Source organism: Polypterus senegalus, chromosome 12, assembly GCF_016835505.1.
Source record: "Polypterus senegalus isolate Bchr_013 chromosome 12, ASM1683550v1, whole genome shotgun sequence".
In the NCBI taxonomy this organism is placed as follows: Eukaryota; Metazoa; Chordata; class Cladistia; order Polypteriformes; family Polypteridae; genus Polypterus; species Polypterus senegalus.
Genome location: NC_053165.1, coordinates 46,478,359 through 46,550,447, shown reverse-complemented (window position 1 = coordinate 46,550,447; position 72,089 = coordinate 46,478,359). Strand labels below are relative to the sequence as shown.

At 38.0% G+C, this 72,089-nt stretch overlaps 1 protein-coding gene across 3 annotated transcripts; it reads left to right on the top strand.

Annotated features, from left to right (window-relative positions):
* Positions 1-24,648: 24,648 nt before the first annotated feature.
* On the top strand, positions 24,649-61,008 carry ccdc71 (coiled-coil domain containing 71). Of its 3 annotated transcripts, none has more exons than XM_039771069.1 (3): positions 24,649-24,927; positions 39,573-39,809; positions 58,299-61,008. In XM_039771069.1, exon 3 carries the CDS (start codon positions 58,357-58,359, stop codon positions 59,485-59,487), a length of 1,131 nt encoding a protein of 376 aa, XP_039627003.1. In that variant the 5' UTR covers positions 24,649-24,927; positions 39,573-39,809; positions 58,299-58,356; the 3' UTR covers positions 59,488-61,008. The 3 variants fall into 3 exon arrangements, with proteins under 3 accessions (XP_039627003.1, XP_039627005.1, XP_039627004.1); XM_039771070.1 differs by lacking the exon at positions 24,649-24,927 and adding an exon at positions 25,509-25,554; XM_039771071.1 differs by lacking the exon at positions 39,573-39,809.
* The last annotated feature ends 11,081 nt before the right edge of the window (positions 61,009-72,089 follow it).

Genomic DNA, 72,089 nt, shown 5'->3' with positions numbered 1-72,089 from the left:
AAAGCAAGGACTCTTGGGGTGGCCACGCCAATATATATTGAATATAAAACAGAAAGAGAAAATAACAACACAGCTAAAAACGCAGCGACAAATTTCGACAAAAGATAAATGCTTGTCATGAGCACGAGGCTCATGAAACACATGTTTAATAATGTGCTTTAACTCCTATCATCATGAAAATGACATCACGTATACATCTCAGTATTTTAGTTATTCAGAGAGCTGTAATATCACAAATGTAATGGACTCTGTGTCCAGTTGGAGGAAGAGAGCCAGTTTAAGAAGCAAGTAGTGATTCACACACATAGATCACATACGAGTAGAAGATCAAATACAAAACAAAGCATTTAACGTGCTACTTTAATTACGATGTAATTTTGAGAAACTGGTTAATTAAACGATTTTAAGATGAAGTTTATAATGTTCTACTAAATGACAAAATAAACTACGTGATTAAAGTGGAAATGTCGAGATTGAAGTTGACATTTCGTGCTTTTTCCCCACCGTGTGCCTTTTTTCTCTGTACCCTAATAAGCTTTCATATGACACTCAGACAGTGGGCTTACAACTCTTCTTTTCACGCAACTTTGATATGTGACTTCTTTTTATTTCCGGCACTGTGCGATTTTGTGAATGTGAGCTTTCAAGTTTCTCCAACACGCTATGTCACTCGATCAACTTCATTTTGTTGATTATACCACGGTTTATTTGAACAAATAGTATGTTTTTCCTTTGCCTCCACTTGGTATTCGCTGAAATTCTTATATTTTCCCCGTGCTTTTCCCATTGTCTTTTCACAGAAGGCTGCGCTTAAGGGCGATTTATATTGATTTGCATATTCAAATAGGCGTAATTCTGGGAGGATTTGGGCGTTACAAAATGCGCACGCGCGTAGTTTTCACGCTGATCGGGATTTATGTAACGAAAGAACGTGGAAGTTGGAGTACGCACAGATTCCTGCATCTGGATTTTTCTGTGCGTAAGCACATTTCGGCTTTTGTGCTTATGCCATGTTATAGTGCGAGTTCTACGCACGGCGTTATACATGAGGCCCCTGAAACTAAAAGACCTGGGGCTCCCTCACAGCACCTGCAGATGGATCAACAGCTTCCTCACTGGCCGCAGACAGAGAGTGAGAGTGGGCCGTCACACATCACCAACCCTAAGCCTCAGCACTGGGTCACCTCAGGGCTGTGTGCTTAGTCCACTGCTCTACTCTCTCTACACACACGACTGCACTCCCGCCCACCAGAGCAACACCATTGTGAAATTTGCAGATGACACTACCGTGGTGGGGCTCATATCTGGGGGAGACGAGTCTGCCTACAGAGATGAGGTGGAGCAGCTGTCTTCTTGGTGCAAGGATAACAACCTCCTCCTAAACACTAAAAAGACCAAAGAACTCATAATAGACTACAGAAGAAACAAGACAGAAGTCCAACCACTAATCATCAGCGGTGACTGTGTGGAGAGGGTGGCAGACTTCCGGTTCTTGGGAGTCAACATAGAGGAAAGCCTATCCTGGAGTGTGAACACCTCTGAGCTGCTGAAAAAGACCCAACAGAGACTGTACTTCCTGAGAGTACTCAGGAGGAATAACATCACACAGAGACTGCTGGTGTCCTTCTACAGAGCCTCTATAGAAAGTATCCTAACATACTGCATATGCATGTGGTATGCAAGCTGCACAGTGGCTCAGAGGAGAGCACTTTAGGGAGTCATCAACGCTGCCCAAAGGATCATCAGCTGCCCTCTCCTCACACTAGAAGATCTACACAGCTCCCGCTGCCTCAAAAAAGCCCATAATATCATAAAGGACACCTTACACCCTGGACACTCCCTATTCGAACTGCTGCCGTCAGGCAAATGGTATAGAGCAATACATGCAAGGACAAATAGACTCAAACATAGTTTTTACCCAACTTCCATAGCACGTCTCAATGCCACTAAAAGCAGATAATGGTCACAAAACAGCTATATGAATTATGCACTGACTTATGCAATTTGCACTACTGAATGTTTGTCTATAATGTTTGTTTATATTCACTCGTATTTTTTTTATAGATGTGATAATTTGCACTACTGAATGTTTGTTTATAATGTTTGTTTATATTCTACTCGTTTTTTTTATATATGTGATAATGCACTGACCAGAGACATCTTTCAATTTCGTTGTACCTGTGACAATGACAATAAAGATCATTCATTCATTCATTCATGTAATTTTTTAACTTGCCTAATAAAGGCCAGGGTCACAGGGGGCTGATGCCTATCCCAAATAACAGGGGATGCAAGGCAAGAATGTAGCCTAAACCTAATGCCAGCATCACAGGGCAGACATACACACACACACACACACACTCAGGCCAATTTACCATTGCCAATCCACCTAACCTGAACTGCATGTTTTTGGACTGAGGGAGGAAACCCACGCAGAAGAGGCTTTAGTATACACCGCCATCTTGTGGATGGGTGTTGAATTACCACCACCAGAGCCTTTAAGCTTTCCCCAGTCTTCAAACTAGAAACATGAAAAATGTCTTCTTATTGTTTTAATATACAGTGTTTCTGCTGTATAAAGTTTCGTCCAAATTTAATGCAGCTTGCCCAAAACAATCAGAATCTAAGTTTAATATGTCACTGTGTTCTGTGCAAATATTTTAAATCTACTTTTTTTCTACTCACATGTATAGCTAACAAAAAGCCAGATTTAGCACACAGGGATTCACCATATAAGAACTGCTAGGCAAGCATTTTAAGACAAGACAAGTTAAGGCCAACTGTGAGATGGGCAACGTGCACTATTTCTGTGTGTCAAAATCACAGCATGAACTTGTATCCTCTTTGCCTTGTTTGGAATTGTATTATTCAGCTAAGTGGGGGCCTGCACATGGAGAAAGAGTATAAAGCCTTGGAACATTGCCCGGCACACCTTTGAAAGTGATGGACAGATGGGAGAAAAACATCATCCGATTCGGAAAATCCTTCCAACGCAGCGACGGAAATGGCAGACTCTGTATATCGGGCTCCCACATAATCCCTCATTAAAGAAAGCTAAGTTATTTCTCTTATGTGATTTCTTACTGCCGTATCACTAAGGGAGGGGTATCGCCTTTTAATATTATATCTATACCAGTAATGGCTCACTGCACGAATACACTTGACTTGAGCATTCCTAGTTTTCTTACTCTTTCTCTGTACGTTTAGCATTCATTTGCTCAGAGTTTGATGCACCTGCTGCTTCCTGACCAGCTCTTCTTTTCTCCAACCAAGTGGCCTGCTTCTTCTCTTCTTTCGTTGGCATCTTTTCATGTTAAAACTGATTAAGTCAACGTTTGTGTTGCAATTACTTAGTATGTTTTCCTAAATTTTTCATTTAAGCCGGTACTTAAGTCTTCAATCTGCCTCAAGAATGATTTAAGGTATGAAGAGGTAGGGGAAGTGACGGTGAAGGTGGTAGCGATGAGAACGGCGCCCGCACACATGTGCCACATGGCCGCCTGCTGGTCACTGCCGAGAGTTGATTCTACAATAAAATAAAAATAAAAACAAAAAGAGGAATAACCTTGGAGGTCAACCATCACCCCAAAAGTGGATACTAGATGTCACGTAGTACGTCTGTTCCAAATTTCAGGTCAATAGGCAATGCAAGCTACAGGTGATTTAAAATCCTGGACAGACAAGTGAACAGCCACGGTAGCATATCATATGTAAAGATAGTTTCAGGTTATGCAGCACGCCGCATTTACAAAAGAACTTATTCCAACAAGGGAGCTAGCACCCCCTGCTGGATACAGCCTTGCATTCAAATCTTCCTCAAAAATGTATTATTTTTGATGCATCTATAAATAAATCAGTTAAGTTTTCCGCTGCCATTTGGTCTCATTAAACGTCGGCAACTTTCAGTTTTGCAGTACCAAAGCAGAGCACAGTGTTCAGTGCTGCTCTCTCACAACTCAGAGGACATGGGTTCAAGTCCCAGCACCCCGACTGTCTGAGTAACAGTCCTCTTACATCCAAAAGATGTGACTGGTTGGCTCATTGATATTCCTAAACTGGTGTGGCATGATTATGTGGGAGAATGCCGGGTGGTGAACTGGTGTCCAACCTGGCTCTGCAGGCAAAATGAAAGAAAGGGTAGACTATAGTATGAGATTTTTGTGTTGTGTTGAAACAAAGCAACATCCTGCCTGCCTGGCTGGCATTTAGCTGGAGGCGTCGCCATCTTGGTTATACTAGTCTTAGACTTGTGTCCTGAGGGATATTATTTTTTACGGAAAAGCCTTTAATGCTTGCCTTTATAAGACGTGGGGTTCCGGTGTCACACCAAATCTTTTGTATTATTGTAAGATATTAGCCATTAAAATACGAAACCTAAAAAGGATTAAAAAAAAAATTGACTGATGTTCACTAATATACCTAGAGAGTAAGATACATTTCAGAACATACAAAACAATTCTGAAGGATTATGGTAGTCCTAAGTTGAAGCATTTGTATCCCAGTGGTAGTGAAATCTTCCTGGATGACAACTCCTTCATAGTCAGTAGGCACAAGTGCTTAAGGAGTATAACATTATTATATGTCAGCCCTACAGCGTTGTCATTCTACGGACCCAATTTCAGGCCAGCACTCTTTACTGGGGTGGCACCTGACCGCCATCAAAACACTGAATGACAAAATGGTGTTGTAGCCCACCAGTAAAGTTTCAAAACAAGTTGCATTGAAGTGGTGCTGTGGTGGCTTAACACCCATCATGACAACTGATATCAGTGTTTTCTTTATTTTGTCAGAAACCTGTTTGTAACATAGACTTGTATATGTACTCAGGTTGTTAATGAAGGCGGTAAAGCTTGTTATTCCTGTTTGCTTTCTCTCACACCCAGGCTTATAATTTGCTTGTGAGATCATAAAAAGAGTCTCAAACTGCTTGACTTCATTTTTCCTTCTGTCAAAAGTAAACTGGAATTTAAAAGGGAAACAAACAGCTACAGAGTCAAAGAGAAAAATTGGGTCCTTTTTGATGTTTTTGTTGTTTTTTGATAAAAAAATATGGAAGATGCGATGCAATGCATTTATTATCTACCAGATTGTCAATATTTGGCCCCAGTCTTGTAGCGTGTAACCATAGCTAATGAATACTGTTTGTATTGGTTGGGCTAACAGTTATGTATTAAAGAAAGAAGATTGACGTTGACAACACAACAATAAGAGTTGTGTGGAGTAACTACAAACAAGAACAACTGGACCAGGAGTGTCCACAAAGGCACTAAACACAATGCTACAGAGCCGGGAAGGAGAGCACAGTCACCCTTCCATTTCACTTCCCTCTCCTCTCCTCTCCTCTCATGTGACTGCAGCCCATAATTCACTGCTAAACAACAGATTAGGATTTTTGTTTCTGAGTTAATCTAAAATCCTCAACCACTAAGCTTCTCTGTTCCCCTTTCACTTTCTTTATTAACTCATCCACTTCCAACACAATGGCAGAGTGAGCTGTGCTGCTGCCTCACAAATCCTGGGTTTGACTTCCACACTCGGCCATTGTTTGTGTAGAGTTTGCATGTTTTTCTTGTCTCCTTGGGTCTTCCTCTGGACCTTCTATTTTTCCCCCCTTACATTCTCAGTTTAATTCAGTGGTTCTCGATCTGTGGGGCGGGCCCCCCTAGGGGTGCGCAAAGATGTGACAAAAAGAAAACAAGAATCGAAAATATGAAAAATACATCTATTAAAACCAAAACAAATTAACTTAAACTATATTCTGATACTAGAAAAATAAATATAGAGTTAGATAAATGTCGATAAAAGTTAAGTAGGTATAATAAAATATGCATCTATCATATACAGTATCATTAATTAAAAGAGAACAAATTGGTATTAGTGGGCTCCTTTCAAAAAAACGTTAGGGGGGCGCGATTAAAACTGTTATGAAAACTTGGGTCACAGATACTTAAAGGTTGAGAAACACTGGTTTAGTGATTGGTGATCCCAAACAGACCTGTGCTAATGTGAAAGTGGATTTGTGCACAAGTGAGCTCTCTAATAGATTGGATTCCTGTCCAGGGCCATTGCCTTCTGATTCTCCTTCCACAGATTTATCTCTAAGTGATGCTGTTGAAGATGTCACCCTGTCACCACCAGTCATGGTCAGGAATGTTGATGTCACTGAAGACTCCACACATTTATTCATCAAATACAGGTCTTCAATGACCCAATCATTTTGTTTCTTTCGTCATAATATTCAGAAGATTTGACCTTTTCTCACTAATTATGCCACACAACTTCTTGTTCAGGCACTGGTTCTCTCTTGACTGGACTCTCTTGACTGGGCACTCAGCACTCAGCTCTACTGCAGCACGCTTCTAGTAGGGCTTCCTTCAACTGTCCTCCATCACTTCCAGAATACAACAGCTCGACTTGTGTTCTCTGCTCCACTTTTCATTCATACTACTCTTCTCGGTACTTCTGTACTAAATGGACGGCATGACAAAGGAAAACAGAAGTATTTTATATAGAAATTTACAGAAATTGGAATATTATAGAAATTCATACGTTCAATTGGAACTTATTATTAACGTATTAATTGGGCTAAAAATATATATATAGAAATTTTAAGAAATTGGAATTGCATAAGGTTTCTCCCCACCCATTCTAGTGTTGGGCTCCACGGGGAAGGTTTCACTTCTGTCCGTTTGGTACACAAGCACCCTCTTCTCTCTCCACTAGCATCCTGTAGCAAGATGGATCCAGTTCAAAACTCTTCTTGATCTGCAGTTCTCTGATTGGTTTCTGCTCCTCAATATCTCCCGTCTTTGGTCTCTCTATATGTACCTTCAAGAAGTCTCCCTTGTGCTGCTCCCTGTCTGCTCATCATTGCTCCTCTTGCCATGTGTGTCAAGACTGGACAATGCTTCTCTGCTCTTGTTCCAAAGCTGTGGAATAACCACTCTGTGTCTATTCAAACTGCGCCAAATATATTCATGTTTAGGTGTCGTTTCAAGATGCACCTTTTCGTTAAATATTTTGGAGCTCTGACAAAGAGTTTAGGATACTGATTTGCGTCTTACTCTAGTTGCAGGTATAATTATATGGCAGTAGTAGGATTGCTCCTTCTTCCTCATTTGTATCTTGTCCTCTGCTGCTTTTGATGCTTGTACCTTCTAATTATTCTTGTATGTATTATAACTTGCTTTGTGAGACTTTGTATTTTTCTTCAGCCTAACTGAAGTTTTTTTGTTGTTTCTGTCCTCCTGGCCATTCGACTTTACCTTTTTCTTTGTTGTATATTGTATAATATTATTGCATAATCTTGTTTATTTTTAATATATTAACGTCCTTTTTAGTTCATCTTGTAAAGCACTTTGAGCTACATTGTATGAAAATGTGCTATATAAATAAATGTTGTTTTTGTTGTTGTATATCAACTTGGATAAAGGCATCTGCTAAATAAAGAAATTAATAATATTTCCAGCCTTGTGAGCAGTGTTATAGGGACAGTACCCTGAAATGATTACTCGTTAAATACAATATAACCTTAAATCGTAGAATTTGGTGCTATTTCCAGTCCAATTTTAGATTTAATGATTACCAATAGCCATTACGTCATAGTTCTTTGTCCAGTTTTTTCTTTTGTTTGCTCTTCCCTGTGTCTCCAACCTTTGCCCTTCCTGTCACTACTAACTGTGGTAACGTAAGGACTGCTCTCCCTGTTGAGTCCTTTCATCTCCTTTTTATTTGTACATGATAATCTTTAACTTTAGAAATATTTGGTTTTCTTTTCCTTACTAGCTTATTCTTTCACCGCCAGGAGGTTCCCTTTTCTGTATTTCTTGTTTTGACATTCCTCTTTCTGTATGTCTCATTTTCCATTTCCTCACTCTGATTTGCACCCCACTCACTACTTCCTTGACACTTTTTCTAGCTCAGATACTCTTCCCTATTTTGTGACTCTCTCTTATGTTACAACTCCTGAGCCTTTTGTTACCCTTTCACCTCCCATTACATAACTGCCGCCCAATTATCATTGCTAAGCAACAGACTCTAAAAGTAGGCAGGGCCAGAGAAAAAGGTCATGTGAGAGAAGGGGCCGGCAGACGAGCACAGACTTCATTGTGAGAGACGTTGTGAGAACTGTTGTGGACAGCTGCTGTTCTTCTCATTTTGAGGATAGCAAACAAGTTAGAAGAAATTGCTAAATGCTACAAAAGCTGCCAGGCTTCACTAAATTCAACATACATGAATGTATATGCATTTTGTGTTGTATGTTGGATGGATAAGCGAGTAAAAACTTCACTGTACTTTGTACACATAACAATATCATTGCTACCATTTGAGGCAATGGCAGTTGCAAGATCCTTGCTCTCCTCCATTACTTGCCTGCTTCTTTAAGAGAAACACTAAAGTTAATTTGACGGCCGCAAAGGCCTGAAATTGCTTCTCTGAACTAGGAAGCCAATGGTGCATTCAGAAGAAACGTGTTAAGAAAAAATTCAAACCTTCTTCTTAGGTCAGCAACTTTAAAAGTGTCCAAATCTGCTCGACTCGATGTGATTGTATAGAGTGAAATCATAAGATAAGCACAAATCAGTGACATTCACGGGATAAGACAAAATGAAGAACTCCTCATAGTCTGGTAGATTCATTGCCATTTTATCAATGCATTCATTTTGCCTTTCTAAAACTATGACATCTTAGACAATAAGTCAGGGAGCTGGGAGGCAGCGAGATGACACTCATCAGCGGGACAGAAGGAGGAAAATCATTAATCATATTTGTTTGTTTTGGCTGGTGCTTATTTGGAAAAGTATGGGTTACAAATATTTGAACCAGGAGTTATGTTGGGTGACATTGTGTCTGTGGTTTGGGGCTCAGTGGCACCCTCTTCTGGTCATAATGTATGTCTTTTCAATTACGAATTCAACCATTTAATCCTTTCTCATTACAAAGATGAAGCCATTTTTCGATGTGTCATTGTTCCATCACACGGTACATGCATGCAGATATCCACTTCCTCTGATATGGAGGTAATTACGTCTGCCAGAAGTAAATTTTGCATTCTGTAGTTTGTTGTTCTTAGCAGTTGACTACAGCCAGGGGGTGAAAGCATGTTGAATTGCAGTTCATTTAAGCCTTCATGTTTTTTGACCAGATTGAGCTTTTCAAGAGGGTAGGTTGCTTTAAAGTTGCTTCCGTTGTGACGTTATGCCCCTCAGAGACATTTTCTTTCATATAAGGAAATTTTATATTTTCCTAATTAATCATGGTAGACAGAAATCTGACCCTAACAATCTTTAAGAAAGTGTTAAATCTCAGCCTCCATAGTTGACATTCTGCTGCCAGTCAATGGGTTATTCCCAAGAATGACATCACACTACCAGACTTCTACACAACTTCAATTGGGAGTGCAGCTCAAAATGAACGCTTGGGGTTGCTGTATCTTTCTGACTCTGTAAGTGTCGAATTATATGTCTAAGAATCATGGGGGTGACTGATTACCTATTTCACTCAAGACATTTCATCACGGTTCCAAATATTATGTTACATTGCACCACATGTCCCCTCATTTCAGCAGTCACTTGATGCTGGGCATGTCCAAATAAGGTGCAGTTTTGACACATTTTAATTTCTTACTCCATTCTGTTGTAGTATGACAAATGAAAACCATTGAACAGACATCTGACCTGGGTTTTATGTTCGATGATCCCTTTCCACTCACCATTTGCAGAGTCCAGAAATTTGCTTTCTTCCTTGCCTTGCAGCCAACACTGTCACATAATGCATGCTTTCTATTGTCACAGAAAAAAAGCAGAAATGGGACATAAAAAGAGTTGTAAACAACAAGGTTTAAAAAAATAAATCTAGTCTGTTAGCCAGTGACTGGAAATTAGCCTGTATGATGAGTTACGTTTCCACTGTGTTTTGTCATTACTGGTGGCCTCCACTTTCACCCTCATTTCCTAACATTACTTTTCTGGTTATTCTTGATTGAGTTATGGATGTTGTGCTGGCTGTAGTTTAAAATTCATTATAATGAAAACATTTTAAAAGAGCAAGCTTGGTTATAGGATGCCTGCTGGACACCCTGGAGTTTGTAGCAGAGGAGAGTATTAAAACAAAACTGAGTGCCATTATGAACAATGCTGCACTTCCTCTCCTGTGACACAACACTGAGGACTTTCAGCCAACAAATCATTCAGCAGAACTGTGTCAAGAAACACGACTCGGGGGCTTCTGTATACCAACAGCAATACAACTGCATAATGCCTCACTGGGACTGGGACTGAAAAGTCAGAATTGTTCTTTCTTTATATTTTTCTTGCTTTATGGTCATTCTGGTGTGTGTTCAGACCTAAATCTGTGTGTACATTTATTTATGTATTAATTTTCCTCTCCAATTACCTATTTATATATTTTTTTTATTTAAAGAGCTTCTGTAAAAAGCCAAGTTTCCCCCTTCGGACAAATAAAGTTCTATCTATCTATCTATCTATCTATCTATCTATCTATCTATCTCTGTCTCATATAGCACAATTCACATCTATCTATCTATCTATCTATCTATTGTCACAGGCTTGACAAAGAGCCATAGCAAGGTTTGGGGAAACCACCCGTATATTGTTTCCTGTCTGGAAAATTGAAAAAATTGATGTACTGAAGTGTACGGATCAGAGTACTGAACAGAACTGAGGGGATAGAGGAAAGGTGGCGGCTTTTAAAAGTCAGTATAGGAAGTGACCTCTAAAGTGGTTTGAACCGGAAGTATCTTCATCCATAGGCTCAGGCCTGGAAGTGACATCAGGGCCAGGTGTGCAGAAAGGCAAGAAAAAGAGTCAGTGCACTCGACTACCTCCCGGTCTAGTTTTGAATTACTCTCATTGAAGCTCTTTAGCTGACTCCCATGCACATGTTTATCATCTATCTATCTATCTATCTATGTCTGTCTCATATAGCACAATTCACATCTATCTATCTATCTATCTATCTATGTCTGTCTCATATAGCACAATTCACATCTATCTATCTATCTATCTATCTATGTCTGTCTCATATAGCACAATTCACATCTATCTATCTATCTATCTATGTGAATGAGTTGCTTCTCAACGTTCCACTATGGATAGACCATAAGGATGACTTTCGGGGATTTTGTTCAAACAAGTCATGGCTGTTTGTTGCTATTACTGTTGCAAATGAGAAGCATAGTGTGAGTGTTCAAGAGAATGGTCGCACAAGGAATGACAAATGGTGTAGCATATGCAGGAAAGAAAGTGTGCAGTCAACAGTCCCTAAGGTGCCCAAAGGAGTGACCTGCATTTTGCATTTTTTCTCAATTATAATTAGTTCATTTTGCATCAATTACTAATATTTTCTATCATTTGGTCTGTCACAATGACTGCTAAGCTGCACTGATAATGTTTGAATAACATTGTGATTGGTGAAAGAAGCCACCCACACAGATTACTGAGTGCCGGCTTCTCACTTTACTTTTAACGATTTAGAAGGACTGTTTAATTCACTGTCATGTGCAGCCAAATCATAAAATAGCAGCCGACGCCAGCACTGTCTTCAAACTGTGGTATTCAAATATTAAAAACGTGTGCTGTTTTTATTGTTCCATGCTGAAAACATAATTCTTTTTTTAAGCCATTCTATAGCACACATTGTAAGCATTGCTTTGAAAACTGGAGTTTGTGGGTTGTGGAGTCATACTGTGTGGCTTTTCAGTGACTATATGGCCAGTTTATTTATGAGCAGAGTGTGCTGGGACTGTCATGACAACATTTATGTTAAGAGATTATACTGTATGGTAACAAATCCAGCATGGACCAGCCTGAAGTACATGATCACTAAGAATAGTCAAACATGAAACTAATTCTATTTGAACTAGTGCCTTTCTATAGGAAACACCACCCTAAGGAGCTTTAGAAGTACAAAACTTGCTGTGCAGTTTTATGTATTATAATCAGATAATGCAATCTCAAGTAGATTCTGTTCCCAGAACAGATACCAGTGCAAGCCAGATTATGGATAGTGTTGTGTTACAGCCAGAGTTTGTTTTCCATGGCTTGTGTTTATTTTCATTTTTATCATTGTGTGTATGAAGTAGTTTTAATATTGTTATGTGTTTTTATTGTATAGTATTTACTGTATGTCCTGTACCTTTAAATGCTCCTTCATTCTTTGTGTTTTGTGGGTGGAACCACACAAGGCAGGGTCACCATGTCACTTCTGCTCAGACCCTGTCTCCCCACACTAGTCCTTCCTCTGAGCCAGCATCAGTAGTAGTTTGTATGGCCCCCATGTGCTTGTTTGCATGCTTGACAACGTCAGGAGGTCATGCTCCTAATGATATGACGGATGTTGTCCTGGGGAATCTCCTCCCAGATCTGGACCAGGGCATCACTGAGCTCTTGGACAGTCTGAGGTGCAACCTAGCGGCGTCGGATGGACTGAAACATAATGTTCCAGATGTGTTCTATTGGATTTACCTCAGGCGAGCGTAGGCGTCGGGGGTTTGTGATGGTATGTAGGGTGCCTTGGGCAGTTAATAGTGTTAATTCCTTCATCCTCAAGGAACTACCCGCGTACTCTCACCACAGGAGGCATTTTAGTATGCCAGGAGGAACCCAGGTCCCTCTGCACCAGCATAGGGTCTGACAATGGGTCCAAGGATTTCATCCCGATATCTAATGGCAGTCAAGGTGCCATTATACTTTATACTTTCATTCTTTAACTATTAAGGTGCATTGAATGAATTGCTTGAAAATCCAGTTCTCTGTGTCACAAGTAATTTCTCTTGCTTAAATCCAATCACTTTCTACATTTTAATCAGTGTTTTCAGATCTTGTGCAAAATATGTTTGTTAGTGCCACACCGTGACAGCAACAGAGTCCTGGCCTCAAACCTTGGCCCAGGTACCACACATTCTCCTTATACATTTTTTTCTTGGCTACTGTTTATTCAAACATCCCAAGGATGTGTTTTTTAGATTAATTGGTGACTCTAACTTGTCTCAGATGCATGTAATTGGATACATGTATGAGTATGCCCTTCAGTAATTTGTCCAGTCCCAGCTACTGGCATACATGTCCACTCCTAAAGACTTTGTAATTAAAGGTAACTTGAGAAAATGGAGGTGGAGGTGGGTATTTATTGATGTTTTTCTAACTCTCTGATGCTCCACTGTTCCAAGAGAAAGAAAGACCAAGATATTAGATAACTTCATGGGTGATGGAATGAAACGATGAATATGTAAAATAATTATTCAGGGTGAATGAAGTACCCAAATCAGTAGGTCTGTATAATAAAGAGTGAAGTTTTCATTATGCAAAAGGGATTTGCATGAAAGAAGAGAAACCTGAAAGAAGAGAAACTAAAACATGTGACTAAAAAGAGCAAAAATAGGTGTTGGTTTGACATTAATCAATGGTGTATTGGGTAAGTGTGCAATTTAACATTGAGGTAAGAAATGGGCTAACATATGTGTGAAACCTTTCTGATGTTCTGTAATGACTACAGTTTTTCTCTAGGTTAAACATAGATGTCAGAGTCAGAGATGGACTTTTTCTCAGTAAATATTGATAAGTAGCACGTTAGAGGCCCAACAGCCCTTATTAAAGCCAGCAGAGGTAAATAAGGTCCAACAGGGATGGAGGCCACCCTGTGAGAATGGAAACCGATTTCTCCTAAGACATAGTAATAAGTACAGAATGGGGGATGGCTGTAGGTATGCTGAAATTATTTGACTTTTTTCTCTGTTTGTAGAGGGCAGCAGTAAACTAAGTAAGGAAAAGCAAGGGTTGTGATGAATAAATGGTGCTCTGCCATTTAAGCATATTTGAAGCTAACATGCAGGTTACACTAGCTTGGAAGCTTGAGATTTTTTTAGGAAAATACTTATATTGGAAAAGATTCTGAAATGAGCCAGAAGAAAACTCCTCAGAGAATCCAAATGGCTAACACTACCACAGTGAGATAAACAGTTCTTGGCAGTAACAAATCAAAGAGAGAGAGAGATGGATTTAACATATCGATAAAGTAATGTTTGAATTCTAAGTCAGTGTTTCTCAACCAGTAAGCCATCTTAAGTTAAAAACACTGCACTAAATTTGTACTCTGGGCAACACTAACTGGAAATAACCTGCACTTTAAGTGTCATAAGGGTATTTGCAACCTTGGATAACCAGGAAGTGTACAGGACTGTCTTTATGCCACCACAGTGATGATGTCAATTACTGTGCATTTCCAATCCTCTTCTTTAGCAACATTGTATCAACTGATCTACAAAATGGCAGCAACCACGACAAACAAAATGGCACCGCCAAAGATTCCAAAATCTCTTACCTACTTTAAACGTATTTTTAAAAACAATGTATTATATGGTTCAAGGGTACAATGCAATATGAAGCTGACACAGCTCCTACTTCAGCCTGGAAGCTTTTAGGTTATTAGGATGTTTTATTATATTGGAAAAGATTCTGGAATGGGCCAGAATTAAACTCCTAAAAGAACCCAAATGGCTAGATCTGCCACAGTAAGATAAAAAGTTCTTGGCAATAACAAGTCAACAACAACAACATGTATTTATATAGCACGTTTTCATACAAATGATGTAGCTCAAAGTGCTTTATAAGATGCAGAAAAAAAGAAAAAAATATAAAAATTTGGCAATGCTAATTAACAAAGAATAAAGTAAGGTCATATGGCCAGGAAGGACAGAAAAAAACAAAACAAAACTCCAGACGGCTGGAGAACAAAACAAAATCTGCAGGGGTTCCAAGGCCATGAGACCGCCCAGCCCCGACCAGGCCAGGGGTCGCCAACTCCGATCCTGGAGGACATCCGTGCCTGCAGGTTTTCATTCTAACCCTTTTCTTAATGAGTGACTTGTTTTTGCTGCTAATTAACTTCTTTTGAATTCATTTTAATTGACCTTCTCTTCAGACCCCTTAATTGTTTCTTTTTCCTTAATTAGCAGCCAAACAATAATGAGATACAAAATGAGCCAAAACAACTGGTGTCCATCACACAATATCTGATAATAAAGAAAGATGAAGGTCTCAGGAATGCCGATCTTCTCAGCTCCACAAAACATTTTAACAGAGCTCTTAGAAAAGAGAAAATCAACAGTTTTGGAAATGTCTGCTATTGCACAATGAGAGCAGCAACAAGCCACATAATTAAAGAACGAGTTTAATTAATGATGAGAACAGGCACCTCATTAAGCAGCTGGTTGGAGTCTGAGGCCCTGACTTAGTTGGTCTTCTGTTGGCTCACTCGCATCACGTTTCATTTTTGTCTGGGTGCCATTTAAGGAAAGAAATGAGGCAATTCATAGGAATGAGGAAAAAATTCAGTGGAACAACTTAAAAGAGAAGTCGATTAAAATGAATTTACTAAAGTTAATTGGTAGCACAAACAGGGCGCTCATTAAAAAAAGGGTCAGAATGAAAACCTGCAGCCACGGTGGTCCTCCAGGACCAGAGTTGGCAACCTCGGCATCAGGCATTCTACCTAACATAAATGATCTCAATCAGTCCTCATGGTTTTCAGGCTTCACATGGAAGATTTAGATGATGATGGTCATGTGGACCTGTGGCCTTCAATCCATCAATGTAGGGAATGCATGGTGCCCTTATCAGGTGGTGGTGGCGCAGATCGCCACCACAGAAAACCAGAAATAGAACAGCAGAGAAAGTATGGGTTTGTGTGGATTGCGGAGATAAACCGACAAAACCGCGACCGACAAATGTGCGCCGACAAAATCGCTAACTGGTTTTCGACAAATACTCGCCGACAAAATCGCTAGAGGGGCCAAGAGAGTGGGACGCCCTTGCTGCAATTCTTCCTACATATGCAGGGCATGATCTTAAGGACTATCTGCGTGCCGTGCTGATGGCATGCCACGTCTCATAATATTGACTTCTAAAATAAGCATTATTATATATGCTTTAAACTAGTAATTCATATTTAATGAAACTTTCGCGATTTTGTCAGGGCGATTTTGTCGGCGCGTTTTAATCGGCGCTATTTTGTCGGCGCGCATATGTCTATCGCGCAAATGTCGGGTCACATGTTGAAGTTATTTGATTACAATTTGTCATTCCAATGATGTTGTGTATAAATGCAAATAAAAACGGTGATGCCAATATCCCTTATTCCTCAGAGAAAGCTATAATACAGTTTTTACAGTAATCTAGCTTGAAATTTTCAAGTAGTCAGGTTTGCCTTTGTGGGACCACTCTTTTGGGTTCCTCTTTCTGTTTTGACGCCTGGTAATATTTATGTCTATATTTTTACTGCCTTTTATTTCACATGCTTCTCCTGGTTATTTCTTCTCACAAAAATCCAGAGAATTTATTTTGCTCATAATACCAAGTATTAATCCATCCATCCATCCATCCATTATCCAACCCGCTATATCCCAACTACAAGGTCACGGGGGTCTGCTGTAGCCAATCCCAGGCAACACAGAGCTCGAGGCAGGAAACAAACCATGGGCAGGGCGCCAACCCACCGCAGCCAAGTATTAATGGTAGATTTTTTGTATGTATTGCATCACTATGTTGTTTCCTGAATGGGTGCTGCCATTGTTGGGTACACAGTTCCCAGAATTTAAGTGTGCTTTTGCTCTTTTTGACAATTACTTCTTGGCTTATGAATTGTTTTGACAACTGAATCAATGATTTTCCTGGATACAAAGTTGGCTTGTTTATCTTATGGTCCTTTCACATGCCTTAGTGACTCATCACCATCACCTTTAGTAACATAATAGGTGAGAAGATTAACATTCTTCCAGTTGAGCAACATAGAAAAGTAGGGTAAGTTATCATTAAGCATTAACATCTCATTTGGTATTGCCCCAAACAGAAATGGTAGAGGTGTAGGGATTATTGTAACTCCTAGACTGTCTAGCAGGTTGGCAAGCCCTATTTGCTGTTGCATTTTTGCCTTGATGTAATGTTTTTTTTTCTTCTTTTGTTTAATTGAAATAAGCATAATCATTTATAAATAGCTTGTTTAGGACTTGCCTTTTGTTGCCAGATGGTAAATGGTTCTTCTTTTGTGTATTTTTGTCATTTTTGGGAAATTTATGATAATTTGAACTTTTGATGACAGAACATCTTTTAAGCTTATGTAGGCTGAAGAAAGCCACTATAGATTGGAGTCAAGCTGTCTGCAGTGAGGCCTGTTTATGAGCAGGTTAGGGAAGGGCCTGGCCTGGTTTATGGGTCTTTTTGAGGGGTCTTTTAGCTATTTTGCATGTATTTTTCTGTACTGACACTGTCCTGCCTGCTTTGTAAAACTTGGTACAAGTCCTTAATCTCTTCCCTTCAATAATCTGAATAAATCCTAATTTATAGTGATTCAGCACGGGATACAAGCTGTGTAACATGCTTCTGAAAGAACAAAAAAATGCAAGGTGTTACTGTGCAATCTGCTGTGAATTATTTAGAGGGATTTATTTCCTTACATTCCAAGAAAGATATCTTTAGATCATTACTGACATAAAAGCCATTGTGCGAATTCCATTTAATCTGTAAATTTGTTTTACATTGACTTATTATAAGTAAGAGGTTTTTTTTTTTGTGTTGGGCCTTGTGTCTAACCATGCTGGTCTTGTGGCTGCTGCAGTCTCACTTTTTGATTCATCTTTTACTAATGTTACCCCCCCCACCCCACCATCTTTGGTTGGGGTTAGCCTCAAGTTTATTGAAGGAAAAGATTTAGGTGCCCGAGTTGACATATTCCTCCTTTGAAATTGATATCTTATCTGGAGGATGACAAACTGGAGCCTAACAAAAAATCTGTGGATGTCCTGCATAAGACTACTGTTGTTCCTCAATTTATGGCCATATTATGCATTATTATATAAACATGCTCTTGATATTTTTTTCCCTTTTGCAAAAGGTCTTTGGTGTAAAAGGTGATGTCCCCAACCAGAGCAGAACTTGTGTGCATGAGTTACCTATGGCTTTTTAAATAAAATCCTAAAAACAGCTTCTGTCATCAGCTTTTAACTATCTGGTGGATTTGGCATGTCTGAAAATCACCCCTCAAGAGGAAAAGTACTGTCATGGGTGTACTGACAAAACCATGCCAACAGACGTGAGCTGGAAGAAATATGTGCCGCGACAAAATCTCTCTATGATGTTTAAACATTTAAGGTATGGTAAACCCCCCCTTAGTAATAATTTCTCTATTGCATATATAGCACACATACAATATAAATACAATGTAATGATATTGCATTAATATTATATTCCTAATGATGTAATAATTAAATGTTTTACTTAGACAAATGGGTTGTCTTTTAAATTCTGAATATAATTTGTAGCATACTGTGTGTGTGTGTGTGTGTGTGTGTGTGTGAGTGCACATGTCCTGCTTGATGCAGATATTGTGCCGTATAGGGAGCCATACTGAGGAAGGTCTACAAGGAGGAGGTCTCTGGGGCTTGAGATGTACTCCGTTCCCCTGTCATTTTTCAGTGTTCCAGCCTATAAAATTTATTACAATAATTAATCAATATAATTTCCTTAAGGGTTCATTTTTATATGTTGAAAAAGAAAACAATCTTCACTTAAAAACATTTAAAACATGTAAATTCTACATTTTTCCATCTGTCTTAGAACTTTTGAAATGTTTAACCTGCCAAGCACTACAACCAGTAAAGTCTGAGAATGATGACATTGACTGAGAAGAAGGTAAATGTGGCTTGTTCTCTCTCTCTTTCCTCTGTAACCCACCTGTATTGACGTTCAAATTACATTTCCCTATTTTTAATAAATGATAATGATAAATTGAATGATAATGCAAAGCAGAAACAAAGTAGTATGAATAAAAGTAATGGTCAGAATAAGATCATCAAATTAATAATTATAGTAATAAAACTAATAGATTTGATTACATAAACTTTTGTAGGGAAATTCAAATGCATACAGCAGCAGAAATAAAACAAGGATTTAAACTCACAGGCCAAATAATACAGCCAATCAATCAATAAATAGTGTGCAGATATCTACAGTAGTAATAGAATTAATAACAGATAAGCAATAAATAACAAGAGATGGAGAAGGCAGAAAATAGATGAGCAGCTATGGTAGGAAAGTTAAAAAAGAAATAAATATAAACCAAACATTCACATAAACAAATTTAAATCATTTAATAATAAGGAAATGGAGAACACTTACTGTGCATGCCATATACTGTACAATGCACTTTTCTTAAAATCATCTTTAACAGTTTTATGGTTGCACTTTTATTCAACTATTTCTTACATATTCCTTATGGCAGAGTAGTATAAATTGCTTGTGTCTGTATGTCCATTCGTATTATTTTATTTCAGCTCTTAATCAGACAATCTTCATCCATCCATCCATTTTCTAAACCTGCTTATTCAGAGCAGGGTCACAGGGAGGCTGGAGCCTATCCCAGGAAGCATTAGGTAACTAGCAGGAACAATCCCTGACAGGATGTCAGCACATTACAGGAACTGTGATCTGTGTCACTGGACTTCAACAACAACAGCAATTTATTTCTTGTATAGCCCAAAATTACACAAGGAATGCCTCAATGGGCTTTAACCAGCCCTGTTCTTTGACAGCCCCCTTGCCTTGACTCCCTAAGAAAACAAGAAAAAACTCCCAAAGGAAAACCTTGTAAAGGAAAAAAATGGAAGACCTCTTGGAAAGGCAATTCAGAGAGAGACCCTCTTCCAGGTACAGTAGGTTGGGCGTGCACTTGGTGTCAAAAGCTGGGGTGACTACAACACACAAAATAGAAAACAAGTAATCCTCTTCACAGAGCTAGATGGCCAATCTATCATTGCCACCTCAGAAATAGAAATACAATAGTAGAAACTACAAGGCGAAATGCAAGAATATATTATACCACTCAGTAAATACAGAATTATCACATATAAGGGTATTGACTGGTTCAAATACATCAGAAACAAAGTAGAAACTAATTCAAATAAATGAAAAAACAACACGACTTCAGGAGATGCTGCCAGGCTAGGTCTCCACTAAATAATTGGAGAAGCTTATTCACATTAAGTGAGAGCCCCATGGTCCTGGATTTGATTTCAAGCCTAGCCGTGTCTATATTGAATTTTTATATTCTCACTGCATGTTCTGCCAAAGTGCAATATTTCAGAGCTATTTCTTTAATGAGGCAGTCAATTCATTGTCTTTAAATATGTTCATGTTTTTACATGTATTAAAAAATACAAGTTGGTGTACTAACTTTCTCACTAAAAACAATACATTGCAGAATTAGGTAGCTTTGTTTCAGATTATTTTAAGTCATTTAATTAATGATAATTGTTTCACAGATTTTGCTTTCCTTCATGCACAAACAAACAGTAGTACAATGTATTTTTTAAAAGAAAAGTATGCTTTTACTCACATATTCCACTCCAAACAAAGGAGCCTGGCAAAACAGTGGTTAGCACTGCTGCCTCATTGATCCAACATCCTGGGTTTGAATCTGGCACAAAGTCAGAGCTAGAATGGTCTTCTCTATTCTATGTGAATTTCCTCAGGTGTGTATAAGTAGGCACAGTACAGGGGTGTAGTGTTAGGAATTGCACCATACACTAAGCTGGCACTGTCTAGAGTTTACTCTACCTTGAGTCTGATGGATTTCATTTGGAACTAAACTTGAATTTTAAAATTGGTTTAAAAAACTTTAGTAAATATGAATTAAGGGGTCCATTTTACTTTTTTGTTGTTCAAATTCTCTGGAATTTTTAGTTAATATATAACAATTTTTACAGTTTTTTTACAAGAATATAAATAAATAAATAAATAAATAAATATCTCTCTATTATATAAAAATATCTTGGGACGAGATGAGACTTTTTCAGAGAGACACTTTCATGCCTCGCGAGATGAGACTTTGTGCCAAGAGATTTAACCACACCTGGGACCGGAAATAAAAGACAAAGAGTAGATGACAAAGTAGAACATTGTAAAGAAATCAAAAACGGCGCGAAACACATGCAGAGCAGGTTAGAGATAATGGAAGTACGACAATTCGAAAGTCTCAAAAAAATGATGGTAAAGATTGCATTAATGAAAACAAACGGAAATTATTACTTGGTGAAATAATGGAACAGCAAAAAGAGACTGAATATATTGTTCAGATTTAAACTTTAAGTTGGAGACTTGTAGGTCCTCTAAATCGTGTTGCCATCAGGGAAAAGTAGTGTTTCTTCCCGATGAAGAGGTGTATCAAAGAGAATTAAAAGATTTGTGGTTTGGTGAAAGTAAATTTCAAGCCCCGCGAGACAAGAGCTCATGCAAAGAGATTTGGAAAAGTACTGCCCACATAACCACGCACACGGTTCCATCATTTCTCATTGTGTGAATGATATTGTCAGACACATTTCTTGTAGAGAGAAAGAAATGATATTCACTCACGAGCAGTTATGCATTGCGTTGTCACAATGTAATTCCAAACACGGAATCAAAATTCAATGCAATATTGACGAAAATGTAAAAGCGAAAAGAGATCGGCTATATGGACATAGGTGATATGACAGAAGTATGTAGATATTGTTTGGATTTAAACTTTAAGTCGGAGATTTGTAGATCGTCTAATTCGTGTTGCCATCAGGGAAAAGTAGTGTTTCTTCCCGATGAAGAGGCGTATCCGCGAGATTTAAAAGATTTGTTGTTTGGTGAAAGTGAAATCCACATACGCATGTGGCAGAGACATAAACTGGCGCATAGTGCAGGTGGGGCGGTTGGCGAGTGAAGCGAGCAGGGGGCAATGCCCCCTAGTCTTTTAAATTTTCTTGCTTTATAGTCATTCTGGTGTACATTCAGACCAAAGTGTGTGTATATATTTATTTATTAAATTACTAGGGGGCTTTGCTCGTCCACCCCCCCAACCCCCCCTCTCCGGGGGTGCGATTCACGCTCACCACTTTGCATCTCTGCTGCTCGCGTTGTGAAGGGGGGGCTGAACGCACACTGAAGACTTGCATGATGTGCAAGTAGTCTCACGGGACTTCAGAATGTCTCCCCAAGATGATCACGTCTCAACCCAAATTTTTTTTATATAATAGATGTTTTTTACTTCTATATCTATTTATGTATTTAATGAGCTTCTGTAATAAGCCAAATTTTCCCTTGGGGACAAATAAAGTTCTATCTATCTATCTATCTATCTATATATCGATCTGTACAATTTTCTAATCATAATCCTAGATGAAAGAAGGTCCCTGAGGAATTGCACACAAACACTCCAACACCACTAAACATTGAAATGTATTACAAATTAAAACACATATTTCCTGAAAAAATGCACCCAGCATCACCCTGACTTGTGCAGCAGATCTGAAACATCATGCAAAATCCTGCTCTGGCTACACTACTGCTTCGAGAACCTTATGGCTCTACACTCTAAGTGTACTGCATTGCATTTAAAAATAAATGATTTTCGTTAGGGTGGTGCAGTGGTAGCGCTGCTGCCTCACAGGTAGGAGACCTGGGTTCGCTTCCTGGGTCCTCCCTGCGTGGAGTTTGCATGTTCTCCCCATGTCTGCGTGGTTTTCCCCCAGGTACTCTGGTTTCCTCTCACAGTCCAAAGACATGCAGTTTAGGTGGATTGGTGATTCTAAATTGTCCCTAGTGTGGGTGTGTGTGTCCTGCGGTGGGTTGGTACCCTGCCCGGGATTGGTTCCTGCCTTGCGCCCAGTGTTGGCTGGGATTGGCTCCAGCAGACCCCCCTAACCCTGTGTTCAGATTCAACGGGTTAGACAATGGTTAGATGGATGGATGATTTTCGTTATGATGTTACCTCAAAGTATCTTCTTCAGTGATCCACCATAAAAAAACATGCAGATAAACCAAAGGAGTAATCACGAAAGTCAAATTCCTTGAATGTCACGATAAAAGCTAAATGTAAATATAGGACAAGTCAGAATTTTGTGAACAACTTTTACCACATTGTTACAAATCAGCCACAAATTCCAAGCTTCTCATTTGCTAGCCGCTTGTATGGAGTCTTGGAATAGGCAAGGAGTACATTCAGCAGTTGCTTCCTTAGCTGTACTTTTGCCCTTGCAATTGTATGCATAATCCACAAACTGCTTGCTTCGTTTAACAGTCAAGAGCTGAAATGAATTCAGGCTTGATTTGGTTTATGATAAAAGACAATGTAAAATAATTTCTCCACTGGCTATTTTGAGTGAGCTGACATCACTGTAAGGTAACTGTTAAAAGCTTGCAGTTTTTTGTGATAGGTTATTTGTAATTACGTCTTCACAGCATGTGCTCGCGTTTACTGACTGTGTTAAATGTGACTTGGAACCTCTGCTTAAGAGAAGTAATCTAGACTCTTCTGTCTTTGACAACTTTAGACCTATTTCTAACCTGTCTTTCTCAAGTACAATTCTAGAAAAAGCAGTTTTTCAGCAATTAAATGACTACTTGAAAAAAAAACTTTCTGTTCTTGATAAGTTTCAGACAGGGTTTAGAACAAATCATAGGAAAGAAACTGTACTAGATAAAGTAGCGAGTGACTAGTGGGTTTAATGCTGACATTGATAGCTAATGTGTGCTTGTTCATCTAGGCCCAAGTGTAGCATTTGACAATACAAACCACAGTATTTTTTTGTGTAATATTAATCTATATGATAGTAGTTCACTCATCAAAAGTGGTTATTGTATTTAGCCTAGTTTTTGAGATTAGATAAAATATTAGTTATCAGCATATACATAATATGGTTTTAAACAGTAATACCAAATAACATTTTTATTATATTTATCACAAGTTAAAAATTAACAGTCTTTTTTCTTAAAACAAAACACAAGAAAACCTTGTTTACATAACTTGTATTTCTTAAAAGTCAAAGTGTTTGGATAATAAAAACAAATCCTCAGTTTATATGGAGAAAAAAAATTCTGAATTATTTAAATATTTTTATTGGTTCAGGAGATATCTGACACCTTGCAAAGGCTATTGAATGCTAAAAATGGTATAGCCACCATTTTTAAAGGAGTCTAGTTGGGATCAGGGTAAGGGAAAAAATATATATTATTGGCCATCAATCAACCACTCAAATGAATGGGCAAAGTTTCAAGTTTTTTAAAAACTATAAAGCTGCAACTTGATTTAAATTGGCTTGATGGAACGACCCAACACTTTTTTGCCTTAGAAATCACTTTTAGAGTTATTTAGCAAGTAAGATTTAAGTATATATGTTTAAGAATAAGAAAAAATAATATTCCCAAAAGAGAAAAAAATTCACGTTTGTGACACTTAACTCCTCCTCTTCCTGTTCCTTTTCCTCTTCCGGTGTTTCAAGCTCCTCCTCCTCCCCTCCTTGTTCCGTCTACCTGTCACTCACATTTATTAACCCCACCTCGTTCCGCCTTTGTGGGCGGTATTTTCATCTTCCCCGCCCATTTTCTGACGCATGTCTTTCTTCTGTTTCACGTCACTCTAGTCCCGCCTATCCCCTCCCTATCTGCTCCATAAAAGGACATAATGTCCGCCCATATGGTGGCCTGTGGCTCCTTACAGCGTTGATGCCCGCCCACTATATGTCCTTTTATAGTAAGTTAACCCTTGCCGCCTTTATTAACCATGCCCCGCCTCCCTTCTCTATCTGTAATTCTAAAGGAAACTCCTCTTGCTGTGTGGTGGCAGCCATTTTAATTTGGTTGCCTTCTCTCTCGACTGCTCGGAAATAGCAACCGCTAGAGACACTGACTTTGTGTTAACAAAAGACAGTCGAGGGGAAGATAGGAGGATCTGGAGTCTTTTTTTCTGCCTTTCCTTCTATCACCAAATCCCGCGTCCTTTTTTTGTAATTGTTTTGAAAAGCCCATCCAACTTGACAGTACGCCTGTTTTGGTTTACTATCCAGACTGTTGTGCATTTGGCTCACCCCCCTTTCCCTTACCCGGATTAAAGGTAATGTATCGATCCGTGCCAATCTGCATTTCATCTCTTTCTTAACGCTGTTATTTATTATTAATTGCATGCTAAGTTTTTGAAAGATGTGCACGGCGGGTCAAGAAAATCTGGGAGAGTAGAAGAGACTGTATTTAAAATAGGGAAGGGTTTCTGCAGATTTTATTCTGATTAAATGCACCCCGTGAAAGAGTATGCATTATCTTGCATCGACTGTGTATACAGTTCCTCTTCACGAGAAACTGACTGTTTTAAAATAGTCCGGTGTCTGCGTATATTGAATTTTTTTGTTAACTCTTTAATGACAGTATTTCTGTTTTATAAGATGCACGTGTTCGTGTGTGATTTAAATTTTTTAAGACGCACGTGTTTGGGTGCGAAGTATTGTTTTGTTGTGTTTTTCAAAGTGGAACTTTCTGTGCGTTCTTTTTCAGTGACCTCGAATTGGTGTGTCGCGTGCATGTAAGAGTTACTGTATGGATGATAAACATATGCTTGACAGTCCGAACGTGTGGAGAATAACAAAGATTTGTCATTTTTTATTTTGACGACTTTAGGACTTTCTTGTTTAACAGAACATTTTACGCATTGCGTGGCGCTATTAAGTGAAATGGATCATATTGACAGGTAATCACGTCTGTTCCTTTGTTGCGTGCAGCTTTAGCGATCGGGTTTAAGTGTGTGCTTTTGATTTTTATCTTTCAGTTGTGAATGACCGTATGAAATCACACCCTGCCATAGTCTCATACCATTTTACTTATGACAGCTTTTATTTCGGGTTTTAATTCCGACTCGTTTCTAAAGCAGTGCATCTTCAGTTTGACGTGTTCGTGGTCCCTTTAGTTTCTTTACTGTTTGCAGTGCTTGATTAAAAACAAACAAAAAAAAAAACTTTGTCGTAACAATTTTTTTTATATTTAACTTTTTTAACTGTGTTTGAGTGACCAGAATACGCCTGCGTTGAGTTTTGAGAACTTTTTAGATTGCTAGCCTTCTGTGTTACTGAAAGAATTCAGAAGAGATTGCTAATGGAACACTGATTTAATTCAATTTGTGCTAAAGATCTTAATGATAATTACTTCATACAGCATGTTGCTCGTAGACAGAGGAACAGTTTTGCCGGTTAGCGCTTTGCAGCCGGGTTTTTTTTTCCCTTTCGCGATTAGAACTCCTTAGACTGCTGCAATTGTAGGAACTTCTTTTTTTTTTCCGGCGGAAGGATAGTGTCAAGCGGCTTCCCTGTTGTGTAATAAGCGTAGAAATACGATAAGTTGGGCGGGGTTAAGACAAGGAGTTCCAGCTGGTGAATCGTCACTTCGCAGGACTGTACGAAGTTGCTGCCCTTGCCTTGTTTAACGGTTTTAATGCCAGTGTTATCCATGAAATAACTGATTATAGTCTTTGCTCTTGCTGTCTTGTTTAGTTTGTGTCAACATTAATCCATACATGATCATAATTTGCTTGAGTTTCATCAACATGTTGATACTATTATTTCTTTAGTTGTTTCCCAAATTCTGTTCCTCAACTTTGGTAGTATTTGCTTTTATATGTTTTGGAGCAGAATTGTTTTAAGACAACATGCCCATCCAGAATTCAGCATCTTACCTTTTGTAACTTTAAGTAAAAACAAGACAAAAAACTGTAAAACGGTCAACTGTTTCATAACTTTACCTTTTGTCAAAAAAGCATGGTATTTAATTGCATGCCCTGTCATCAATTGCTAATTGATGGTGGGCACTCAGTGTAAATTACTTATTGATTTATCACTCAACATTTGTTATTGTCCTTGTCGATAGAGAAGAGAAAAAAAAGGTCAAATCCCAACTCTCAGCATGATCAAGGCATACACGTTAGCATTTTATATGTGGGTTTGTCTTCATTTTATGTTGGGTTTTTGTGAATGGTTTAGGCTTAATGTTTATGACCCACCTGGAAAAAAGAACGTATGCAAGGCTATAAGGATGGTAGATGCCATCTTCATTACTCATGAAACTGTATCAGGGAATATATTTAACTATAGGATAATTTTTATTGAATTTTTCAAACGTGATAATCAAAGGCAAAATGTATTTCTAAAGTGAAGTCAATAGTATTTTAATTATATGGCAATGAAGCTGTTATATCTTTAGGCATGTGAGTTGTTTGTGCATGAAGCAAGGATTCCCCCTTGGTGTGGAACACTTGGGGAAAACCAGGGACAGCCTGGAGAGATTATATCGCTTGGCAGGGCTGAAGCATACTTAGATATTTCCCTAGATTGCATACAAACTGTTGCAGAGGCTTGACTGGCTTGGTGCATCCAAATCTTTCATTTTGTCACCGTGGCCTTCACTAGGGCTAGACTTCTGTGCTACTTGACTGATCACTAAATGTATCCCAGCAGACCCTCCTTTGTCGTGGATATTTCTTGTCATGAAGGAATTGGCATACACAAGTGAAGGGTATATGCCATGCTGTATAATTGGAGAGACTGCCTCTGGCTGAGTTAAATAAACTGCGTATCTGTTTATCCGTAAGTATGTACATATCTTAAAGTGTGGTTAAATGGGGCATAAGACCACTGTAGTTTCTGAACTAGTGTTCTATGTCACCCCATATTTTCCAGCAGTAAAATAAATAAACCACCGTTGTCAGTAAAAGTTACTGTACAGTTTGTCTTTACAAACTTTTCTTCGTTTAATGGTGTGTGCTTGTTATACTATGTTGCTGTATCAGGCCTTTAATTTTGTCAATTAATTTGCTGGGCCTGGTATAGGAGAATAGCAACAAATGCTTTTCATTGTACTGCAAAGTTTATTATTAATGAACTGAATTGTAATATCTGTGGAGCTTAGTAATTGCATATAAACCATTATAAAGACAACAGCAGTAGGCATTCTTCTCACCATAAGACATGCATTTTACATGCAGCTGTTTTGGACACTTAATCCAAAAGTGTTGCCTCACTGATTTTTTTAAAAATTGCTAATTTTGAGACTGGGATATGTTAGGATTGGTATTATATTACAATTTCTTATCATGATTATAGTGATCTGATGTTGTCCAAATTGCACATGATGATCATAGTAATCAAAATTATCATAGTTTTTTGGTATCACCACTGTTTTGAAAATGAGGTAATTTAAAAAAAAAAAAACACACATTCAGATCATTTCACCACATTTTATACTGAAACAAATTGTCTTTTAAAAAACAAAAATGAACTGTCTCAAATATTTTAAACCATGTGTCAGATGCTATAAATAGACATGCATAAAACGCAAATAAGTTGCATGAGCAGCATTTATGTCCAGTTTCCAGTACAGCAGACCCCCGCAAAGTTGCGGTTCAGAGTTCACGGCCTCAGTCATTTGTGGATTTTTCCCTAGAACCTGTCTAATAATTATTAGTGGAAACTGCAAATATCCTCTGCAATTTTTATGGCTTTTTTCGTGGCAATACTGTACTGTAGAGAGAACAGGAAGCAACTGTAGAGGAAACGCGGTTTGAGATGGTGAAAGTAGCCAATAGAATTTGAAACTGCGACTCTCAGCAGGCCCTGTAGTGGCTCTGATTGGTCTTCTGCTGAGGGTGCTAGGGCTATTGGGGTCAAAGGATGTCGGCGTGGCTTTTACAAAGGAGGCTGGTGACCAAAAGCAAAAAAAAAATTTTGTAATATGTGTTTTAAGTTATTGTCTCTCTCTCTCTGCCTTCTGTTGGGTTACCTGTACTTATTCATTTTCTCCTGGATCATTTTGTTTTTGGCGTCTGCATTGTCTGCCGTCTGCCTGTGTACATTAGGACTATAAGTGGATTCATGGCCATCCTGCAAAGAAAGAAGGGCTCCTGAACCTGTCTTCACCATTTCAGGAACTAGCAGTAGGACTATCTTTACATTCCCATTCAACGTGCGGATCTCTGGACTATCTGTTTTCCATCATTACATTTGATCCGTTGCCGTTTTTCATGATTTACTGTGTGTTTTGTTTGTGCTTTGTTGTATTTAATGTGTAATCGCTGTAAGGGGAACAGGGATGGTATCGTTGTTTTCATTCATCTCATTACATTCTTTATTTGCTGTTTGATTACTGGATTGCTTTGGTTTTTGTCTCCGTTTTGTGAGTGCGTGCGGGTTGGGCCAAGGTTGGGTCTGTCCCTGGAATCTCCACCATAACAATAAATAAATCGCCGTCTTCTCGACGGTGTGTATCTTAGCGGCACCAGACCACGACAACGTTATTCATTTCTCCTTGCTGCTGATTGACTGTGATGCATCTCCAGCTATCCAGCTAGCTATTTTCTGTTTTGTTCCTCTTAACCCTTAAACTGCCACAACCAGCTCTAGACGTTTCCCAGTGCCATTTGTGAGCACGCAGGAGCTGACTTAAAAGCCTGAACAGCACCTGTCCTTTTTAGCTGATTGCTTTGTTTCTCTCTCCTCCCCCAGACATTCTCTGCTCCTGTTGGGGGTCCCGCTCCCGTTGTGCTCCCCTATGATGTTTGTCTATTCTTTAATCAATAATTAACTGCATACTGAGCTTCTTTTACTTCTGAAAGAGACATGTTTGTTTGTTTGAAGTGTTTGAATAAAGTTCCTGTCTCTACAATCCCCTGTGTTCCTGTGCAATTCTGTGACCCAAGCGTGACACACCGCAGCCTCACTGTCTCTGGGATTGAGACAGTGTCAGCGTTTACCTCTGTGTGTTTGTATGCTGCCAGTTCAAGCGCAGTTAGCTCGATGACTTACTTAATCCAATAGACACGCTGCCGCTAAATATTCGCAGGTGAAGGACTGTGCTTATGCAAACAAAAATGAGATGGTCAGGGATAGACTAGTGTTTGGCACAAACTCAGGGAAAGTGTGAGAGAAATTTTTAAGTGCCGGGTCTTAGCTAACATTAAATAAAGCCGTGGACATTGCAAGATCACACGAGATAGCACAAGCACAGCTGAGAACCTTAGAAGCATGTACTCCGAGCGGCTCACGTGAACTGACTGTGAACGCAGTACGCAGAGAACAAGCAAGAGCTCCAAAGAGCGCTGAACAAAAAATGCATTACACAACTTGGACGGTAGCAATAGAATATGGGCCAACTGACGCATGCACGCATATTCATAAGTTCACCTACTGCGGAAACAAACCACATGGTGGAAAAAGTCAATGTCCAGCTAAAGGAAGACAGTGTAAAAAATGCGGTAAATTGCACCACTTCGCTAAAGTTTACAGGAACTGGGAAAGGTAAACCCGTGCATGCAGTGTGTGATGTCTCAGATAAAGAGGAAGACAAGCTGTTTATTAATGCAGTGCGCAAGGAGCAACCCTCTGAAGCTGAATAAGCCTTTGTAGACATATCAATAGGAAAGCAAGTGTAAAGCTTAAGTTTAAATTACGTCCATAGACACGCTGCCGCTAAATATTCGCAGGCAAATCCACAACTTAATACTGGGAATTCCTGTTAAACATCTTAGATTCATGAGTATCGATTTGGGTAGTGATCACTTTGATGAATGAAACCTGTTATCTTTACAACGGTTGACAACGAAGATGAGATGGTCAGGGTTATTGTAAAGAGTTAATTTTTGTGCTCTTTTGTGTTTATCTTTGTGCATAGTCAAGCCCTTCATTATGGCTCCAAAACAATCTGCTCATGCTACTGCTTCAGGGGCCGTGCCCAAGCGGCCACTGAAAATGTTAACGATTGCCAAAAAGGTAAACGTTTTACATTTGTTGAAGGAAGGGAAAAACTACACCGCTGTAGGACGCCTTTACATCATCAATGAGGCTACGATTCTTTTTATTTAAAAAGTAGGAAAGGAATATAAGATCTACGGCCGCAGTGTCCTTTTAACCAGGGTGCAAAATGAGTTTTAAGTGGATGTAATAAGGCAGTAGTCTGGATGGAATCTGCTTTAGGGGTTTGGATTGAAGACTGCCAGAAGAAGAACAACGGTGGTGCTACACAATCGCCTGAATTGGCTCCTTTAGAAGGGCTGTAACGCTCTCCTTTGTTGTGCAGTAAAATTAAACTCCTTGTTATCGGACAAGTCATTGTTGGTGAGTAACCATAATTAATTTTCTACTTACAGTACTTAGTACATGTATGTACGTTTAGTGTCACTTTACACACATTTACTGTATGCTATTTTTCTTGCATTGTACGTATTTATTGCTGGTTGCCTGTCTATCGTAATGGCTGTAACATATGTGATATCGGAGACACTCGATATCTTTAAAATAATATTTAGGTTTTACTGTATATAAACAGTGTGTTTATATACGTAATTTCAATGAATCTTGCCTAATATCTAAGAGAATACAAAGGGATTATGCTGTATAACTCTGCGGGGAATATTTATAAACAGTGTGGGAGAGTTTATAAGGGCTTAAAATATATAAAAATAACCATACAAACATATGGCTTCTACTTCACGGATTTTCACCTATCGCGGGGGGGTCTGGAACGCAACCCCTGTGATTGAGGATGGATTACTGTACTTCGCTGCAAAGCGCGGGTATTTTGCTAGTCTATACTAATAAAAGGCAAAGCCCTGACTGGCTCACTGACTCACTCATCACTAATTCTCCAACTTCCCGTGTAGGTAGAAGGCTGAAATTTGGCAGGCTCATTCCTCACAGGTTACATACAAAAGTTAAGCAGGTTTCATTTCGAAATTCTACGTGTAACGGTCATAACTGGAACCTACTTACGTACATATATACGGCCATAGTCTGCAGCTCGGCCGTCGTGTGAGGCAGAGTTGCGTCCCCCATCACCACGCCTCCCACATAGTTGGCTGCCTGTTTAAATAAGGCCATCCTTCAGCAGCAATCCAAGCTGTGAGAAAACAGTAAAAAGGAGGCGTGTCGGACGTCGTGGTACATTTTCTGATGCAGCTAGATGGAAACAACTTCGTGACCCTGTTGCTAAATACTCGCAGAAAAATCCACAAGTTTAATAGACACGCTGCTGCTAAATACTCGCGGGCAATTCCACAACTTAATAGAGACTGTAGCGAGTTCCTCTTAAGTTGAATGAGGAGCCCACCACACACAAAAATCTCCTACTCTTAGGAAAATTAATTCTATTAGGAACAGAAACCAACATAACCTTAGCCCCAATTTGATATCCTCAGCTGTAGTTGGATTTTGTGAATTTATAGGAGAAAAGGAAATAATCACCCCAACAATTCTTTAAACAATCAAAAAAAAAATTATATATAGTATAAATAAAAAAAAAACAATAAACACCCTTTAAACAATCCTTAACTAATCTATAATAACTATACAACTCCTAAATAATCTGCCACACCCTTAAACTCTTTATAATATATTACCCAGAAAACGGCGAAAAAAGAAAGAAAATGAAAGAATGCAAGAAAGCAGGAAAGAAAGAAAGCAAGGTAAAGAAACTGAAAGTATATCTTATTTATAAACGGCACAAATATATTCACATGTACTTAACCTATATTACAACTGTATACACATATAAATTAGACACCCAGACACACACAATCCCCACACGTTCCCCAGTCCTTTATCTGAACTTTGTTTTAAAAGTTTATAATCACAAAGCTTGGGAAGTCTGCAGTGAATCCAGCGAACAATCCTGATGTGTGCCGCAGACACGTTTATTTAATTTATATGTTAAGAAGCGAACACACCGGCTCGGCGACCGTTCCTTTATTGAAGAATGAAGTACGTCTCACCTGGGTGAGTTGGCATTAGCGTCCATCCATGGTCGACGCCTGCTCCACAACAGACAAGTAAAGCCGTGAGGTCCGAATATCCCTTTTAGGTTAGCAGGGACCCCTTCTACCTGCACCGAACCGTCTTTATTACGAAGTCTTTTTGCTTTACCCCAGGCTGCTTCTTTCCATTCACCTTCCCAGCTCTTTATTTAAACAGTTTTCCTTCTCACTTTTCTGCTCCTTCGCTCTCTTCTCCCTTTTCCTTCAAAATACGCTCCACCTTGCCTTTTTACAGTCAGTTCCCCTTACGTCACACCATGGTGCGTTTAGCAAGGACCCACAGGTGTAGTTTGGCCCCCAATTCTTCTTAAAGCGATATCCCACAAACAATTAATTACTGGGACATAATCTGTAAAAGGAAGCACGCGGCAGAAACAGTTAAACGCACACAATAAAAAAATATGTGACAACCGTTAAAAGACACTGTCGCTAAATACTCGCAAGAGATTCCACAAGTTCATAGACACTTGTGAATTTGCCTGCGAATATTTAGTGGCAGCTAGACAAGTTAATACCAGGAATGCCTGTTAAACATCTTACATTCACGAGTAGCGATTTGGGTAGTGAACACTTCGATGAATGAAACCTGTTATCTTTACAATGGTTGACAAACGCGGAATGTAACTTGAACACAACACGTCCTCCAAATACGAACCTGATTGAAAGAAATAATGATAATCAAATCCTTGATGACAGCAGCACTCATAACAGTCACAAAACAATTACATTGACAATCAGGTAATGTTATTTTAAAAATGTTTCCTTTTTTTTTCATAACTTCTTTAACACACTACTTCTCCGCTGCGAAGTAAATAAATAAATAAAGTGCTTCTGGCCAAATCTCATATGTATATTTTCATGTTCCTTTTTGTAAATTGCCAGCATATTTATTTTCTTCGGTTGTGCCCACTGCCACTGAACAGTCTCTTTGATGGAACAATGGTTGCAGGAATACACATATCTTGCTGGCAACCTTGCAAGGTGAGGTAATTCTGATGCATTGCCCTTCTGCCTCATCACTCGATCCTCTTCCGGTTGAATGGATGGCAATGAACGATAACTTAAATGTATGAGAATTGCAAAACAAGCAAAACTTCTGTCAGTGCAGCTATTAATTAAACTTACATAATTACATTTAGCACAATGTTTAATTTCAGCGGCGTTTGTTCAGATAGTTCTTTCAACACTATTGTTTATCCATGCTCCTCTGAATTGGAGTGTGTTTAAGAATGATTGGGACTTGACTAGCTTGCCAATGAACGTATTTTTCTTTGAAATTAGCATGAAAATTTGCCAAAACTAAAGGGCATTTTTAAAAGACTGATGAAAGGCATTCTATAAAGTCCTAATTTTTCTTCCTTTAGAGTTATTGAGGTTGTCAGCCCTAACCATGCAAGCCGATTTTCTTGAACATTGTTCATATACTGTAATTGTCTGTGTCACTGATTTCACCTTTCAGTTTCAGTTTTAAAGGCTCTTGGTTTGCCACAGACATTAATAATTTTATTTTCTTGCAACAATCAGTTCGTCAAATAAAAAGGAACAAAACTGAATACAAATTTACTAAACAATCCAATTCAATTTCCTCAATATTTGTATTAGTTTTAGCATAAGAACATACCTAAGCCTTATTTTATCCTTCTCATTAAGAAAGTTTAGTGAAATATTTACTAAAGACCGTTTTCGACAAAGGGCACCACATGACTCACGTGTTTAATTCCTACTGTGCACTTGCACAGCTCCACTGAAAAGTCATTGCCAAGGCTGTAGCTGAATGATTGAACGCAGCTACAACACATAGTGATACCCTATAGGGCTGTGCGATATGACCAAAATCTTATATCCCGATATTTCATTTCATATCACGATATAGTACATTTTCTTTGTATTCAGTGAATAGTTTATATAATCACCACTCCTTTTTTTCATTTAAATTAAAAAAAATCAAAAATGAGAAGTACTCAACTTGTAATTGTTTCTGTTCTTTTATTTAGAACATTTGAGCAAATGTTTGACTTAGAATGTAAACATAAAATGTTAATGTATCAAATATAAAACACTTTTCAAAAACAAATTACTAAAGGCCCAATACTGCTATATAAAATGCCTGACATAAACAAAATGTGAACTGTAGCAGCAATAACTCTCACAACATAAATTAAATATAAAAGGATCAAAGCACTAACAACTAAACTATATAAGGCCAATAAACCCTTTAAACAAAATAAATACAAGTCTAACATTAACTGTCAAAACCAAATGTAAACATTGTACTTCAAACTGTAGCAGCAATAAGGCTTATGACAAAAATATATTAAATATATAATATTAAATATAATATTTTTTAGGCTACATTCTAGTAAAATGTTAATTTGCACATCGTAGTGTGGCAAATCTCCGTTAATGAGTTACAGCTGGACGGCGCTAACGTGTTGATGCCGTCCAGCCCCAAGCACGGGGCGATCCGCGGTAACTTGTTAACGGAGATTTGCCGTGTTAATGCAGTTGTGGCGTAATTCGTAATTTTAACAAGATTAACGCTGACAGCAAGCGCTGCAGGGAAAATTATGCCTTAAGCAAATTGTTTTGGTAGCAATTAATCTTCCAAGCTTTTAACATGCTCGTTTAAATAGTACCTTTACAACTGTAATATCCTACGTGGCCTGCCTCTCAGTTGTAAACTCTCTGCATGCTCGCTCACGTGCTTTTTGCGGAGGTGTAGAAGAGGTTTGTCGTGTTGGAGTCTGTGGTAGCGATCGGTTTGCAGCATAATTTGCACAGTACCGTTTTCTGGTCCGTGTCAGACTTTTCAAATCCAAACCATCTCCATACTACAGAGGTAGCCCCTCGTTTAGGAACAAGGTCCTTCTGTGTGGAGCTACCTGGTGTTGCCTCGTCTTCATCAGCCATGCTAGTGTGTCTGCATCCACGTGGTGGCCATCAAAACAATGAAAAAAATATTGCCGTAAACAGTTTATTTTGCGACACCACGAAACAAACGATAGCGTAATGTGCAGCGATAGACGTTTTCATATTGTCATCCGATATATATCGTTATATCGAACAGCCCTAATACCCTATGCATTTAGGCTTAAGAAAACGTAATGTGTGTGTAATTGTGCCTTGTTACTTAAGTATTACTTTAAACTAGCAATTAAAAAAAAAAAAGGCATTAGAAATTGCCTAATTAATATGTCCTTGAAATTCACGTGTTAAAAAATCCAAATTTGCGGGATTTGCTACATCTGTGTAATATAAATAAAAATTGTAATATAACAATATCACAATAAATTTTAAGCACTGAATAATACTTAAAATGTTCACCATTTTGAGCAGTCAAATCAATGTATTTAAATCTATGTGTTTATGTGAATGTTTTTAATTGACATTTAACCTTTGGTGGATTCATAAGGCTGGATGTAAATGTAACCTGTTTTAAGACTCGTAGTAGTTTGAAAGAACGATATATACTGGATGGATCAACCTGTTCAATAAACAGTGCAGGGACATGGGTAACATAAGCATCAGAACAATGTATGTATAGTCCAATACTTTCTGCAAAATATAACATTAAGGCATGTGTACTAATAAGTGATTAGCAAGTTAAACAGCATTGGTTTAAAGATTGCCTTGTTTTTAATGGCTGTATAGCAGTTTGTGATAGTCTTGAACATGACTCAGTAATTGTGATGCATTTCCCCTTTTTGCTGCAAATTTCTTTGTGAATGTTCTGCAGATTTGGGAGGCTTCTACAATTAATTTTCTTCTCAAAACTTTTCAAAAAAACAAATTGGGACCATACTTCAGACCTAATCCTCTTTGATAGGAGAAAGAGCTCGGGAATCACTGTCACTGTCTTTGGTCATAGAACGCTAGATGCCTAATTTGCATGCATGATTGCATGCTTTATAATGAATGCCTGATAGTGATTTTACGCATAACACGTTGTATAAAAACACAGTAGTCAACAACCGTTACATTTATTAAAATATGGAGCAGTGTAATAACTGTTGAATTTCCTGCCGATTAATTATAAAAACTGGTAACCGCCCCATCATACTTAACTTTACTGGCAATATTTATAAAATACAAGCATACATAGAGACTGTTGCAGACAAGAAAAAGCAGGTAATATACATATACGTAATATTGCAACCATTTCTAACGATGTAAATCATAAAATGATATATGTTTAATACAAGTTCATACATGCAAGAATCAATAGCTGTGTCTTTTCTTATATTAAACAGTCAGAGAGAGAGAGAGAGAGAGTGTGGCTGTTAGACACAGGTACAGTACATACAATAGAAACTCAAATATAAGTAAAGGATATTCTTGTATAAACAAAAATATTTGGGGAGACTGTTACTCAAACTCAAGAACAAAGAGAATCGTCTAATAAACATATAAAAGAGAAAAATATCCCGAACAATACACAAACAAATGCAAAACAGCATTGTTTATAGAATGTAAGTTAGAGGATTAAGCAATTTCTAATAGTGTAACAGTCTGGAAAAGAAATTCTCACCAAGGCAGTGTGTCGTAAAAAGCCATGCAACTGGGGTTCCTCAGAGTGCTGTGGAGACAGACCGGCAGAGGAGCCACATCTGCCACTCTTAAATAATGTAGCCACTGGGATGTGGAAATTGTTAAGGAAGTTCTGTTTATTTTATTTATTTATGTATTTTTTATATATATACAAAGGTGGAAAATTAACGATTTTGAGAGGTTGTTGTTGTTCTTCATCCATTTTTTTCTCTCCTTTTAGTTTGCATTGTCCAAAACGAAAGACAAAAAAGCAATAAACTCTTTGTTTTGGACTGCTACAACCACTTGCCTCTGTGGTTTATTTCTCCTGTCTGGAAAGGGACATTACAATATTGTTTTTGAAGAAGTGCTGATGTAATTTAATTTTTTATTTACTTTTTATTACATTATACTTCTTTACTTTTTACTACATTTTATTATTTGTTGGTTTTTAAAATGCAGTTGCAGCAAATACTCAAGTAACTGATTTTCTCTCTATAATACCATCTTCGTCCTACGCCATGCATATTCTTCTATATATCATCTTTTTAAATACAATCGCTTTCTCTAATGGAGGAATGCTCTGATGCCCTTCGAGTGACTCAGCTACGAGATAGCAGGTGCCTGCACGCCTAAATCTAGGAGTTGGCGAGCAGGGTGAAGCCCCCTAATGTTTAAAAAAAAAAATAAAATGTTTAAAAACTCATTACAGTAAAGTCCATTTTATCTGCAAAATTCATTACAGTGAAGTAATTTTTGATTTAATAATAAAAAAAGCAGCAAAACGTGTATTTCTTCTGTACTTGGCCCAAAAATCAAAATTCAGGAGCTCCATTAAACAGCCATTTAGATTGCACATTTATGTCACATGGTTTACTTATAGTTGTCATACTCTTGCAGCAGAGTGGAGCTTGAGAAGGGTTTCTGCAGACCGGAGGCATTGTGGGCATATCTAGTAGTGGGTTAAATGTCAGTCAAATTTTATTTCCGCTGTGCATTTGGAGCTGAGACGTTTGCCGCAGCTAGACTCTTCTCATTTATTACTATTTTTTTTTCGAGGTATAATTTGACTTCGTTGAGCACATTAATGAGATTGAGGGTTCATTTTTGACTTGCCCTTTAGCAAAAGAGCTGACTGTTGAGCTTCCCTCATATTAATGCTTCTCAACCCATATTCAATATATTTAATAAATTTGCTGAGATTTTTCCCTATGAACATCTGTATGCTATATTTTTTTATATATATATATTTTAATGTGTTATTTAATTTTGTGCTTACAAATTTATACATGAAACAATTCTTACTTATGGATGTGACCTTCATTTCCTCAATCTTTTTAAGTAAAACTTTTCCAGGTATTTAAAAAAAAAAAAAGACTCACAAAATAATAGATGGCAGCCAGAGAATCACAGTCAATCCATTAGTCGATTTCATGTAAGGGGCATTTATAACAGTTAAGGACACGTTACGGACGCTGACTGGCGGCATTTACATAATTCAAGTAGCATGTGCTCTGGACACCAAGGGAAACTCCCAACCGACCCGGGGGGGTGCCCTCTTTTTTTAGCAAGAACAAAATAGACGTTGGCATTCTGCAGTCAACGTTGTCAACTATTTGTACTGAAAGATCTTATGTTCTGATTCCATTATGATTAAATAACTGTTAACAACAAATTATTCTTTCAGTCCCGAGCACCTTGTTCTAACAGAATTGGACTTGTATTTCATATTATTATTGTGAGAAAATATGTCAGGTTTTGGACTCTGTAGAAAATGTGCACGTGCATAACCTACATGGTATTGATCTTCAAGGTGTTTAAAGAACATATCGAGAAATATCTAATATCGTTTTTGGGCTAAAATAATCAGAATATTAAAATCAATACTGCCCAGCCTCAAGTGAGACATGCTGTCCAAGTTGAAGTCATGTAATTTTGAGTGCATAATACACATTGTAACTACAGTATTACTTGTTGGCAGTCTGAATTCATGTTTGCAGGAATTGGGTATGAAAATATTTTTGACAATGCTTGCCATATAAAACAAATTGAAACAGTGTTTTTGAAAGTTTTCTAACCCCGGCTGGACAATTTTTACTCTATGTGTCTTTAATTTTGCTAGAATGCTTTTTTCTTCAGAATAGTCCAAGATTATGGAAATTAACAGAGTAGATTCTATGTTTCTGGTTAGTCCTGATTCAAGATGTACTTTGTTGTTGTTGACCCATTTATTTGAAAGTTTAAAATCACTCAGTCATAGGTTGAGTGGATTAGCACCAGTAAACAGTTAAATAGCAATGAAAGATAAATATCTGTTTTTCTCTCTCTCTCTCTCTCTCCCCCACTCTCCTTCCCTTCCCTCCCTGTTTGTCTCTATGTATATAATATAGCACTAAGATCTTTAAGTGTGTCCACAAGTGTGAGACACACAAGGAAGAACAAAGGCATAAGGAGGCACACTGAGTGTCGCCATCAAAGACGGGAAGTATAAAAGCAGACCGGAAACGAACATGGCATCTCGAAATGACAGAATCTGAGAAGCAGCCTTTACGAGAACAAGCTCGACAGAGGGAGCATCTGTCAAGAGAGGTTCAGACACACGAGAATACCAAGGAAAGGCATTGAAGGTACAGTTAGGGCAACAGACAATAAAATAAATTTTAAATTATTTGATATGTCTTTGACAGGTAATGTGGCTAGTATTATAATAATATGATGCAGAATTTAATTTTATACAATTAAAGGGCACACAAATTTATTTCATCATGTTATGGCATTCCAGCACATTCTACTGAAAATGAAACTACTTGCTCTCACTGTTTACTGAGAGATATTTATTTAAATTGGTCAGAGATTGTTTTAAGTTTTCAGTGACATTTCAGGAAACTTCAGTAGTCCAGTCTCGTTCCGTCCTTTTGCATGGAGCCTTAAAAACGTTGTCTCTTCAGTGTGTCATGCAATCTCATTCCATTCACCTACATTGAATCTTGGAAAGCATTACTGATGTAGGAGTGTTTGATATGTATCGTCTATGATAATATCTTAATTGATTTAACCATGTGCAAGTTGAAATTATTGAGTATGTCACTCTGCAAAAAACAATCAATAACTCACCTTGAGAGTCCACACGTCCACAGTCTTATGTAGCCTAACAGGATAGACTACTGTATATGCGCAAAGCTAGCACATAGGCATGGACGGTCAGCGCATAAGAAGTACAGAGCCTTGTAGGTGTCAGACAAACAAAAAAAATATATATATCAGGTGAATTATGTAATTTGTTCAAACTGTTTACTTTTATTTCCGTAAGAAGCATATGCTTATCGGACATGTTTTATTAAGCCATCTTGGGTGGGGGCTCTTGATTCCAAAGCACTTTTTTCTTTCATTATTTTAAACACTTGCACAGATCCCCACCTTCTCACTCCACTCCATCCCATCCCGATTTGTGTATAAAGTATGTAAAATGATGACAACAATGTTAAAGCTGCAGTGACGTGCAATGGAGATGCTGTGCCTGCCCATAAATCCCAACTGTTCTATTCAAACCAATGTATACATCTGAACCAACCATGGTTAGGTGAAAAGAAAAACAAAAAGCCTTTTGGCAGCCATTTCAGAAAAACACAGGAATTCAGAGAAGGCAAGTCTCTGCACACTACCATTGAAAAAGAGATCAAGAGCTACTTGATGATACCCAAGTTGGACAGTGATGTAAATCCATTTGGTGGAAAACATAAGAAGCACATTTCACCAAATTGGGAAAACTTGCAACAGTAAGATATGGAAGATGATGATCCGCCGTGGCGACCCCTAACGGGAGCAGATGAAAGAAGAAGAAGATTAAACTATTTTCTAAGCGTTCAGACTGTTCTGTCACAAAGTTAAAGGTCATTATTGTATCATATTTGTAAGTGAACAATTTCTCCATTTTGGTATTGTAAAATAGACAGTCTAACCTGTATTGTCAGTAAAAGAAATTAACAAAGTGCAGAAATATTTTAAACTTACAATATATAATATGCCAACTTGTTTTGTTTATAAAATGTCTTTAGTATATGGCATATTGCTTGGGGCTTTTCATTTTGTTTTGTTTTGTTTTTTTTTTTTAAGCCAGCAGGTAGTTTACATTTTTTTGTCCATGTTTTCTATCTTTAAAGTTTACTTAAAGAGAAACACACCCAAGAATTAAAATTTAGTTAAGTTTGTAAGTTATAAAGTTAATTAATAAAGGTATAGGAATATAGATTTTCAGTATTAATACTGCAACTTTATCTCTGCATTCTTTAAATGGGAAAAGTGAAGCATCCAATCTTATTTTTCTTGTTCTGTTGCCACTACCGCATTTCAAGTGAATTAGGTTTATGACAACAACCTCATTTTCCTGAAGTAATTCAAGGCCAAGTTAGAATTGGCTTTAAAACATAATTACTGTTGGGAAATCTCAACAAATCGAATTGTCAGTTTTCATTTTCTCATGGAATAAAGGGGGGAGTTTTGTATGTATGACAACACAACTGCAAAAAAAAAACCTCAACCATGCCTTTTTTTTTAAGTGAAACATGATATAGGAGGCCAAACTATAAAGTAGATTAAATTATGTTTTTTAGAGGTTTGGTAAGTTTGAACATGGAGCAAAAAAACAAATAAACCACAAAAGGCTTTAAGAAGTGATTGATATTTTGTTGACTAAACAAGCATGTCAGTAAGCATCCAAGGAAGACTAGATTATGTTAGCATTTCATGTCACACTTGTGACCTGGACAATTAGAAATAAAAAAGTTTACTCTAAAATTAAATAGTAACAACTGAGATATTGTTACTTATTTGTGTGGGGGGAGAGAAGAAGTATGAAAATGGATATCTCTAAGATGGGGTTGCAGTGTTATAACTTAAGTCCGCACCATTATTCAAATTATATTAGAAACTGAGATACAGTGTGGGCATGACCGATTATTAAACCACAAAAAGCTGCAATTTGTATATACTCTGTATATTATATGTGGCTCTTGAGTTTTACATGAAATATGTTAGTTATATGAAATTCATAATTTCAAAAGCTTTGAAAGTTGCCTGATGCACTTTTTTACTTTTTAGAAAAAATATGAACTGAATCAAACTTCATAGTTGACAATAAACATGAATGTCTCCATTAACCCCCACCCCACCCCCACGTGTCTTGAGATATACCTTATGTTTTTCTGTATATATTTTATGGTGGTAATTTGTAACCATCAAGCTGAGAAAAAAAATGAGAGAATCAGATCTGGGAGAAAAAGGGAGACAGAAGTACAAATACTGATTTTACAATAGTAAATTGCAAGATAAAGTAGAAACTGGTCCTAGCTATGTTAAAGCCTTCTGCTTTTTCAGTTATTCACTTATTACAGATGTTTGTCAATGGCTAAATAGTAGCAGGATGAAGTGCTTATGACTGACTAGTGAGCATTTCCTTCAAAGATGCAGTTGAACTCTAGCCATCAAACACTTGAAAATATGGCCCTTCACAAAATCGTCAGTTTCTAAGCGCATACACTAATATCAAAAGACCAATCAGAATGGGGTGTTTGGAAGATATCAATGTCCTGTGGAATTCTGTGCCCACCTAATTTAGTGCAAGTCAATTGAGTTGTGATGGTTTCTCTTCTCTTTGTGCTTGGCATCATTCCTGTCAGGAAAGTGAACACTCATCTGCTTTCTCTTGTTTTGCTCCTGGACTATCCATTTTCAGGTTATATATCCTACCTGTTTGCCTTCCCCACTCCCTATCTGCTAATACCAAAAATAGTATTTAATATCAATATATTAGAAAATATTGTAACAGAGTTGGAAAGTTTGGTATTGTGACAACCCAAACAGAGTGTGTGCATAATACTATATATAAATAACTAGCCAACCCACGGCGTACCATACGCTGCATAATAAGGCCGGTTTTTTAATGATTTTTAAGCACAAGGAGAAAATTAACATTTGAAAAATCGGTAATTTAATAAATCGGCAAGAAAAGTCACATTGTAACAATGCACAGAACGAACCAACACACAATCATCCGTGACTGAAAACTGGCGGACTGCCATCGTTCATGTGCCCACCTCCAACTCGTCACTTGAGTCGTTGTCGTCTTTGCACAGTCCAGATGCACCTGTGACTCACGTAGACTTTCCGTGTTCCTGCAGGAGCATCTAATAAGACGCATGTTTGTCGCGGATACGAATTGCTGTATGTAGCGTGTAAAACAGTTTGCTATGGTGCATGCGGTCGTGCGTGGTAACCGAAAACTATGTTTTTTAAGACTGCTTACTTCATTGTGTTTTAACCTCACTTGTAAAGAATTGTTCTAAGGATCCCATGGGATACCCATTGCAAACCGTTTCACACCTTGCATATTGCGATTCACCTCCGGTGTGGCTCCTTCCTGCGTGCGCCATAGGTGTCTGTCTTGTCGGCGGCTTAGTGAATCCACGCCGCTTCCGGCGTGCTTTCCATGGGTGTCGTGCCTTAGTGAATTATATATATATATAGATAGATATGAAATCTGGCTATGCAACATGTATTGTATGATATGACTACAAGACTAAAATGAAACAAAGGGAACACAAAGTTCTTTAGCTGATAATGAGATTTAAAAATCTGATTAAAAAACTAGAACTAACTAACTGCACTTTGGAAAACCATTATTTAGTCTGTATATTGTCAGTGCACAACATGGGCGTCATTGTTCATGAATGATGGCTGCGGCCGAAGTTTACACAACATGTCCTATTGGAACTTTTCTCATGATACGCTGTGACGCTGCCGGTCCGCTACAGACTCCTTCTTCCAACATGGGAGAACTGCAGAACCAACACCATTGATAGTTATGACCGAGATGAGCTGACAAATGAGGACAATTCTCAAATGAAGCCAGGGGATAGTGCAAAAAGTGCCAAGGTGCTTTTTTTTAAAACAAACAGTTGTGTCCAAACAAAGTGCAGTGCTCCATAGTTCCAATAAATAAATCCATAAAAACAGTGAAAAGTTGGGATAAAAGCCTTGCTCACCCCATATCCCCTAGAGCGCCATAGCCAAACACTTCTTTGCGTGGCTCCAGCTCGTGCTGTCTCCTCCTCCTTCCAGGTGGCCAGATCGTACCTTCCAAGACTACCTTTCATGTCCTTTAACCTCCTTTTTTCTTCTTTTCCTCGATCCATCTCCCCCTTTGTATGCCGGCCAGTATATATACTCTCACAAATTGTGGGCACAGCTCCTTAGTCACACGCCGCAGGAAGCCAATAAAGCAATTGTGAACGATCGTACCCAAACATGTAGGTGCAACTCGCCCCAACTACCTCAGTAACTCCCCGCGGTCGTGCTGTCGTATGCTAACATGCTTTTTGCAACAGCAAGATGCAGTCACTCTACCTTTCGAGTCATAAATGTGAGAATGATTGCTTGATACATCGATGCGCCCTATGCTGATTCAGAAATGGGTTGATTGTAGCATGGAGGAATTATACAGCAGTGGATCTTGCATTGCTGTCAACAGTGGTCCTCTAGCATGTTGGCGGAAAAAATTGTAACCAAATTCCCAGTCTAAAAGCTGTTAAAACTTGTCAAATGTTAAAACTTGTATAAATTATGTACAGACTAGGGTTTATTTTGCTGTGCTTTAATGTATGAATGTTTCATAAGTGAAACATTTAGGAATTTAAAATATTTCCTTTTAAGACTACAATGCATTACTTTTATTTTTTTAGAAAATTTCATATTGTGGAATACTGTATCATGAAACCAGAATCCAGTATGTATTGTATCGTATAATAAGTTTATTGTTTCATAGAAGGAATTCTGCAAGTCTCACTCTTTAAGCTCTGAGTGATCAAGTACAGTATATATATTCAATATTTATACTAGAAACAACCACGGGGGTATATTTTCTGCATATTATAATGACTTAATATTTCTCTATTAACAAAGCTCCAGACCTGCTCTCCATTGTGGTCTGAATCAGCCAACAATTTCACTTTGAAATTCCACCTCTGCATTTTTTATGTTATGTTTATGAAATGTAAACTACAGTTATTCACAAACCCTTCACAACCTATATCTATCTATCTAATATAATATAATATATATATATATATAAACTGCTCAAAAAATTAAAGTAACACTTTGAAAACACATCAGATCTCAATGGGAAAAAGAAATCCTCCTGGATATCTATACTGATATAGACTGGGTAATGTGTTAGGAACGAAAGGATGCCACATCGTTTGATGGAAATGAAAATGATCAACCTACAGAGCTCTGAATTCAAAGACGCCCAAAATCAGAGTGAAAAAATTATGTGGCAGGCTAGTCCATTTTGCCAAAATTTAATTGCAGCAACTCAAAATTGTACGCAGCACTTTGTATGGCCCCTGTGTTCTTGTATACATGCCTGACAACATCGGTGCATGCTTCTAATGAGATAACAGATGGTGTTGTGGGGGATCTCCTCCCAGATCTGGACCAGGGCATCACTGAGCTCCTGGACAGTCTGAGGTGCAACCTGGTGGCATTGGATGGACCAAAACATAATGTCCCAGAGGTGTTCTATTGGATTTAGGTCAGGAAAGTGTGGTGGCCAGTCAATGGTATCAATTCCTTCATCCTGCAGGAACTGCCTGCATACTCTCACCACATGAGGCCAGGAATTGTCGTGCACCAGGAGCCACTATACCAGCATAGGGTCTGACAATGGGTCCAAGGATTTCATCTTGATACCTAATGGCAGCCAAGGTGCCTTTGTCAAGCCTGTAGTGGTCTGTGTGACCCTCCATGGATATGCCTTCCCGGACAATCATTAACCCACCACCAAACTGCTCATGCTGAATGATGTTACAGGCAGCATAGTGTTCTCCATGGCTTCTCCAGACCCTTTCACTTCTGTCACATGCTCAGGGTGAACCTGCTCTCATCTGTAAAAAGCACTGGGCACCAGTGGTGCATCTGCCAATTCTGGTATTCTATGGCGAATGCCAATCGAGCTGCATGCTGCTGGGCAGTGAGCTCAGGTCCCATTAGAGGACATGGGGCCCTTGGGTCACCCTCATGAAGTCTTTCTGGTTGTTTGGTCAGAGACATTCACACCAGTGGCCTGCTGGAGGTCATTTTGTAGGGCTCTGGCAGTGCTCATCCTGTTCCTCCTTGGCCAAAGGAGCAGATACTGGTCCTGCTGATGGGTTATGGACCTTCTATGGCCCTCTCCAGCTCTCCTAGATTAACTGCTTGTCTCCTAGAATCTCCTCCATGCCCTTGAGACTGTGCAGGGAGACACAGCAAACCTTCTGGCAATGACACGTATTGATGTGCCATCCTGGAGAAGTTGGACTACCTGTGCAACCTCTGTAGGGTCCAGGTATCGCCTCATGCTACAAGTAGTGACACTGACTATAGCCAAATGCAAAACTAGTGAAGAAACGATCAGAAAAGATGAGGAGGGAAAAATGTCAGTGGCCTCCACCTGTTAAACCATTCCTGTTTTGGAGGTCATCTCATTGTTGCCCCTCTAGTGCATCTGTTGTTAATTTCATTAACACCACAGCAGCTGAAACTGATTAACAACCCCCTCTGCTACTTAACTGACCAGATTAATATCCCATAAGTTTCATTGACTTTATGCTATACTCTGATTAAAAAGTGTTCCTTTAATTCTTTTGAGCAGTGTGTATATGTCTATATATCTATCTATCTATATCTATCTATCTATATATATATATCTATATATATCTGTCTATATCTATATATATGTCTATGTCTATATCTATATATATGTCTATATATCTATATCTATCTATCTATCTATATATATATATACTAGCAAAATACCTGCGCTTGGCAGCGGAGAAGTAGTGTGTTAAAGAAGCAATGAAAAAGAAAAGGAAACATTTTGAAAATAACGTAACATGATTGTCAATGTAATTGTTTTGTCACTGTTGTGAGTGATGAGTGGTGTTGTCATATATATATATATATATATATATATCTATATATCTATATATCTATATATCTATATATCTATATCTATATATCTATATCTATATCTATATCTATATCTATATATATATATCTATATATCTATATATATATATATATATATATATATATATATATATCTATATCTATATATATATATATATATATCTATATATATATATATATATATATATATCTATACATATCTACATATATACACACACAGCTATTTCAGATCAGTGCAATACGCTGCTTGTTAAAATGGATAACTCCCACTCTTACGCAAGTCTGCGTGGATATTATGAACTATCGATTTGTTCAAGTTCTATTTAAATTTTAAATAGAAGGAATTTTTATTTAGTCGACAGAAATATCTTTGGTAGGAATGGTAAAAACAGACAGGAATATTATTCCTGAATAAATCAACTCAAACCTTAAACAACTTATAATATTTTGCTCTCCATAAAAATATATCCTGTCTAAATTATACAAGTTAGAAATAAAGTAAACATTAAAAGAACAAACATTCAAATTTCTTTACTCTTATGTAATTTTATATAAAAATAAACTTAGATTTTAAATATCCCAAAAGATTTTGCTCTCCATAAAAATATATCCTGTCAAAATTATACAAATTCAAATATGAACATGCTGCATAACAAAACCTGGAAATATAAATAAAATGTGTTCCTTTCAGCAATAACAAATCAAATCATTCAGTTGTCTTTGCTCATATGTCATTTTAGAGCTGGACGCCTGGCATCTTTTTTTGGCAACAAATTCGTTTATGTTTGGTGTGAGGTTCTGTGTTGTGGAGATTCTCAGGATGGATTGCAGGTGCTCATCAGTGAGGCGACTCCTGTGTGCTGTTTTGTTAGTCTTTATCACTGAGAAGAGCTTCTCACACAGATATGTGCTACCAAACATGCACAAGGTTCGAGCCGCATGTAGGGACTTTTTGTTCTTCAAAGTCACCAAAGCGCCGTGCAAACTCAGTGCGCTCAGTTTATCAGCAAAGTGCGTATTTGGGAACACCGAGTGACGACTTGGTTTAACATTACTTGGCAACAGGGAAAGTGGGCAAATTGCACTGGTGCATTTGTGTCTCCCATAAAAGCAGCTTCACTTGAAATCACTTTGTGATTGTGCACGGGTAAAAACGTCCGCTGAAGTGTCAGATTCTTATTTAATTCTTCTGCTTTCTGTATCTTCTGCATTGCATTCAGGTTACCCTGATGTTTTGTCTCATAGTGCCGTCTTAGATTAAATTCTGTAATTACAGCCACATTAGCTCCACAAATGAGACACACGGGTTCAGTAAACATATACTCAGCCTCCCATCGGTTTTAAAGGCTCTATTTTCAGAATCAACTTTTCTCTTCAGCATCGTGTGAGCTAGCTTCGCAATAACTTGCAGCATCATAAGCTAGACTTGATTAACGCGTAAGTGTTGGCAAGGCAGCTGAAGCGCTGCATTATGGGATCTGTAGTTTATTGTGTTACCAGCGCTTCATATACCTGGGCCATTAATAACAATAATACAGTATATAAAATGATCTCGCGGGCCGAATATAATTACACGCCGGGCGGATGTGGCCCGTGGCCCTTGAGTTTGACAAATATGGACTAAATAGAACTTGAAAAGATATATTTTTGAAATGTGATCGCGCAATTCAGATAGAGTTGACGCACTACAGCCTGCATCCTCCCTCGCTCTTACTTTTTACCGCTCATCTAATGAATACACTGAGTATGGCTTTACCAAAACAATCATTGATGGCGAATAAAGTATCCATTATTCGAGTATGTAGATCGGGATATATATATACCCGCGTATCGCAGCGAGAAGTAGTGTGTTAAAAAGCTAGAAAAGAAAAGGGAACATTTTAAAAATAACGTAACATGACTGTCAATATACAGTATTTGTTTTGTGAGTGTTACTGAGTGTTGCTGTCATCAAGGATTTGATTATCATTATTTCTTTCAATCATGTTCGTATTTGTAGGATGTGTTGTGTTCAAGTTACATTCCGTGTTTGTCAATCGTTGTAAAGATGACAGGTTTCTTTCGATTCGTTTCTTACTGCATCAATAAACAGCTCGTCTTCTTCTTTATCTGAGACCTGACACACTGCATGCACGGGTTTTTTTACACTGTCTTCCTTTAGCGGGACATTGACTTTTTCCACCGTGTGCTTTGTTTCCGCAGTAGCTGGATTTATGAATATGCTTATCAGACGCTTCATATTTTTTGCTGCCTTTTCAATTGTGTAATTCGGTTTTGTTCAGCTCTTTGGAACTGTTGCCTTTTATCTGTGCACTCGTCAGTTCACGTGAGCCTCGGTGTACATGCATCGAAGGTTCCCAGCTGTGCTGGTGCCATCTCATGCTATGTCCATGGCTGTATTTAATGTTACCTTAGTCCTGGCACTTAAAACTTTCTCTCGCAGTTTCGCTGAGTTTGTGTCAAACACCACCCTGACCATCTCATCTTCCTCTCCATAAACACAGTCCTTCACCCGTGAATATTTAGTGGGAGTTTGCTATTGGATTGCCGCTGACGGACGGCCTTATATGGGCAGGCACTAAATTACAAACGCCAGCGCAGCCTGTCTATGAACTTAATTTAAAGTGTAGGTTTACATCGTGCTTTGTTTCCGAAGTAGCAGAACTCATGAACATGGTTGTATATGTCACTCGCTCGCTTCTTATTGTTTCGCTGCCTTCTCAATTATATAATGCATGTTTTCTTCAGCGCTTTTTTGAGGTCTTCCTGGTTTTCTATGTACTGCGTGATTACGTGGGAGGCGTGATGATGTCACACTAAACTCCCCCCCACGGTGTTGAAGCTCATCTCCATTACAGTAAATGGAGAAAACTGCTTCCAGTTATGACCATTACGCATAGAATTTCGATATAAAACCTGCCCAACTTTTGTAAGGAAGCTGTAAGGAATGAACCTGCCAAATTTCAGCCTTCCACCCACACGGGAAGTTGGAGAATTAGTGATGAGTCAGTGAGTGAGTGAGTGAGGGCTTTGCCTTTTATTAGTATATATACCTATATATATATATATCTATATCTATATATCTATATCTATATCTATATCTATATCTATATCTATATCTATATCTATCAATCACTGTCAAGGAACACTGTGTGGGCACCGTTTTTAACTGTGGGATGTTAGAAAATACCGTTTAAAGGAATGCATTTAATGTAGTCTACTAATAAAGGTAACTGCATTTTATTTCTGTCTATTTTTGAATGACCAATTGTTACTAAAACATTTAGTAATCAATAATTTGATATCTGACTCTATTTTAATTTACTTCATCTAAATGTCAAATACTTACGCTTTCAAATCAGTTAACCAAGTCCCTAAGTGCACTTGAATATTATACCATGTGTATATTCTTTGACTTTATTAGAATGTTGTGATGATTCCATTTTTGGAATGAATTGCATTTTACACATTGTAATGTACAAATTTGTATTTATCATCAATAAACTTATTTAAAAAGCCTGTTATTATTGCTGCTTTCACAGACAGTCCATATACCTTTTCACACATAAATTTAATGGGGAACATCTACACCTTTACCAGATTCCTTCGTGTTTGTATCTGTGATCCACAACTGCAACCCTTTTACATGTGTATTGGTTGAGTACTGTAAAAAAAAAAATGGCATCTGGAGTTTTGAAAATAGTCAAGTTACTGTAAGCAGTTTTTATACAGTCAAATAACTGTTTTTGCTTTTAAATATATATTTATATTTTTTTTTATAAATTTGAATTGGTTAAATTTATTTGTAACAGTTGTAACTATCATTCTTTTTACTGACCTAAAATGGATAGGAGAATTCAGAAATGGATGACCGAGATGCGTCTCATTTCTTTGTAAAATGTGTTCAGTGTTAAGTAGAAAAATAGTTCATGGTGCTCAATATAGTATCATATAAAAGAACTGCTAAAACATGTTAAGACTGGTTTAATCCTACCTTTCTCATTGTATCTAATAGTACTAAATTCAGTAATATCATTATGATTCCCCAACCGTGGAGTCTTTTGTAAATATGATTTTGCTCTCTCAATTTCTTTTCAGTTTATCTTGCCATTTTTAACTTTTGATGTATTGCTATTCAGGATTGTCATAAGTGCCTTTATAAAAATGAATGTAGTATTCTATTCTTTTTTTATCTGCCAGGCTTTTCCTATTGTGAGCCTCTTTATAGTACTGTCTAGTGTGCTGCATATTAAAAAAAAAAAATCACAAAGCAAGCATTTGTTAGTCGCACAATAGCAAAGTATGAGATTTTAACTGTTGTATTGATACTCCTAATGTAAAACAAACTTGATTTCTGTGCTATTAAAGAAGTGTTTACAAGAGGAGTGAGTTCAACAGTTACTTTTTAGTAGTTAATTTTAATAAGCAGTAAATCAATACACCAAACGTAGGTTTATCCTGTAGAAAGTAGTTCCATTTTTTATTATTTGAGGACACACATCCACTTAAAGAGATTACATTTAATCTTTCCTTCTGTTTAGAATATAGAGTGGAGGCTGTTACTAATCTTAGCAATGCTTGTGCCTAGTTCCAGCTGTGTTTGATCCAGGATTTTTATTGAATCAAACAAGTCGAATTTATACAAAAGTCTTGCCTGCACTCACTGTTTTGCCACAATTTTGTATAATTATAACAATATTCAGCTTAATGGGAGAACTTCAGTATAGGTCATTATTTACAACAACAAAAAAAGCACTTACACCACACATGGCAGGGTCTGTCCAAAAATATTGTCCGGATTAACCAGAATTGGGCATTAGGTTTTTACGTGAAAAGATGACTCTGCAGGACCTTGACAGATTCAAACTGAATTTTTAAACTAACTCTTTAAAACAGTAAAGTCTGCACAGATGATGCTCCTGTTCTCCTGGTGTTTCTTTTCCTTCATGCTTGAATAGAAAATTTACAAGCTACAAAATATTCAATGCTGAACATAAAAACACCATAAAAAGCGTACGGTATATTGTCAAATCTGCTTAATCTAATTCTGGGTTGTCGGAAGCTGGCGACTATCCTGGCCTGTACTACAGTATACAAGGTAGGAACTACCATTATACCATACAAATCTATTGCATGGTACACACATGCACACCCGTATTTTCTCACCATTGGAGCAATTTAGAGTTTGCAATCCACATTTTAAAAAAACGCATCATTGTAAATGTGCAAGAAAACCCTTCACAGATACAGACTGTACAGACTCCACAGAAACAACAACCTGAAGTTGGATTCATACCCAGGACCCCTGATCGAAGAGGCAGCAGTTCTGTCCTACTTGTCCCCATTGCATGTACTTAAATGTACAGTTAGTGATAATATTTCTAGTAATTTACTGAAAAATAAACTACAAATTAATAAAACTTTATACTAATAAAAACAACAAGACCACATTCAGGAATTAACCAGTATGATTTATGGTTAGGTCATAAGTATTTGAAGAGTGATACAGTTTTCGTCATTTTGGCACTGTGCAGCACCATAATGGATTATTATGTGATTGAAATGTAGACTTGCAGTTTTAATTTAAGGCATTTAACAAAACCATTGTATGAGCCATTTAGAAAAGACAGCCATTTTTATACATGATCCCCTCATTTTCAGGTGCTGAAAAGTATTTGGACAAACCCTCTGTTTTTACTTTCTTGATCTTCTCTTGATTGCAGACTTTGGCAATGATAGGCCTACCTCCCAGTGAGTGTTTTTGGTTTGAGTAAATGTCATGAATTGTTTTGGTTTTTTTTTCTTTACCAAGGAAAGAATTCTGTAGTCACCCAGCACAGTTGTCTTGCATGGTTGTTCGGGTCTTCTGGTGTTGCAGAGCTCACCAGTGCGTTCCTTTAAGAATGTACCAGATGGCTGATTTGACCACTCCTCATGTTTCTACTATCACTTGGATGAGTTTTTTTTGTTTTATTTGCCCAGTCTTTGCCTGTGTTTACTTACATAGACAGCTCTTTGAACCTCGTATTGAGAGTTCACAGCAACAGCTTGCATTGCAAATTCCACACTTGGAATCAGTTCCAGACTTTCTGCTTGCTTAGTAGTTAATGAAATACTGAGGGACCTGCTCACACCTGGCTAACATATATATATATATATATATATATATATATATATATATATATATATATATATATATATATATATAATATAAAAAATGCTTTGGTTGCACAGTATATCAGGTTGTCTTTGAGCCCTGAGATAGGGCAAGACCTGCATTCAAATTTTGGAGCACTGACAAATTAAAGTCTGCCCTGAAACCTGCACACGTGTACCCATGGACCAGCATGAAGCCAGATACAATAGGATTTCTCTCTTTTTATATTATTTATTGTGAGGTTATAGTGGATATCGATCAAGTCTCGCAATTTTTAGCGTGATCCTGTACCGAAGTGCCTATTCTATTGCGTGCAGCCCTGAACAGGGAGGTGCTGCATGTGCCATTGTGCCAACTCTTAAGAATGCCATGTGTAACCGGCTGCCTTCTTTCAGTGGCTTTCTAGTAAAGGTACATACCATCTAGTGGTGTGTGAATAAATTGGCCCACAGACAAAATAAGCAGATTTCACAATAAAGGGTTAAACCAGACTGTGGTTTGTAATTCTGATGATATCTTGATGCAGAATATGTTAAGCTGAGTGATAATGTTGATGAAAATGTTTGCAGTGTGGATATATCTGAATGTGACAGAATATCTACCTGTGCCGTTTGTAATGGAAAGTTAGTCATAGTGTTTTCTTGTTTGATATGACTAATTTAATAAGGCACTTGTAGGTACATCATTCTGCTGAGCACGCTGAGTTTAAAAATGCTGTGAGAGCAGCAAAACTGGTAACAGCAGCAGCTTTGTCTCGGCCATCTGTAACGATATTGTTTGCAAAGAAACAGAAATATGATCATAACAGCAAAAAAATCAAATGGCATTATGATTAAAAAAAATGGGGTTCACTGTTTGAGATGATCAACTCTTTCATGTTGTAGTGTGAGTTTCCATAGTTTGATTCATCAGTTTAACGCATGATACACTCTACCAAGCTGGCGATTCTCTTCAAATATGGGACTATCTGAGGTAAAATTCTGTGTAATACATTGTTTTGGTAATCATCCAAAAATGTAGTGTGTATATTTGTACGTTCAGGTGTGATTCAAAATTTTAATAGTACGTATCAACTCGGTATTATAACATTTTTGTTATTTTTTTTTTTCTTCGTACCATGCAGCAACAATGTTTTAGTCTTCTGGTAGCTATGTACAGCCTAACAGAGGGATAACGAATCATCTTTTACAGTAGGAGAGCTACTTGCGTATTTAGCTTAGGCACTTCTAATCATTATATTAACATAATACTGATAAGGTTTCTAGGAAATGTAATTGATAAGCCATCTCAAGTTAAATCTAGTGTTTGTAGCCGCTGCAGTGGTAATTATTGTTATTGAATAACAAAAAGGCATTTTTCTACATGATGTACTGTTTACAGCTGTAACAAAATAAATGTACACCTAATATGGTTCATCATATGAAACATTGTTTTAAAATTTATTTTAATTGTAATTAGCTTTGTTTTCATATTACTTTTACTATCTGATGACGTCACCCCTACTGCACTTACTTAACATTGAAATGGCAGTTGAAAAGTTGTAAAACAATGTCGAATCTTACACTTCAGTATCATTTGGGATGGTAAGACAAGCTATAGTGTGGAAGACAGGAAAATATCTAACACAGTGGAGGGAGAAAAGGATTACTTGTAAATAGCTTAGTCATGGGGTGGATGGTGTTGTGGTGCTCAGGATTAAAGAAAGACAAAATTTTAGATGAAGGAGGGAAAAGTAGTCAATGGCTAATGGGGGGCTGGGGGCTGAGCACACCAGAACGATGAAGTGTACAGTAAGGACTGAGAGCAAACTGTTTAGTTTACCTTAGCACGGAATTCTCCGGATTTAGAAATTTCAGCAGTTTACGTTTAAACAATGCATCCCTATATGTGTGTCATGCAGGAAGGTCAACAACCGTCATTTACATGGACAGATAATAGCAGATGGTTTCAAGATGGTGAGAATGAATAACCAGGGCAGGAGTAGAGGATTTTATATTACAACAATTATAATTGTCATTTTTAATTATAAGTTTAAAAACTGTTTAGAGATGTATTAAGAAACTATTATTACAATATATTATTAGGCTCAAAGTGACTGTTTATGGTGTTTATGTGTATATGTGAATAGGTCATGTAAAGATTTTTAGGTGTATATAAAACTGCATCTCTGTTATGGATGTTGATAAGCTTCCACAATTTCTACAGTCAGAACATTGCTATGTTTTTATATTCCTCATCTCTCTGCATTAAAGCTGATGTGGAATTATTGGTAACTTCAGTTTCTGTACCCATGTACCTTTTAAGTTTATAGATTATCAAAATGTATTAGTTCTGAGAATTGATTAAAAAATTAACTAATCATATCATTGTATGTAATTAATTGTGATTAAACGCATCTAACATTAAAACATCCATCCATCCATTGTCTAACCCGCTGAATCCGAATACAGGGTCACGGGGGTCTGCTGGAGCCAATCCCAGCCAACACAGGGCACAAGGCAGGAACCAATCCTGGGCAGGGTGCCAACCCACCGCAGGACACACACAAACACACCCACACACCAAGCACACACTAGGGCCGATCTAGAATCGCCAATCCAGCTAACCTGCATGTCTTTGGATTGTGGGAGGAAACCGGAGCGCCCAGAGGAAACCCACGCAGACACGGGGAGAACATGCAAACTCCACGCAGGGAGGACCCGGGAAGCGAACCCGAGTCTCCTAACTGCGAGGCAGCAGTGCCGTGCCGCCACATTAAAACATATAATCATAAAATAAGTACATAAATCATGAAGTAAAAACACACTGAATTACAAAAGAAAACGTAGAATCAGAAATCTACAATCACATCAGTGTGAACCAGTGAGGACTCATTGAAAACATTTCAGCCTTTTGAAGCACTTTCAAGAGAGAGACCATATCTCCTTTAGCAACCATTAAAAATATTCCCAATGTCAAGATACACTGAAACTACTAGGAAAAGTGCTGACACAAATCAAATAGTGGAAACTGAAGAAAAAAAAATTATTTTATCTAGACTGGGTTGATTTACTGTGTGGCTACAGTGCTTGAACCAAGTTATGTTAACAGCTACATCACGTATTGCAAGACTAACAGAACAAGTAAAAAGAAGTTTACAGGCAGGTTTGTTTCATTGTAATTCAAGTAATTATTTTTTGCAACACCAATTTTGACATTGATGAAACTTAACATGAATTTAACATTAAAGTTTCATCTACTTTTCAGAGCTCCAAAATAATATGTAATATGAAATGTTTAATCCAATCCCTTCATTTTATTAATAACTAAAAATATTTTAAAGGCCAGATTATGCCCTTAAAAGTGCTGTTTTTAAGCTTTTCAATGAGCTTTCCGGGGTGAAGAAAAGTACCTCTGACTCAAGGGGATTTTTTTATATATATATTTTAAACAAACAAAACCTGTTTCTAAACTTTAGAAAGCAGCTCTAACTCACACACCATTAATCGTGTTCAAGTTTCCTCCAATATGCGTTACAATGATGATGATAAAATAAATTTAAGAGCATACACTATCAATATGAACTTCCTCTTTAATGTTAACTACTGAGGTTTTCATTCCAGCCCTTTAACTAGTGGGTCTTTCAGTGGCGGCGCCTTCTGTGATAAATTAAAACATGCAGCCGTTGCTTTGCCTCCTGATGTTGTTAATTGCTTTGTAATTTGCCTCTTGTAACAATGAAAAATGCAGTTTTATTTTATATAAATCAGTCAGTCATTTTCTAACCTGCTTAGTCCTGAACAGTATCAAAGGGGTTTGCCAGAGCCTATCCCAGCTAGCATAGGTCACCAAACATGGCACCAAGTCCATCACGGGGCAAACACATGCCTACAATCCAACCACAGGCTAGGGCCAATTTAGTATTGCCAATCCACCTAACCTGCATTTCTTTGGAAAGTGGGAGGAAACCCATGCAGACATAGGGAGAACTTGCAAACTCCAGGCAGGGAGGACCGGGACATGAACCTTGGTCTCAACCACTGTGCCACTGTACTGCCTATTTTATTTAAATCTTTTATTTAATCATACCATATGCATTAATTTTAGTCAAAAGTCTAATCATTTGCTTTTATTTGACAAAAGAAGCTTACTTAGTTAGAATTTAGTCACACTTCCTACATATTTGGTACTAAATGTTTCTACAGTAGCTAGCTATACAAATAGCAGTGACTTTTTTCTTTTATCATTCCATCCTGTATTAAACCAGTTGAGTGTAACAAACCCATAATTTATTTTGGTAAAAAAGGGAACCAGTAGTGGATGAGTCAGTCACTTTTTTCTAAATCTAATAACTAGTGCTCTTTCGTTCACTTATTAAATTCTCATACTATGTACTTTCTTGGTGTTGATTGGGGGGGTTTAACTTTTAACATTTTGTTGGGATGACAAAGTGCTAAATTGACAGGTTACATCAAGTGTGGTCCATAGAAAATTGAAACATATTTGAAATATTCACTGAATGAAAGACAGAAATCATGAGGTACATTTGCTTTGATGCCTTGTAAACATTTGTTTTATTTTTGCTTTTTAGTGACTTGAGGGCCGATTACAGCTCTTGAGAACATCTGTCAAACAGATTGAAAATCAAAGAGAACACCTTGAGCTGCTAATCAGAAAAGTATTAACCAACTATAAAAAAAACAAAAAAAAGTTCAATGACAACATAAGTGTCTGGAATCAAATATTTATATGGGGGGACTTTTACTGGCCAACCGTTAGAAAAATGTGCATTTGCCTTGCTAGTCATGAAATACATGGTGGATGTAAAAGTAAGCACATGGAATGAAGAAATTCTCCATTAAACAATGCTTTGCCGTTGAAAAAGAAATGCATGAATGTGCTGCCTTCAGTTGTGTAGTTAGTTGGAGAATCTGCCGTACATTGTCTCTGACCTGATTTATTATTTGTCTATCCACAGGGGCCTTCTTGCTCACAACTTACTTTAAGGACTTGCTGCTTAGTCTTTGGCTTATGCCATGAGTTGTAAAGAAGACACTGCAGAGAAGAAGGCAGTCCATTCATGGTCTAGAATTTCATCAGCGGGAGAAACTGCATTGCTAGAAGCATTGAGGGTATTTAGCCCGATGTCCAAAGACCTTCTTGACACTGAAACACAGCTGGTATCATTTCTTCAAGGTCTAAAAGAGGAGGGCCACAAGGCAACAATTTTAAGAAGTAAAGACGTTTATGGTTATGAGTCCTGCATGGCTAAGACGCCACCACTAGAGAAGGTCTCTAAGCCTATAGACACCAGCACCAAAGTTGTAAAGGGGTTAAAGCCAGTGAAAAAGCGTGCCCGAAAAACATCCAAGAAAAAGGATAATGACTGTACTTTGCTAAATGCAACTGCTGAAATCATTCTGAAGAGGCAGCCTAAAATAATGTTAACAAACCTTTCGAAGGAGTCCCTCAGACGCACTGTAGCAGTCCTTGCCAGTCAGTCGTCCTCCACATCTTGCATCAGAGATGATCAAAGAATGCAGCCCTGCTTGAAGTTAACAAAAATAGCAGTGCCAACAGGGAGCCCTACAGCCAAGCTACAGATACATTCAGATTTTGGATCACTAGGAATTTCCAGGCCTGGTTCCCGTATTGTACCAGGCGAGCCATTGGAAAAGGCCCCAAACGGACTGAAACTGGAGAGAACGAGAGTGAACTCCTGCCCAGTTAAAATGACTGTGAAACTGGTTGGCGGCTCCCCACCAGTATGTCAGAATGGAAGAGTGTTGAGGGAAAGCAATAACTGCAAAACCACGTTAGTGAAAAACTGCAAAGTTTCAAGCACAGCCGCTCCAATTAGATCAAATGTGTGGCGGGCTAAATCTGTGAAGGTGTTGAATGGCCAGCAGGAACATGATATCGTAAAGAGGAAACGGCCAGAAGAATCTGCAGAAACACATCCAAGAAAAAAGGGCAAAGCTACAGTGATAACAGATTATAGTCAAGATAAAGCAGACCTAAGCAAAAACAGCCTGAGATCCAAGGTAATCAAGGTAGATGACTCTTCTTCAGATGAAGACGTTAGACGGAAAGCCCAGAAGATCTTGATGGTCAACCTTTCTCCGGTAATAGAAATAAGACCTCTGGTATCGTATTCCACTTACTGAGACTCCTGGCAGGGGGAACGCTTGTTTTCACAAATCCCAATGCAGGCCAGCCTCAGTATTCAAGCAAATGACTGGTTAAGGGGAGCCATCTTGGCTGGATGTTTGCTTGAGTGTGACTGAGAATGGCCGTGCAGGGGCAGCAAGAGACTCACTTCATGTACTTGTGGCAACTGAAAGAGGTTCTTGAAGGCATAACAGTGGTCTCCAGAAAAGTCTGACTGAACTGCTGGAGGTCATTTTTGTTGTGTGCATAAATATATATATATATATATATTTTTCTCCTTCTAAAACTTATTCACCCCTGCTACTTTAAAATGGTGCAGTTTTTGCATAGATGTTTAGAAGACTTCACGTGAAGTTAAAAAGTAAACCTTGGACTTTGTAATATATTGCACTGTGATCTTTTTTTTTTCCTTTTTTGAATTCCCATTGTAAAGGATCAAAATGTTGAATGATAGATAAGCCATGTCATCTTTTTACTATGCAGTATCCATCGATAATGTATTTTTAATAGGGAGCAGAAATATTCTTTTTTTAGGGTAAGATTTCTATTCGTAACAAGCTATAATTGTTTTTCCTTTCTTTTTAAGGGCGTTCCTTCTGTTGGTGCCATCTTGGTTGAAATCCATATTTAAGTGTTGTTCATCTGTTTAAAATGTGCCTGAAGCATGGTGGTTATATATTGAACAGTGTCATGCTAGTTCTGGCCTGTGCTTTCTTCTCTTAGGATTTCTTTTGATTTTTTTTTTTGATTTTTTTATTAATTGTGTGGACTCATAGAACTTAGTTAGCCATGATTGATTTATTTTATTTTCCACTACAGCTTATTCCTTCTGCACAATGTAGTATATTTATGGCTCTTTATGAGGTCTAACTGTTATTACTTAAATTGCAAAAGGTAGTTTAGTGCATTTTTCATCAGGTAAAGCAAGGTTAGTAATAATCTTTCTTAAATGTATGTAGTTAGCACTTATTGCTTGAAAATCAGTTATAAATAGTAAAATGCAAAATTAGCTTACAGGAGTAGTTCATTTTTCCAGACAAACATGCGCATGCATTATCATTGTAAAGTAAATGATGGTTTCCATCAAAGGCCAAGGCAGTCAATGTCATCAATTTTTTTTTTTATTTTTTTTTCCAATTTTGGCCAAAAAGTAAAAGATATTTATTTGGTAAATGCTGCTGCAAGGAAATATTTTTAAAGTGTATTTTCAAGCTAGAAGTGTTACTTTTCTATTTGCATTTTATTCATCACCAGTTGTATTATATTGTTTATGTCCTAATTTATTTTATTTTATTTTTTGTTAAGATTTTGTCAATAATATTTGCTTGAGCTTCCCAATAAATAAGGTAATTATGATCTGCACTGTTAAAGCAGTAGAAAACTCAACAAGAAAAAAAGTTCTTTAAAGAATACATGAGTTTGCTATCCAAAGACCACTTGTATTAATTTATTTCATGTTATGTATGTGTGTGTGTGTGTGTGTATATAATATATATATACACACACAGATACAGTGCATCCGCAAAGTATTCACAGCGCATCAATCTTTCCACATTTTGTTATGTTACAGTCTTATTCCAAAATGGATTACATTTTTTTCCTCAGAATTCTACACACACATCCCATAATGACAACGTGAAAAAGTTTACTTGAGGTTTTTGCAAATTTATTAAAAATAAAAAAACTGAGAAATCACATGTACATAAGTATTCACAGCCTTTGCTCAATACTTTGTCGATGCACCTTTGGCAGCAATTACAGCCTCAAGTCTTTTTGAATATGATGCCACAAGCTTGGCACACCTATCCTTGGCCAGTTTAAGCCCATTCCTCTTTGCAGCACCTCTCAAGCTCCATCAGGTTGGATGGGAAGCGTCGGTGCACAGCCATTTTAAGATCTCTCCAGAGATGTTCAATCTGATTCAAGTCTGGGCTCTGGCTGGGCCACTCAAGGACATTCACAGAGTTGTCCTGAAGCCACTCCTTTGATATCTTGGCTGTGTGCTTAGGGTCGTTGTCCTGCTGAAAGATAAACCGTCACCCCAGTCTGTGGTCAAGAGCACTCTGGAGCAGGTTTTCATCCAGGATGTCTCTGTACATTGCTGCAGTCATCTTTCCCTTTATCCTGACTAGTCTCCCAGTTCCTGCCGATGAAAAACATCCCCACAGCATGATGCTGCCACCACCATGCTTCACTGTAGGGATGGTATTGGCCTGGTGATGAGCAGTGCCTGGTTTCCTCCAAACATGACGCCTGGCATTCACACCAAAGAATTCAATCTTTGTCTCATCAGACCAGAGAATTTTGTTTCTCATGGTCTGGGAGTCCTTCAGGTACCTTTTGGCAAACTCAGGCGGGCTGCCATGTGCATTTTACTAAGGAGTGGCTTCCGTCTGGCCACTCTACCATACATGCCTGATTGGTGGATTGCTGCAGAGATGGTTGTCCTTCTGGAAGGTTCTCCTCTCTCCACAGAAGACCTCTGGAGCTCTGACTGAGTGACCATCGGGTTCTTAGTCACCTCCCTGACTAAGGCCCTTCTCCCCCGGCCGGCCAGCTCTAGGAAGAGTCCTGGTGGTTTTGAACTTCTTCCACTTACGGATGATGGAGGCCACTGTGCTCATTGGGACCTTCAAAGCAGCAGAAATGTTTCTGTAACCTTCCCCAGATTTGTGGCCTCAAGACAATCCTGTCTCTGAGGTCTACAGACAATTCCTTTGACGTCATGCTTGGTTTGTGCTCTGACATGAACTGTCAACTGTGGGACCTTATATAGACAGGTGTGTGCCTTTCAAACCCTGTCCAATCAACTGAATTTACCACAGGTGGACTCCAATTAAGCTGCAGAAACATCTCAAGGATGATCAGGGGAAACACGATGCACCTGAGCTCAATTTTGAGCTTCATGGCAAAGGCTGTGAATACTTATGTACATGTGCTTTCTCATTTTTTATTTTAATAAATTTGCAAAAACCTCAAGTAAACTTTTTTCACGTCGTCATTATGGGATGTTGTGTGTAGAATTCTGAGGAAAAAAATTAATTTAATCCATTTTGGAATAAGGCTGTAACATAACAAAATGTGGAAAAAGCGATGCTCTGTGAATACTTTCTGGATGCACTGTGTATATATATATAGTGTGTGCGTGTATGTTTTCCCCACTAGTTTTGGCAGGGAGGGCTCCTTAGGTATATAGAATTGTGGGGTAACTTTTTTCAATTACTACATTTATGTGAACTTTTATTTATAAACATATATTTTTGGAGCAACAACGGAAACCGTTAAAATAAGAAAATATTTTGAAATATGTTAAAAATTAAAAAAGTGCTCTTTCCAGTGTGAAGTAGGTGACAGCCAATGACAGTCTTCTCAGTTTCTTGTGCACTTTCTTTGCTGTAGGACTTTCACAACCTGAACAGGTAGTCAGACGGATTTTGTGTTTGCTTCTGAAAGTCAACGCGTAGTGCAAGTGTGGCTGATATCGCTAGTGTGCCTCAAGGTGGCCTGCGTTTGAGCTCGGTGGCAGTAGCCCTGGTGAGCTGTGTGTCTCATGAGTGACGGGACTTGAGAGGTTGTAGCAGGTTGATTAGTGTTACTCATTTTTGTCTTTTGTTTTCTTCACAGTTTTTTTACTTTCAATTTAATGAATTTATATTTAATTTGTCATTTGACTCTTGTCTGCATTTTGAGTGTCTTGACTAGTTTTAATTAGAGGAACATGTGGTATTGCATGGACACTGACTACAGGGAGCCGCCAATCGTGAATTCTCTACAATTTTGCACTTTTTTTTCTGCTGCCACGGAGTTAATAAAAGAGCATTCAACTCAAACTTTGTACCTAACGCGCCGTGGTCATTTTTTTTTTGCTTTTTTTTTTTTATTATTTTTTTTTAAATTTGCTTAAAATGTTTCAAACCATAGGTAGATTTAACTTTGTTTCCCTTTTTTTTTTTTTTTTGTTCTTATTCCAAGTAATGTTTTATGGATAATGTCAAATATGTTAGCGGGCTGTGCTGTCAGTGTTGTATATTCGGTATTACTGTTCAACAATTGTGGAAATAAAAAAACTTGTTTTTCATTAAATTTGTTGAGTAGTGTGTTGCTGCCCGCAGAAATGCGTTTTCATGTTTTTATTTCTGATCAGAGCATACATTGTCTCCAGGCTTTTATCAAGAGAGTTGTTCAAACACATGACCACTAATTTTAGAAAATCTTTTTTTATATGTTGCTGTAATAAATGAGATCTTTAATTTGTTTTCTTAAATTGTCAAATATTAATTTACACAATGTAAATTGGTAGGTGTTTTTAGAATTGAAACTAGGAAAAAAGTTCAAAAATGCAATTTAATGAGAAACATATTTCCGTCTCCTTTTTGTCTCAAGTATTTACTTAATTATTTTCTCTTTAAATATGTTTTGGGGGTATAACACATGAATACACCCCTTGTGTTTGACAAAAAACTGATGACCGAGGTCCCGTGTATCCTGTGAATGCTGATGGCTCCAAGGAAATAATATAAAAAACAAATTATCTAGGAAAGAGCAATAATTTGCTCTTGCTGTTTTTGCTAAAGTTCACTGAAGAATTGCTGAACTGCACACTTTGTTGGGGCAACGCAATTTCATCTCGGCCGCCAGTCTTACACTTGTCATTTGATTGCACAGTGATCATTCTGTCTCTTGTTTCTTGCAACTTTGTGGTGGTCCTGCACACCCCCTAAACCCTGTGATTCATTAGTGGCCTCTTTTATAAATGGTGCATACACATAAAAATGTTGTGTACACCCATTTGCACGCACACTTCAAGATGTATAAAAACTAAACTTCATGTAAAGCCACGCATATTTTCACAGCAGTCTCACACCGTGCATTCACATTCTGCTTGTTTTGCAAACTGGCGGCACCCAGCATCAAAGCAGTGCTGTTGTTTCTGTGTCATTCCCCCTTCTTTTTCGTATTCCCATCCATGATGTGGGATTTATCAAATACAGATTTAAGACACTAGATTGTAATCATTCTGTAACAATATAATGGTGCCCGGAATGGCCAAACTATTCCAACTACCATAGCTGCTTTAGCATTGTTAGAAGATATCGTAAATGGAAGAATTAGAAGAAAGCGCACATTTATAGATGATGATGACTGGCTTCTAAGTTGATTTCCAAGAATTATCCTCTGGAAGCTGTGTTGAGCTTGTGCTAGGCTGTACAAAGGCAGACTTTGAGGAATTGCGCTCTACCTGCTCCTTTGCAAGTTCTGTTCACCTTTGGATTTTTAGCCACAGGAGCATTTCAACGTGAACTTCCTGACCGATCGGGTATTTCACAGTCATAACTGAGTTGTGCCATGCCATCTGTATGGGATGGTATTATCCGCTTATCCAGATATATAAGATTTTCTTACACTGTGGTTGAGCTGGGAAACTTCAGGAAGTAAAAGTCGTAACAAGGTTTCCGTAGGTGAACCTGCGGAAGGATCATTAAAGTGCAATTCACAGCAACTGCCAGTCTTCCAAATGTAATCAGAGTGGTCAACTACATGCATATTGCTATTGCAGTGGTGCCGGACAAGTCACATCAGCCAGGGATGAATTGCCAAAAGAATGAGCATATAGCAGGAGAGCCAATAAGCAGTCCATATATGAATAGTAAGTCACCTCAAAGAGTCATCCATAAAGGGGCCTTCGGAGAATTAATTTGCTTATGAAACTTTTAAAGCAATTTCCTCTCTCTTGTTCTGCTCTATAGTCTACCGAAAGTGTGTTGCATTGTGCAAGCATGTTACATAATGTGGCACACAATTGTGGCTTACCATACCTGATGAGGTGCGATATTATGACCCTGACCCACCAAATGATCAACCAAATCGGACGGTCTTACAACTTCATTTGAATGTAATTAATAGAATGTAAAAACAGGTAATAAAATGCAGCATTTATTTTTTAACCAGTTCATTTAATTTGTGGTCAATATCACATAGTACGGCCCTTATATTCCTTAGTTCATTGGCTACAACATTTTCGACATCCACTATTGTATATTGCGACTTCAGGACCGCATCTGTAAGCCCACGGCCAGATGGTCACCCAGTGGTTTCCAAGGCAGAGATGTGCGTGCAGTCAGTGCGGAAAGATGTGCTGGGCACAGCAGTACCTGGAGTCGCCTCCTCGGTGCGGTGGTCAGCTTTTTTAATATAGTCTAAAATGGAATAAACAGATGTGGGCTGCAACTTGCCTTTTCATGTCGACTTTGATATCTGACCACTTTTTTTTATTTTGAGCACAGTGCGACTTTTTGAGCCTGAACTTTTGAGTGTCTCTGCCTCTCTGCATCACTCCATCACTTTCCTTTTGTTGCTTATACCACTGCTTAAGCCACCAACTAGTATGTCTTTCCTTGCCCTCCACTTTGCATTCGCTAAAATTCTTTTTTTTTTCCTATGTTCTTTTGCAATTGTCTTAAACAATTGGATGAAAAAGATTATATTGATTTGCATATTCAGACCTGCAAAACTGTGCACGTGTGTTAAATTTAGCATTCATTGGGATTTATAAAGGGTAAGTATGTGGAACTTGGCATACACACAGTTTTATTCATCTGGATTTTTTGTGCGTATACACATTCCCAGTTTTGTCTGTATTTTAGTGTGAATTCTACGCAAAGTGTTATACATGTGGCCCAAGGTGTATAGCAATTTGCGCTACCTGTGGCCTTATTAGAGATTTATTTCAGTAATATGTGCATCTGTTGTTTCTATAATAGAAGTCCACACAAAAAAGAAATTGCCGCTAAGGCACAAATACACCAACTCATTTCTAGTGTCATCCTGCATGTGCATTTTGTTTTTAAATGGATTTTAAGTCACATTTTTAAGCCCACAAGTAGGATCAACATTATATACTTGGGTGGGGATCTCCTGTTCAACATTGGCTGCTACCTCCCTGTGATGTCACACTGCCCTCACAAAGCATCATGGGGAGCTTGGAAAAAGAATGTTTGGCTGAGCTGACCACAGAGCAGATCTTCAGTAAAATATTTGGTGACCGAGGTCACGAGCATATACACAGTGAGAAACATGTTGGGGAATTTCACCCACCAACACTGTTGAGAAGTCCTGTACTCAGGCCATCGCATGGTGAGGTTTGTAGTGGGACAGGGAAGGTAAAAAATGTTTGGAAATTTTTGTGTGGAAAAAATCTGCTCTCCCACTCCCCCAAGTATTTTTAAGTCACTTTATTAAAATATTTAAACCCATTTGTAATTGTAATTTTATGCATGTGTGAAGAAGTGGTATGGGCATTCTTCATCAATGTCATGGATGTCCTGATGAAGACGAAGAACCCCATGGTGTGGGCAGACATCTTCAGCACTGTCCTACTGCCTAATCTGTTATACAGCTCTTGGTGTGAGAGGCTGTCCCCCATTCACCATGCACTGGGATTACACCATTTGGAAGGCCTGACCAGTGATGACCTCAGGAAGAAGTCTGTATTGGCAGGTGCCATTGTCTATGCTATGAAGCCCAAATATCGACGTGCTGGCTTCTTTGTGTGCCACACTAGACAGTCACGGAATGCGTTCAAATGTCTCCATCTAAATCTCGGCTAAGGACCTGGTTCGCTGGTGGACCATGTAGGGATCCACTCCTGAAGAAATGCAACTTGCAGGAGGTGTGCCTGGCATAGGGTGCCTGCTTTGCCCTCTGCCCTCGAGACGGCTGCGGCTGTAGCATTAATTAACTTTAATGGTTTGTTTAGGTACAAAGAATAAATGGAGCAAAAGCGCACTGCTAACAGTTTGGTTATCTAGCAGAGATTGTCTGAACTAAAATGTCCAGATGCAGATGGACTTTCCTTCCAGGAAAGATTATTCATCGGCTTCCTGAAAAAATTACACAGAAATTTTCATGGTAGATGCCAAAGTGATACAATTTGTAAAAAAAAAAAATGGAGGCAGGCAGAGTCAGGCCCAGTCTGCTGATGGGATGATTCACCAGAAGAGCAGCGTCTGTCACAACCTCAACAACTGACTGCAAGGCGTGAATCATATCTGTTTCAGCCTGATGCTCCTTTTGATGTCTGGAAACCACTAAGAATTGTCTGTCTTCACTGGGTTTCGTATGTCTCTCTGTCCCTGATGTCACAAAGTCCTCTTTATGCGTTAGCATTCATCCTGAAGATGAGCAAAGCATGTCCATAAAAGTATGTGGAAGCCATCTTTCATTACAACACTAAGCAAAACAACCTTTGAGGCTGCTAAGCCATACATAACTAACTTAGAACATTAGTAAAACAACAAGAAACAAGAGCAAATGGAAAACGCCTCTGTCGTAAATCAGTGCCATTTCTAGCCTACTTCAATCCAGGGTGTTGTGATTGGAGTCTAATTTGATTGTTTTAACAAATATGGAGTTTACTTTTGTAAAGCTCAATAATTCCATCACACTTTAAACTGCTACATAGTTAAAACAATCCATTACATTCAGCAAAATTGTAAATCAAACTGTCAAATGTGACAGCACAGAGGAGGAACCAAAAGTCTTAGATTTCAGCTGTTCCACGTCATTTGATTTCCCCTTCTTACCACAATCAGTCCGTAACCCAACCGTAAAGGCAAAAACTGCTGGGACCACGTTGAAGGTGTGACACTGATGTTTTCAGTTTCAATTTTTATTTTGTATTGTGTTCATCACTAAATAAATCTGCAAAATGTCTGCACGTGTTTACAACCATAATGTAACAACACTAAACTGTAAACCATACGTAAAGATACTGCATTGATCAGAGCAATTACAATGATTAACACAAGACAGGACAAAGTTCACTAATGTCAAAACTGAAATATTAAAAGGCCGATGGGGTATGAGGTGGTCACTGCACATTCAGTTATATCAGAGAGGTGCAGCTCTAATGACCCCGGTCGACTGGCTGCTGTCCCCGTTCTAGTCATTCTGTAGTGTCTTAAATAAAGTGCAAAGAAAGAGTAGTCACCTCTCATTATTAAACAACTTTAGATTATGTTAAATTTAATTTGGCATTTTTGACACTGATCAACAGAAACAAAAAACTTTTAATGTCAAAATGAAGACAGATCTCTGCAAAATAAATTAACTACAAATATAAAACACAAAATAAGTGATCTCAAAAGTATTTACAGGGCCCAATATGACAACCTTAAATAATCACCGGTGCTGCCAGTTGGTTTCAGAAGTCTCACAATCAGCCCAGTAGAGACCACCAGTCTGCAGGTTCAGTTCTTTATAGTATCCTGTAAATGCACCTCATCTGGAAGGTCCAATGTGTGGTGTCCTAAACTACACAATGAAGAGCACAGAATACTTCAAGCAACTCCATGAAGAGGGGAGTGAAAAGCACAAGTCAGGAGATGGAGACGAGAAAATACCCAAGTCACTCAGATAGATAAAGAAAGGCTCTGTAATCGACAGACAGATAAATAGAGAAAGGCTCTATATTAGAGATAGATAGACAGACGGAGAAAGGCTCTATATTAGACAGATAAATAGAGAAAGGCTCTATATTTGAGATAGATAGAGAAAGGCTCTATATTAGAGATAGATAGATAGACAGAGAAAGGCTCTATAATAGACATAAATAGAGAAAGGCTCTAAATTAGAGAGATAGATAGCTAAAGGCTCTATATTAGAGATAGATAGATAGACAGAGAAAGGCTCTATATTAGAGAGATAGATAGCTAGATAGAGAAAGGCTCTATATTGGAGATAGATATACAGACAGATAGAGAAAGGCTCTATATTAGAGATAGATAGATAGACAGAGAAAGGCTCTATATTAGAGATAGATAGCTAGATAGAGAAAGGCTCTATATTTGAGATAGATAGATAGAGAAAGGCTCTATATTTGAGATAGATAGATAGAGAAAGGCTCTATATTGGAGATAGATAGACAGACAGAGAAAGGCTCTATAATAGAGATAGATAGCTAGATAGAGAAAGGCTCTATATTAGAGATAGATAGATAGAGAAAGGCTCTATATTAGAGATAGATAGATAGCTAGATAGAGAAAGGCTCTATATTAGAGAGATCGATAGATAGATAGCTAGATAGAGAAAGGCTCTATATTAGAGAGATCGATAGATAGATAGCTAGATAGAGAAAGGCTCTATATTAGAGATAGATAGATAGACAGAGAAAGGCTCTATATTAGAGAGATAGATAGATAGATAGATAGACATATAGACAGAGAAAGGCTCTATAATAGAGAGATTGATAGATAGATAGCTAGATAGAGAAAGGCTCTATATTAGACAGATAAACAGAGAAAGGCTCTATATTAGAGATAGATAGATAGAGAAAGGCTCTATATTTGAGATAGATAGATAGAGAAAGGCTCTATATTAGAGATAGATAGATAGACAGAGAAAGGCTCTATAATAGACATAAATAGAGAAAGACTCTATATTAGAGAGATAGATAGATAGATAGATAGACATATAGACAGAGAAAGGCTCTATATTAGAGAGATCGATAGATAGATAGCTAGATAGAGAAAGACTATATTAGAGATAAGATAGAGAAAGGCTCTATATTAGACTGATAAATAGAGAAAGGCTCTATATTAGAGATAGATAGATAGATAATTTATTTCCCCAAGGGGAAATTCACAAGTAGTAAAAAGTGTATTAGAGCCTTTCATTATCTATCTATCTATCTATCTATCTATCTATCTATCTATCTATCTATCTATCTATCTATCTATCTATCTATCTATCTATCTATAATATAGAGCCTTTCTCTATCTATCTATCTATCTATCTATCTATCTATCTATCTATCTATCTATCTATCTATCTATTATAGAGCCTTTATCTATCTATATATCTATCTATCTGATAGATAGATAGATGATATATTCAATAGATTAATTGATCATAATGGTAACTTGGCCAAATGTGTCATTTATTTTCAGACTCACAGAGAAGTGTGCACACTGCAGAGAGCGATTTGTTGGAGAGTCAGAGATGATATATTAACAAATAATGAATCTAGGGGCCCAAGAAATTGTGTGTGTAAAAAATAATAATAATAATAATAATAATAATGAAAGGCACTTACCTATGAAGAAAATACACAAAGCTTCAAAGTCAAAGGTTGTTTGGTCACTTTAGTTCAAAACATTTTGGATGACAAAGATGCTGCTTTAGGTACCCAGTTTACGAGGTAAGACTTGGGACTCCTGACTCATCGTGTGCTCATCTTGTCAGGGCACAGAAGTGACAAACAGGAGTTGAGATGTGGTGACTGTGAGTCATGGGAGGTCAATCTGACTAAGCCGTTCAGGACATTTGTGAGCCCTCATCTGCAATATTGTGAGTAGTTTTATAAATAGTAAATACTTTATTGACATAATAACGTCAGTTGTATGAAATCTGACTTGGTGAAGCTAATAAAAATACATAGATAGAAGTTGATTTGTTCCCAGGGGCAAATTTGTTTTTTACAGAAGCTCTTCAAATAAATACATACGTAAATAAATACACTCACACACTATGATCTGAACCCACTCCAGAATGACTAAAAAACAAGAATCTTAAAAGGAAAGAAAACTCCTGACATTGTAAAGCTGTATTGCTGTTGCTACGACCTCCAGGAGGGTGCAGAATGTGTCCCATAACTGAGCTTGTCCTTTTGATTAGCTTATTGATTCAGTCATTGAGAATGGGAAAGAGTATGACACAGCTGTAAATCCACCTACAGCAAGCTGTCCACAGAAGCTGGGCGATCGGGCAAGAAGAAGAAGACGAGTGAGGCAGGCCACCAGGAGACTTGTGTGAACTCTGAAGGAGTTGCAAGCTGCAGCAGCAGAGAATGGAAAGAAGGTGCAGATAACAACTGCTGCATGGGAGCTTCACTAGTCTCAGCTTTATTGGAGAGTGGCAAAGCACTGTTAAAAATAAAACAAAAATTTAACCCAACATCACGGCAGTAGGCACTGCAAAGTCAGCTGGAAGATGTTCTATTGTGTGAGACCAAAATTGAGATTTTTCCCATCAGGCTAGATTCCATGTTTAAACACTACAACTCTGAAACAGTATGGCTAAGCAGCATGGGGTGTCACATTTGGTGGCAGCGGTGTGATGAGTCGTGGCGGTGAGAAATGAAGAACAGAAGGAGAAACAGCAAGTGGGTGTGGTGCCAGACTTTCTAAGAACCTGTGAGACTCCAGCCTAATGAGATGGATGCACCCTCTGAAGAGGTTTGTTAGAGATTGCAGCCTTTACTAACCCAACGGTATACCTGAAGATATATCTTTCCCTAGCGGTACGGCAGTGATTCTAAATGGAATAAAGAATCAGCAACACTAGAGGAAAATTCTACTAGCTTCTGTTTAATATAAGCTTAACACTCACAAGAATATATAGCACTCGAATGATGATACAGTCGTGGTTTCCTGTGATCGGCACTTGTCCAAATTTGAGACAGAGTGTGAGAAAGCACATTGTCTTAGACAGGGGCAGGAGCGAAGTCTTCTATCCTTCCATAGTTGAGCTCTGCTGTTCTGAGCAATGTCTAAGCAGTTACAGAACTCCTACAGTTCAGGAGTCTAAAACGCAATCATGG

Coding starts and splice junctions, on each gene's coding strand:
- ccdc71 (XM_039771071.1), top strand. CDS start 58,357: ATGAGTTGTAAAGAAGACACTGCAGAGAAGAAGGCAGTCCATTCATGG.